Source organism: Anoplophora glabripennis, unplaced genomic scaffold (genome assembly GCF_000390285.2).
Source record: "Anoplophora glabripennis isolate ALB-LARVAE unplaced genomic scaffold, Agla_2.0 scaffold292, whole genome shotgun sequence".
NCBI lineage: Eukaryota > Metazoa > Arthropoda > Insecta > Coleoptera > Cerambycidae > Anoplophora > Anoplophora glabripennis.
In genome coordinates, this window is record NW_019416966.1 from 525,994 (window position 1) to 598,082 (window position 72,089).

General features: G+C 31.6%; 1 protein-coding gene across 1 annotated transcript; it reads left to right on the plus strand.

The window, feature by feature from the left end:
* The first annotated feature begins 24,431 nt into the window (after positions 1-24,431).
* LOC108905480 lies at positions 24,432-30,192 on the plus strand. The gene is made up of 2 exons (XM_018708352.1): positions 24,432-24,882; positions 29,933-30,192. Exons 1-2 carry the CDS (start codon positions 24,432-24,434, stop codon positions 30,190-30,192), a joined length of 711 nt encoding a protein of 236 aa, XP_018563868.1.
* Positions 30,193-72,089: the final 41,897 nt, after the last annotated feature.

The window sequence follows — 72,089 nt, forward strand, 5'->3', positions numbered from 1 at the left end:
TGGCGTAGCGATACTAAAAATGTTTTTGATCCCTGGAACGTGGAAATGTAGTCCATCTGAAAGATCGTTAAATTTTGAGTATTTTTTGTAATATAAAGTTTTTCCCTATATTTACTTGTTTTCGAGATATGTCGACTTCAATATGCAATGTATGATTGTTAGTGACTCTAGTTAGTAATGACTAATTACAGTCACTAAAAAGTTAACTAGAGTTTAAAATATTGCTGAGAATGTATGCTTGTTTATGAGACATCCATCAATATGTTTTTACATAAGGCTACTTTGAGAAAAGTCACTTATTTTTTACACCGTAATATTGTAAAAGTTGAATTAAAAGCCTTTTTTCTCGAAAACCGTCCACATTAGGAAGTTCTAAAAAGAGTACATTATTTTTAGAAAATAAAATTGTTCATTAGAAATTGGAGCCCAAACGTAATCTCAAAAAAATTTGAACCTAAAATGTAATAGGAATGTAGGTAGCGTAACTAGCGCCCTCTATGAAATATCCAAAAAATAATTAGACCAGAATATTTGGCGTCCTTAAAAACCCCAAAATACCATATTTCATAAAAATATTTCGCACATTTTGGAAATGTTCGTAAAAATTCTATTTAAAAAATTTTCTTTTGTCGCTCCGTATCTCGAAAACAAGAGGAGATAGACATATAGTTCATAAGAAAAAAAATTCTTATTTTTTGTCGTACTACCCCCTGAATTTACGGGAGGTCTTTCTGAAACACCCTGTATACATATACGATTGAAGTAATTTAGACGATGAAAACGTAATTTTGCTATTAAATGAATAGATCTAAAACATATTCTAAGACTTTCAGGATATTTTCTGAAAATTGTTGACTATTAGCTCAAAAATACGTACTTGGAAGATGGGAAGGTTACACTGTAAAAAAAATTCACTCAAATTCACTCAAATTTACACAATAATGTATCAATTTCTGTCCACACCCGAATAAGTGAAATTTTCACTCTATTAGTGTGGGTATAACTAATATTTTATGAGTGAACCTATTGCAACAGAAGTGAGTGAATTTTACTCAAATACGAGATTCTGCTTCAAGTGAGTGACTTTTGACTCTGATTATGTAAAACCAACGAAGAGTAAACATTGTCTCTAAATGAAAAGTTCTCAGTTTTAATTCAAATATTATCACAAATGAAATATTATCGAAATGCTCAATATTGAGTGAAAATGTGATCAATAATTTCACTCCGTATATTTATTGCTTTCACTCACATCGTTTTTTTTTTTACAATGTAATTTTAGACAAAATATACCTACATTTTAAATTAGTTTCATTAGGTTTTATTTGCAATTTAAATGATGCTGAAAAGAGAAGTTTAGATTTTATTTACGTTAAATGTTGTTAAAATTTACCTCACTTAAATGAGAAAAAACAGTTACTCCAAGTGGTTAGGAATTTAGTGAAATATTACGTAATAAGTTGTGCCCTCCCCAGTTGTTTGAGGTCAATTTTATTTATTTATTTTTTTATTTATTATTGGTTATTATTAGTTATTAATGGTAGAGGGTTGGATATATTGTTCTATTTTATGATATTATTTAAGTTGTTATAATTAGTAAACCATGAGCGCCAGTCGAATGAATCAACGAGGAAGGGGGGAGCAAGATAAGCAAAATAATTATAATTGTAAATATAATTTTAATGTAAAAATTTGTTGGGATTATATAATACAATAGAAATATGTTTTATTAAATAGTAGTAGTAAATGTTTAGAAAATTTAATTAATTGAAAGAGCCGCCCTATTCGGTAAGTATAAATTTTGTCTTTGTTATTTTCATAAATAGCTTATAATAGTAGTATAAATAGTTTATAAATGTAAATATGTATAAATATAAAAATATATAGTTAAAGTTGCTATTTTAAGGTTTACGTACAATTACAGGTAAGTATTAACATATGAACGTGCAAACTTGCAAAAAAAAAATTGACAAACTTACAGACTAAAATGACAAGAATATTCTAAAAGCGAAGGAAAATTTATGAACGTTCTTCACGCGCTCTTATGGCTTATAAGATTTAAATTTTAGGTGATCCTTTGCTGGAGAAGACAGTGATGCTGCTCAGTATAATCTGAGTGAAACCCAAGTGATAAAAGAGGAAAATGTACTCACTCATTCACAGGGACTTGGTACCTTACAAGGACATCGTCAGTAGCACATTTATAAGAAAATGGCTGTTCTCTGGTGTGGTTTCAGAATTAGTTCCAATTACTCTTTAAGTTTTGCATTACAGAGGCAAATATTATCAACTTCTTTAGTGTGGCTGGGTGTCTGACTACTAAATCTTCGCCAAAGCAAAAGCAGTGATAGTAATTTGTTTTTTGTTTTTTTTCTCTGTATAATTAAAAACCTAAAATATATATAGTTTTGCTTTATTTGATCTAAATGGAAATGTTATAAACATGTTACTCAAATAAAAATTAGAAGTGAATATCTATTAAATATAATGTATTATTGTTATTACCTTAGATCTTATAAGGTTTCACACTAACGGCCAACTTCTCACTGCGAATCGTCTGTGTCTTTATTTTGCGTGATTCTTTTTCTACTTACAAAAACTTATCGCTATATGCTGGGAAATATTGTTAGCATTCGAATTGCACATTGAAATTTTATTAGGATAATGATGAAACTAAAGGTCTGTTCCAACAAGAGTCGGGGATTGGTTCCCAACCGTTCGAAATGTTTGGCCAGCTAAATTCTAAATGTGTCTTCAGTGAATATATCGCAAGAATTAATTGGATGCACATTTCTGACGGTTTGGAACCAATCCCTGACTCTTGTTGGAACAGACCTTAAATCTAGAGAAATATCAATAGGTCACACAAAAAACATAACATATTTAGCCTCTTATGCAGCTTATTTATGAGTACCTACATTATAAATAATACTGGGCGAACCATTTGAGAGTGTTATACAGTATATCCGGAATGTATCCTTTAATTTTTTAAATTTTAGGAACTAATAACGTCAATATTTGACATAAGTGACACCAAGGTAAATTAAACTTATTTGCTATGTTTTCAAGGAAATATTACCAAAATATTTCTTATTAAATACTGGTAAGCCGATATATCGCAAGAAAAACTAGACGTAAACGTTATAATCGCTTCAAAAACTGATGTAACCCGAAAACCATTAAAATCGCTTAAACTGCTTTCTATGAGACCCTAAGGTTATATTCCAAGGTAAACCGAATGATCATCTTTCTCGGAACCAGAGGAAAGCGTGGCCTTCCAAGCCGCCGACGTCGCCGTCCGAACTCCACGATGGGATCTCCCTGTACAGCGGAGGCCGAACAATGCATTGCCCCTGCAGGAAGCAATATCGAGTTTGACTTAATTTCTTCGTAGCGCTCGCTTACGAAGTGTTGCTAGTCGACAGTTCGCCGTTGCAACTGGTGGTTACCCGATCGCGTATTCAATTTCGCATCACATAAGTTCGCGAATGTAAATAGTTAATGTTTAAGTTTAGATAAAGGCGTCGCCTCGACCAACCGCAGAGATGTCGATGTCGCTTTCTTGTATGTAGTGAACTAAGGCCATCCGTTTTTGTAGTTGTTTTATTTTGGTGTGGTCTGAATGGGTTGCCTTGCTTGGTGGAATATACAGTGATTGTGACAGTGTTCGACGACTAGCGTGGTGGAAATAATTGTTCCTTTTTGTGTGAGTAACAAAACAAAACAGTTTTTATACAAGCAAGAATGACAGAAGTTGTTTTACTTTGACTGATTATTTATAGAAACATTTTTACGATACGTCTAGACACTACATGCTGATTAAAACAAATAAAAGTTTGCGTTACATATTTTTAAATTGTAAGATTTACAACTGGATCAGGTTTCAAAGTACTGGTGAAGCAGAAATATCATTAATATTCTTGTATATTTAATCTACTGTTAAATGCGGAAAAGTTTTATTAAATAAATGGAGTGAAATTTAATATGTCTGGAGGAAATATTGCTAGCCACTTATTATTTTTTAATTGCACTTATTAAAACAATTCAAATAGCCCTTCTCGGTTGAGTGTTATGGAAAGTTATGTTAGGTTACAGTAAAGGGACATGTAAAGCATATTATGGGGCCTATTTTTTCAAAAATGTGCTTTCCTTTTTACTTTAACTATTTTTTTCAGAGAATTTAATGCATAACTTAACAAATTTTTTAAAAAAGTTCACACAGACAAAAAATGTTTTTATATTTAGAGAAATTGGTGTTTAATTTTTGTTACTGTTTATGTCCTTCCCATTTTATTTCTTATTTACATTTGCACAGCCTGTCAGCTTCTGTAATTTATAGTTTTTTAGTCTCACGTAATAAAATTAGCAACACTAGTATTTTTTACTCATTTCGAAAAGTATCAATAATAATTACTGAATAGAATTTTTGAACGTCTCTTAAAATTGCTATACGCAAAAAGCTTGGTCTTGAGTAAAATTATAATAATTTGCAACAACCTGTTGAGAAACACAAATTAACATTATACAGTGTGGACCATTTTGGTGATGCATGTATTGGTACCTTGGAAACTATAAGAGATAGGAAAATGGTTAAATGGGGAAAGTTTCAGACAGTTTTGTTGCTAACTTTCGGGATAATTTCCAATATAATTGTTTAAAGCCATAGTTGCATTTCTATTATTTTTAATATAGCACATTTTTCTTCATTGGAATAACGCAGCCATTTTGAAGATTTTCAAACAAGGGCCACTCTACCAGTTAACAATCAACTCAATTATTAACAATAGTTCAAAGTGACAAACAGTTTGAAACAAATGCAAATATTATTATCGTCATGGAGATTCATACCAACGCGGCTTTTCTTCGTAAACACGTGGCCATTACTATCATTTTTTCACTCAACGCCATGACATTAATAAGTTTTTACAAAAATTTGAGACTATTCTATAATAGTTTCGAAAAATTATGCGGCGTTTGCAATATATTGATTTTTGAGGCAGCTTTTGAAATTTTTTCTTACTTATATTATATAATTGAAAACCCAAAAAAATGCTCTATTTACTCAGCCTAAAATTCAATTTAGCTCCTATAAGAAAAGAGAAAGTTGATGATGGTTTCTCGCAACCGAAACGTTGCAATCAAAATCTAAATATACAATGAAATTTTTTGAAAAAAACCTGCTGTGAAAGTGTTTTCAGATCTTTAAAATTCTTCTAAATTAAAAAGTTACAGATGATTGTCAAAAAAGCAACATTTACTTTTTTTCAAAGTAATTCAAAAACCCGAAGAGCTAAGACTGGTCTGCAAGCGCCATTGAGTTAGTAACAGAGCTGTCTAAAACTTTTCCCATTTAACCATTTTCACAATGAAACTTTTTGAAAAAACCTGCTGTGAAAAAGTGTTTTCAGATCTTTAAAATTCTTCTAAATAAAAAAGTTACAGACGATTGTCAAAAACGCAAGATTTACTTTTTTCCAAATTATTCAAAAACCCGAAGAGCTAGGACTGGTCTGCAAGCGCCATTGAGTTAGTAACAGAACTGTCTAAAACTTTTCTCGTTTAACCATTTTCCTATCTCTTATGGTTTCCATGGTTTCCAAGATACCAGTGCATGCTTCACCAAAATGGGTCACACTGTATACAGAGTGAAAAATATTAACATAGCTTCTTCTAGACAAAACAAAGCAATTGATATATAGGTATCTCAGTACCAAAATGATTTCTTAAAGAGATTTGAAAATACAAGATAGGAACAAAATAGATGTATATATATATCTCAGTATACGTTGACTTTCGAATAAGCATAAGTAGATCTAAATAAAAAATAATAATATCATACACAGTTTTAGTAACTGCAATGGAAAATTAAAATCCATTTTTTTCTGATAGGTACATTTCACTCAGCAAATATTCTAATTTTTGTTTTGATGAAGCACCTGCTGATTTTCCAAAATCTCTACCAACAAAAAATAAATGTCACGAAAGATAAGACTATTCTGGGTATGCTTTTAAGCTTCTTTTCAATTTCGACTACCCCAAAATCTTTATACAGTGTAGGAAGATCCACTTCTTATTGTGGAAGGGCGAAATGGGCGTTGACTATTAGATGCCTTCATTGTAGGCATCCTTGTCTATCACATGGATTTCTATGGCTTACTTTATCGCTCTCACGTAACTTCTGATAGACCATCGGTACTTTCCTACACTGTATAACAAATTTCATTGAAATATCTTAAAACCTGACGAAGTTGTTTAGTAAAAAATATCAATGTTTATTTGGTGATTGGTAACTTTTTAAGGAAACAATTCGATACTGAGGTACCTTTGATTAGTAGTTTTGTTCTGAGCAGAAGAAGCTTCAGTGATTTTTCTGAATCTAGGAATGGCCCACCTTGTATAATTATTTTAACGTTCTATACATTAATAATTTAGGTGAAATTATTGGAAAAAAAAATTGTTCTTATTTTACTAGTTTCTGAAGAATAAAGTATACAGGGCCTTAAGTTGAAATTGCAAAATCATAATCATACAATATTATAGTAAATTATTATAAAAAAATGTTTTTGGTGAAAAAGCTATCTGTATGTTGAAAACAATATATGCATTGAATGGTGATTGGTCAATGTTAAAATAATAAAAAAAAACATTAGCAAACTTAAAATTGCTTCTTTGTGAGGTCACTTTTACTAATTTCCTTGATGTTTTTCTGCTATGATGTCAGCTTCATTAGAAGGAGAGGTTATAATAATAATATACAATTTCATAAAAATCTACTTATCAAACTTTGTTGATATCGAATGGAAGGTAAAATGTCAAAGTTAAGATGAAAAGTATGTTGTGAATTTGTCGGTATATAAACATTTAATGTATTTACTTTATTGCTATCAATACGTTGGGATCTGTAGTAGTAATAATTGGCAATCAATGTAATATATGATCGACCTCGGGCTTGAAAGAAGGCCAAGCTGATCACGAACTGAATCAACTCTACACCAGTCGCTCTTGTAACTTGTTTCATTCAATTTATGATCTAAAAATGTTTTCTAGATATTTCCAACTAAGCATTATAAAACTTAGTAGGAAATACTTTTTAACCAATTACGTACTTGTATGTCGCATCTATCAGAAAAGATTAATTTGTTTATCCAGCGACTATTCCTGGAAAACCAGATTTGACACAAGCACCTAATATGTTTATTAAAATTCAGGGTTCTTATGATTTTAAACACAATTGTGTTGATGTCACAATAAATTAAATATTACAGCCATTACAGTCACATATAGCAAGTAAAGAATAATAAATAAATCTATGTAGTGTTTTTAGCAGTAGAGCAGGAATTTTCTGAGTAATAAGACTACATGGCGTTAAAAATCAAGCTTAGGAACACATTAAATTTTACAATTTTGGGACAGTTCATCAAATTCATTCAAAATTTGGCATGGTTTGTTGTTTACAACAGTTATATGTTTTTTGTTGATTATTATAGCTATGTATTCTCAAAAAACAGCACAGCAATCACTACAACAATGTATTACAAACTGATTTTCGAATATAGTCCGGCTTCATAAGAATCCTACAAACTCGTAAAAAGTGTTACAGAATTTTTTGTAAGTACTTGCCGCGATAAAATACAGGTATTTCAGCAGTTCCAAAACAGTTTTAAACACATTTTTTATTAGCTTTTTCGTCTATGACCTTAAACTTCCGATACAAGTTTGTGACATCAGTTAACTCAGTTTTCGCTCCTTTTTCACCCCTTTACATTTCTGACATAACACTCTGTATTATACCGCTTTCTTATATACTTAGCAGTTTTTGAAAAGGTGACTAATGCAATGGTTCCAACAGGCTGGCCCAGTCAAAACAATCAATGTAAACATTGTTCGTGGCTCTTTTATCTTCTATTTACAGTCCGTACGATATTTGTTGAAAATAATTTCAAGAAGAGAACTGAAAAAACACTGTATGTATGCACTGCAAGCTGCTACGGCGAACATCCCCATTGTCTTTTTACCTCAGGTGTCGAATGCGGTTAGTTTCAAGAAAATAATGCAGGGGTCTTTTTGGAATTCTATGTCAACAAATATTGTACCGTACCGTACCTTTTATATATTGGCTTGTAATCAATATGTGAAACAAATGCTGCTCTCTTTATTTAGATCGTCTGAATTTACGAACTTACTCAATGAAATATTGATTGACACTGTAGGAAGCCTTCCAAAGACAATTTCATTTTTGATATTGTAAATTTGTGGAAATAATTTATTTTAACTTACATCCAGGATAGCGGAATTCAAATAAAATGAGCCAGTTGCTATTGAAAATAATTCAGTTGATATAAATTTTGAAAGTATTTTTTGTATTTATGACTACAATGGTTTCATCGTTCAGTACAAACGAAACAAAGACCAATCAGTGTCATAACTGGTAAACTGATGAGTTGTCACAAATAGTTGGGTTACAATGTCTATCATTATGTCACGGAATGTAATCGGGTATTTCACACATGATTTCTAGCATGAAAGCACTTTATTTGTTATGTAAGCATTAAAATAGATTTGATTAACTAACAAAGAAGTGTACACTTAAATTCTATGTAAACTCATTCAGTCTCAATGACACACAAGTAGATAATTCCTCCATATTTTTGTTCAGTTCCAAGGAGGATGCTAATTTAGATATATATTTCTAATTTATATATTTTTTTTTCCTCCTAGGAATATAAAAATACTAGAAACTAAAGCAGACTCGCTTTATGCTATCACTGTCACTTCATATATTATTTATAACTTCGCACTGATTTGTTTCTAAGCACTTCGATTTCAAAATAACAAATGCTTCGTATTCACTTGAATTGAGTTGTGTTTTATCTTCTATCTCCACAAAATATTTATTTTATTCCCTCATTAATTTATTTATAATTATTTCAACTAATTCTAGAAATTGTTAAATATAGACAAGAATAGTGCGATAGCTATAAACATCCCATCCATCAGTATCATTGTTATGCAGGGAAGTATCGTGTAACTGTAAAACAGAATGAGAGTAGAATACATAAATAACTTTTACAGTTTATAAGAAAGGTGCGTAAGAGACTAACAGGAAACAACGTTTTAGTAGAAGAAGTGAGAAATGACAAGCATATAATTTAATATTTCATTAAAATATCTTTTTGGGTACCTATTATGCAGTTTAAAATTTTCCTTTTTTTTTTGAAAATTGTCGAAAAATGTTGATATCTTCATTCCGTTTCCTCAATGTCAAAAATACACTTCAGTTAAGTGGAAGGAAAAAACTTTCTTAGTTCTCTCGACAACATCCGGGTCATTCGCCAGAAATTAAGAGGGTATATGAAACAAATAACAATGTTACTGTTCGGTGAATTAAAAACAAATAAATAGGTAACTCACCGGGGGGGTTACACTCCCCCTAACTTTAGGTTTCAAGGTATATCTTTCCATACGTTTCCATTATATTAATTAGCAAATATGTATCATTCTTTCTTCAACAACTAGCCAGTGTTACCTAAAATAAGTCGAGGCTCCCTCGGACGCCAACTAATTAGCATCCCAACTACCGGGTGTGTGAAACATACTACTATTATGCCACCTACCTCAACACCACCCAGAACTTACAAGGCATACTTCGAAGAAACACAGCCATTAATACCGGGAACGGTTAGCGCGCCCTGGGGTTTTCAAAAACATAAACGAGTATGACATATTATTCACAAGTTCACAATTCATTATACAAATGTATTCAAGCTAGCACACATATATAAAAATCAACCTTATTCAGGCGCTGGCCAAGCACCACTGTCACAAAGAACAACCTCTCTTAGTTTCGGCATTCCGGGCTACATTATATACTCATAAATTACATTATCTCAAGGGCAAATAAACACTTGGCTGGCGCATTCCTTGTGAACAGCTGAGGTTTGATAAAAAGCAACCACGATAGTTTTCATTACAAAATAAAATGTATATTGATTCCCATTTATTACAATACTTTGAAAGAGTGTTACGTTAGTTGGATAAATTGCTTCAATAATGTGACTGCTTACTTGGAAAATTTATTTACTTTACTTACCAGTTGAACAAATTGCAGATGAAGTTCCTAATATTACAGTACATCATGTTTATTGCGGACTTGGAGGTAACGTAATCTTCTTTCGAAGATTCAATTAAAATGCAAGGATTATTTTTCTACGTATTATCATGTCATAAAGTACTAAGCTGCCCCAGTGGTTTCTACACAGATCTGGTTTAGAGACAATATTTTAGGTCTCGACTAAAGAAATTGGTTAATTGATCAGACCAATAGATTACAGATACAGTAAGTATAGGTAACAATTTAACTATCCGTTTATTTATCCAAATATTAATCGAGACTCAATATATTATCGTTTTTAATTATTGTAATCAAACCACTGCATTTGAACATAATTTTCTCCAAAATAACCGGATTAACGGACACTTGTCCAGCACTACACGCCATGCACCACGCCACCACGTGAACTAATGTAGACGATGGGAATAGACAAAGACAACGCACGACAACTTGAGAGAATAATAGATATAATAAATAGAATGGGGTGGGGAATTCAATAATGTGGACAAGAGTACATTTACTTCGATTTAGACACAAGTGTACCAAATACAAACTTAACTGTAGAATTTATTTATTTGAGTGAAAGTACTAACTTAGTTCAAATATTATCACAAATGAGTAAAATTATCAAAATGCTCAATATTGAGTGAGAACGTACTCAATAATTTCACTCAATTGTGAATGGATTCACTCCTTAGGTACCTCTGTTGCTTTCATTCACACCGATTTTTGTACAGTGTATCTTGTTCTGCCATAGTTCTTTTCTTCTATAAGCCCCATGAATGTCCACCATAACTTTAAAAGTCCCAGTTTCTTCAACTTGTATTCAAAGTGCACCAGTAATATTAATTAATTAATTTAATGTTCTTTTTGGTACATCAGTTTCTGAAGACATTATAAGCTGCTTTGTATTGTCTTCAAGATGTTTGAGGAATAACTTACAAAACTGAATTTTCTGCAGCTTTGGAGCAAACATTCATCATCTTTTGAATAATACATTTCTCTTTCCATTTCTTTTGTACTTAACGCTTGAGTGGTAATATATTTATACAATTTTTTTTTCTTGATATTCACAAAATATCTCGACACGGCAAGTAAACAAATGTAGCAAAGAGCTCCAAATGATTATCGACACTGTTTGGTTTTTATAATTACTTACGTAATGCATACTAAAATCTGATCTTAATAATAGAATGACTAAAGTTTAAAAATAAAAAGTTAAATGTAAAGTCAAAAGATAATGAAAAAAATAAAAAAATACAAAATAAAAGAATTATGTTAAAATAGAAATCAATAAATGCATATTAAATTCAGTTTTCATTTTATTACAACAATAAAAGTAACTTCAGATGTGATTAATTTTATTAATTTATAAAATAATGGTGTAAATAGTTCTCTTTATATCATATTTATATTATAAAAGGGCAGATAGATGTAGGCATCAGGGAAATTGATCAAAACTTCTGCTAATGTCCAGAATGTGGGTTTTCTCAAATTGTCTGTTTTTCTCGTAAACCTAATCATTATATTTATTTATATTGTGAAACTTTCCACAACATTATACAACGTAAACGATGTCTAACGACCCATTGACCCAAAAATGACTTCTGTTTTATTGAAGTTATTTCTGGCATTAATTATTTGAGTAATTTAAACTGTTCCCAATAAGTAACTCGCTAATTCATAACGACGTTTAATTGGGATTATACTCTTTGTTGTTGTCACACGATCTGTCTTCATGGAATGGAATAAGCAATGTCAACAATAATGGGACAGGCCCACATAACCTCAAATTTAGGCACAGGGTCCACCAGCACTGAGCAAGTTATTTCACTAGAGGGAAATTATTGATCACTGTGGTTGTCTTATTCAAGTTATAGTATAGTTTCTGTTATTTGAAAGACAAAACTTAATTGGTTCTTCGACTTCTACCTTGGATTTGCCAATGTTTCATTTCCAATTCATGATCTATAAAAACTACACTATGACAAGTTGGGTAGATAATTTCTCTTATCGTAAAAATGTCACGAAAAATATAAATCTATTAAATGTCGGTAATAATTTTGTAATTATTTTTACATCGAACCTTGTGTCTGTCATAAAACAGGCGTAAAACTTACATTCTTTACGATATAATTCCCCCTTTTGACGATCTCGATAAAACTTGTTGAAATCGGCTTACTAGTCCAGTCCTGGCGGATTTTCAGTTCAAAACAAAACTAAGAATCCGGTTCAACTGGAGTGAACTCTTCTGACATCGCTTATTTGTTTGTTTTACTATGTATGATCTGTTTTAATAAGTCACACTCATAAGAAATGGCACATCGTAATTCTCGATGGAAATTTATTGCTTATCTCGAAGCTTCATCCAAACTAATTAAGTCATGCGTGTCTTCTCTGAATAATAATTTAAGCCGACTGTACTTGAATGAGAAAAAATGTCACGCAGCACTGAAAAAGTAACCAGAAGTTCCGAGGAACATATTAATTATTGTTTTCTTATACTGTGTTAACTATAATAACTACAATAAATAGTTTAAAACCGTTTGCGGGAAAATTAGAATATTATTTGGTAAACACCATCATTATATTGCCAGTATTTTAATGGTACTTTCAATGAAATGTAAAAGTTAGAGACATTTGACATTTATCTGCATATTCTGTTGACTATTCAAGTCACACCTTTTACGTGCATGGTATACATACATAAAACTATGTACGTACATGGGATGGAATTCTTATAATTGTATCAATAATTTTTTGTAACTCTATTCAAGTATCTACGAGCAATACACGCGGTTATTCCGGTAAACAGACAATCGGATTGCACAGCGAATTAATATTATTGTCATTAATAAGAAATACCTAAAATAAATTTTCCGGACATTCTAAATACAATGGAGTTACTTCAGTTTGCATGGCTTAAAAAAATTTCCGAAACAACGAGTATTCCCAAAAACAGGAACAAGGAAAAACGCATATAAACATGTTTCGTGTCCCCAATACAGGGTGTTAATGCTATAGTTCAGAAATCTTCCAAACAGGTTGTCCAAACGAATTAAATTTGGTATAGGCTGTATGTGTATCTATTGATTGAATTCAAATTTATGGGTTATGTCTGACATGTTACTGGAAAGGTTTAGAAAGTAGTTTGAGTAATTTGCAATAGGTGGCGCAGGCAGGAAGACTAGACAAGGAGCACGAACTCGTGCGGGAGAATTGACAAAATTTGTCAATGTAGTAGTGGAAATTATTTATAGTTTTTACCGCTAGGGTCGCTAGTGTTCCTTGTATACCGACATATTTTCATTATTTATTGATTTATTTATCGAATTCAAAATTGCCTACTTTTGAGGGCACACATGTCGGTAAGTGACCCATTTTAAGTATCCTGACGCCGGACCGCCTAACCGTTGTAAGCGGGATACACACACTATGGTTCCCGGAAAGGACTACGGCAGATTGGCGCCAGGGACAGAATACATATACCTGCGAGCGACTCCACAAGAGGACTCTCCAACGAACGCTCGCCTCGACAACACTTCTTTTCACTGCAATTTGTTATCAATAAAAAATATTTTTGTTTAATTACCGTTTAGAGATAGTTTATTTTACTGCACACCGAAAGCAACCCTCACATTATTTATTTCAAAATTTTTAAGACATCACAAAAAGACATGATTGATTTTTAATTCAAATTGCCGCTTTCTTTGCCTACCCTCCACTATTTTGGGGTATGTGGGACACTAGCGCCCTCTATGAATCTATGAATTCGTTTCACTATGGTGTTAAGCTGTAAAAGGAGCGTATGGTAAATGAGATTGAGTGGTTTAATATTTTTATTTCATGAAAAATACTTTATTAGACGAGTTGTTGAAACTGAAGACAGTTATCACGAATGTCAGTGCATGTTCTACATGTTTTTAAAAATGAATTACGTGCCTTCCCAAATATCCCGACTTTTAAAAGTGTTATTGATCTAAACTGTTACGGTAACCCAAATAAAGTCCAGCGGGACGAATAGTCTTTGCCATTAGCACGTTCATACATACAATACGTGTCTGCCATTTCTACATTGGTGTATGTATGGAATTATCTATTTACATATTATTAAATACCTTTACAAAACGCGAAAACAGTAAAAATCAAAACATTAACAACAAAAACTACATGCGATAAAGAATTGACTAGCATTTTTCTAAAATTTATGGCGTTTTTTGCCACGTGCATGCAGTCAAGACGAGTGTTAATATCACACCATTTTCTCGAAAATAATGTGCCCTATAGAAAACAAATAAAAATACCATCTTTAATTTACTCTGCTCTTTTATAAAATGCTACTATTTCTGAGAAAATGTTTTACTCGAAAAAAAGCGAGTTTTCTCGGAAAATCCCAAAAGACATGCAACAACACATTGGAATTTTTTGGGTCATTTTGTAATTTTCGACTTTTTGACCACATTGATAAAGTACCTATCAGAAAGAAAACGGAGAGAAATTCATCAACTCTCCTCTTTATTCTACTTTTATTACTTTCATCTCTCGAATACTGTACAAAATTTGATAAAAAATGGTCATAATTTGAAAATTTCGGACGGAGTGATGAAATTAAAGACAACAACACCGGAAAAAATTGTGACCCTTCCGTTTTTCTTGAATAATAATTAATTTACTAGGAGAACAGGTCACAATTAAATAATTTTTTATAAAAAAAATTTATAACGATCGTTTCGGGATTATTTTTCCCATCTTCAGATAAAACAATAATAACCCACGGATTGTAATATATTTTCTATATGTAAAAATTAAAATAATTGGTCATCAAATATTATTTAACATCCTTTCCTATTAACTATAGGTATAATGTAAAACAATAAAATAACCACGTTTTCTTATTTTCTCTTATTGTTAGTTAATAGCGTCAGAAAACGAATTGAAATGTCACTTCAATAAAAGGCACGCTATTGTATTTTATTATTTAATCCATCAATGTAAACTAGAATTCTAACAGGTATGAGAATTATGTTAAAAGCTTTTATTAAATCTACAAATTTCTCTACATGATCTCAGTTGAGGATTGTTTTAGTTTTGAGCAATTTGATTCCCCTGATAAAAGACAAGGTAATTATTTAATTGTCCATGATGTCTTGGTAAATATAATAACATATATGAACCAGAAATTAAGGTCATGACTATTTAATACCTTACTAATCAGCAAATCATTGATTGCTGTTATTGGATTTTTTAAAGAGGAATTAAAAAAATATACAACCTGTGTTAATATTTTTTAGGAGCTTAGAATTTAAAAATGTAGGTATACATCAAAGTTGTTTTGACAATTTTTTTTTTCATTGATAACGGCAAACCAAATAATAATAGTGTATTTATTTTTTTCACTGTTTATTTAAATATTTTGTTATCAGTAAAAAAATTGTATTGATTAAATAAACTCTTTCTTAAGCAAACCTTATATAGTCTTTCATTCAGAAAAAAATAAAAGCTATTAAAAAAACAATAATTAGGTACCTACATTATTTTCGGATTTTTTTAGAGAATTATGGATATTTTGAAAATTATTATTTAAAAATATTCGGCGCCAAGAAAAAATATCCCAAAATAATTTAGGCACGATGGATCAAAATTGCGAATAAAATTATTTCAAGGCCAATAATTGTAATTAAGATCTAAAAGAAAGCTTTGCGAATCATGCCGATTTGTTATTGCTGATACATTTACGTTAATTTTTCGTCGAGAAAGTAAAAATATGCTCTGGTATCTATAGTCGACGCAATCTTTCGTTGAATACTTTGTGATTAATAGACATCGGAAACTTTGTAGCGACAATCAAATAAATAAACAGAAGTGTATTATGCTACTCACTGGGAATACGCGTTGTAGTAACAGAAGTAGGCTAGTCTGTGGTCAAGCTGTGTGCCGCTCTATGCTCATAATACCAATGCTACTAACGGCCTTAAAAACACGTCTCATACACTCGACCAAGCAAAGTTTCAAACTCAGTCACATACGCACAAACGACAATGAAATGCACAGCAAAAAACCTGAATTGTTCACTGGCACGCCAGGCTGACAGGACAGGCATTAGGATACCACTAGAAACATATCGAATAAATTGATCGCTGCGAAGCTTCAGATCAGAGGCAGACATGTACATGTTATTGTATAATGACCAGGATAGTGATATTACTAAAATGTGAAGTAGCTAATGCTTCGCTGCAATTAGGAAAAATATCATCTATTAAAAACCTCGACTATTTTAGATAATGCGCCTATGACTTCATTAAATGTTGAAGGGTCATTTTCATTTTTGAAATGGGTATTTACCGATCGTCGGAGACGATTAACCACGGAACACTTAGGACTGTCAATTATTTTCTAGGATCGCTTTCTTATGAATAAAAATATATTATTTTGTTAACTTTTGCTGGCACTTATAACAATAATATATGTATTTTATGGTAAGTTCCATGTGAAGCATTTAGTGTAGAAAAATATATACTGCCCCTTTTTGTATCATATTATTAGGCAAATAGTAGGTATACATTCTTATAATGTAAAGAGAGTTATGTCACTTTTTGTTTGAATAAAATTACTTAAAAGCCATCCCTGTATCATATTGCAGCTGCCCTAACATTTCCGATCTCTGGTGATTACTTGTGCTTTAGAATACTTCTTTTGTAACACTCGAAAAAAAAACATTTAATAGCGAGGAATACCAAAAAAAGTAAGTGTATAGAAATAGTTTAATCAGTTTTGTAATAAAATAGGTAAAACGATCTTAAATTACTAACTAACAGGAGAAACATTGTCACATTTTTTTGCTACGACTTTTTAAATTAACGCAATTTTATAAGAGGATCCACAAGCAACAAGTTCTTACTTTGACTGATCTGTTAACGTAGCTTATAATATGATTTCATTGGCTACAAAGCAGACATGAAGCATTTAATTCGCTTCTAGTTCTTTTCTTAAACAGGTTAACAAGAGGCGATTAACAAATGAAATATACTAAATATATAAAACATTATTTAATGCTTTATTATTAAATCTTAATGCAACTCAGTTCCTGTTTCATATAATGGAAAATTAATTATTCACGTCTAGTTGAACTAGTTGAACAGTAATTTATTTCGTTAAGACGTACACGTCATAGCCGGTAATAATATATTATTTGTTTAATTTTCGATAATAAGTTTTTTCTGCGATGTCAGTGACCCATTGTTAATGATATGGATGTGCAACTTTGGTCATTATGGCTGAGTAACCTCCGCACCACGTGAGTGTTTACATTTTAAGCGCGATACGAGGTATTGTTGGCTTTTAAACTTAACTTCAGATACTTTTTATTCTCACAAACAATCCAGAGAAAAAGGTATCCTTGTTCGCAGTGGTTTGTGTGGTAATCACTATTATTGTTAAAGAAAGAGTAGGCAGGGTAAAGGATATTGCAAAAATAAAAGTAAACATACAAGGTGCGTTCAAAATTAAACAGAACGTTTCAAAAATAGGTATTTCTAGTAAGAGAACACTATATCAACAAGAAGCGACAGCAAGGCTTTCTGCGTTAACAGTTTTCATATGCGCATGCGCGAACTGGGTTGTGTTGTTGTCAGTTGTCAGTGGCTGTCAGAGCCGCCAAATACATATAAATAGAAGAAACGAGTAATAGTTTTTTTGGCGGTGGACAGTTGTGTTGTATAATGTTAATTGATAGTGGATTTATTTGTATTGTATTTCGTTTCCATCTACAATTAGAATCAATTTGAAATTAATAAAATGCATGGTTATTGTTGTGCTTTTCACGATTGTTCATCTAAAACTGGTGAAGGATTAACCCTTTTGAGATTACGTAAGGATTAGAAAGGTAATTATTATTATTATTATTATTATTACTTTAAGTACCTACCTATAAACTGTAAATCAGAAAAAAGTATTTTGATTTTTATAATAATGTGGTATGTTTTCTTGTAATATGGTATTGCATAAGTATAGAGCATATCCTTAGGAGAATTTTAATTTTTGTTTGCAGTGTTCGAGTGTGGATAGAAACTTGCAATAGACTCGATTTATTGCCTAGGACTGTGGATGTATATAATAATTATAGGCTTTGTGAACACCATTTTGAAACCAAATATATTGGTAAAGGGAATGTAAGAATAACCTTATTGCCAAACGGAATACCTATACAGTTTCCTTAACTTAGAAATAGGCAAGAAGAGCTAGAGGCAAAAATTGTAGAAGATTGTCCCAAAGAAGTTATTGCAATGTCAGGTACCTATTTTTAAAAAACTATTTCAAATATTGCAGAAAAATATTATATCTGTTTAATAAAAATATTAGTTGTAAAGCATCTTGTTTTATTTTTTTATATATTATACCTAATTTGTCTACATTTTACCACAGTTATTCCTTGTATTAAATGAACAATGTTTGATACTGATGCAGTTCGTTCAGTGTACATCTATTCAAAAGTGTAACTTCTCTCAGTGTAAACGATTGTGTTTCTGTCAAATGGGTCGACTCTAGCGTGACCACAAAACATCAAAGGAACCGCCGAATCTGTCGCTTCTCGTTGGCATAGTATTCTCTGGTTAGACCCTTCACTGACGTACTGTCAAAATTTCATGACATTTGGACAAATAGAAGCGGAGTTATCGCATCTGAAGTGACAGTATGTGTCATAGGAACAAAAAATAAATCGGTTTTGCAAAAAAACTTTTTATGCAAAGCATGCAGTATAAACGGACAAAAAATTGAAAGAATTCTTTCCCAAGGAAAAAAAATTGTATAACACCTATTTTATAACAGCAAATTCAACTGCTTTTGCCGCTATTGTTATTATTAATTAATAAAATTTGTTTCTGGTTTTAATTAATAAAATAATTTGACCAACGTGTAAACACATTTGGGCCCGTCTTACTCGGTTTCTAAGAACTAACACAAATGTTGTCTTGCTTCACCATAACACAAATGCTTCACCGTCACACAAATAAAAATAACAAAGTAATTTTTGACACTTGAAAAAACTAATGTAAATACTATTCGGATTCCCTTGGGCCACGTGGGGAGAGAGAGAAAGTGCATTGCGTACAGCACACAATACGAATGACGCTAGAGATTACAGTAGTCCTGCGATGTAAGGGTTGTAAATAGTAATAACTTCAATAATTTGTTTCTCAGAAACTATAAGGATTTTACAAATTTTTTTTACGATATTGACTATTTTTAATGATGCATCTATTTCCATTTTTTTTTTGGATAAGTTGTGAATCACCCTGTCTATGATAGAGTTCATTCGAGTACTACGGGTTTTTAACGTTGCCATATTCATACCATCAAGAATTTGTTGATAAGTGATTTTATTCGTTATCCAACAGATATTCAGGTGTATAAGTATGAGAAGTTCATATAAAATTTGGTTAATACATTATTTAACATCTTACGAAAAGATTTTTTTAAATTCTCTGCAGATACAATAGGGACTGAAGAAACACCATTGTTTGTTGTATACTAAGTTTAATCGAAATATGTTTAACAAGTGTCACCAATAAATTTTTTTTAAGGAAATAAAATTCTTGATTGAATCAGTTTACTTTCACACAACACTACGAGTGTAGCTCATTCTTTACGAGACACTCTGTATATGTCAGATTCTGAAAAACAGTATCAGCCGCCAAACAGAGCCCAGGGGGGTATATCTTTAAAAAAAGAAATGTAGCACAAATCTTATTTTCATCAACAGAGAATGAAAGTTTTTGGTCACAAAAAAATGTTATTATACCTTCGCAATTGTTTATTTTGAAAGGATACAGCTATAATTTGCGAATTAAGAACAGGAACATAGCGTAAATGGAGAAATTTGCTGTTTGCAACTTGAAAGAATGTTAGGTTCTTGAGTCTTGGGCGGATTCCGGTGGTTATACAATTATTTTTACATGTTTATCCGTTCAGACCTAACTGTCGTTGACCTAAAATTTTTGAAAGTTGTACTGGCGTATCACACTTATGTATGGTCGCATTATATAATGAACATATTTAATACTGACGATTTTATCGTTGTCTGACGAATTAAATGATTTCCATTATTTTCTAAAATTTACTTTCCAATTTGTATTTTATACTATTAATTGCGAGATTAATTGTCTAGTAGTAAATTATGTTTATTGCAATTCCACTATTTAAAACAAATTAGTGAAATAGTTTATTTACTATTCTTTCAATATTTAGTTTCTAATTCAAGAATTTCAGTTGATCTCTGAAGAGATTTTTCTGTTATCAATAATAATATTAAAATATTTTAAAATACCTAGTTTTCCTATTAATCAAATACTTACAATCAAATATTCAAATAATTCATAGGCAACTTGCCTACAAATTTAATTCCTTTTAGTATAACATAAATTTGTAGTCAATAACTCATTGTGACGTCATTTAGTGCGACTGAGAACACAGTCTGCTTCTTGGAGCATGTGTGATTCTTATGTGTCGTAGACATAGATAGATAACTTTAATGGAATAATATTTACGAATTAAGTCGTTTTCATATGTTTTGCAAACAGAAAAATCTAACCTAAACGAAGTTATCAGATTAATTTTTTTATAAAGATTTAAGAAAAGAGTGCACTGGGATCCTCAAAGCAAAGTGTATTAGCTGTCTCTAGTCATTAATCTAGTCTACAATTCCCACACCGATGATATGGATATTCTAATATGTTCACTACATAATTATGTAAGCTTATAGATTATTTCTAGAAATTTAAGAAATATATGCAAGTTATAGTTCCTGAATCTGCAAATGCTCATTTTGGTCAGGAATAAATTCGAATAAATTAGTTTATCGCCAGGCGCCTTCAAATTTAAGTTATAACTAATTAATATTTTCAGTGTCCTACTAGTCTATTATTTTGCAGTAATAAGTTATAAATACATATATATATAACGGCTTAAAATAAATATTTAGAAACGTAACGATAAAACCAAATCGATTAAACAATATAAATTACAAGTAGTAACATTTATAACGTCAATAAAATCAAATTAAATATCAAACAAGTGATATGTACAAAAGTTATATGTAGGTAAAAAAGTTTTCGAATTAAATACACAACATGTTAGTAGAACATTAAATTGAAGGAATCACGGGTGTTATATGATAATAATTCTTTCTGTACGTCCGTACATTATCGCCCTTGACGCATTTATAGATACTCCTAGAATTGCTGTAACGTAATTTTTCACTTTTTAAATGCACTGAGCTAACGCTCTTGTACTTTTTTCTGAATAACTTCCACACCTTTTCAATTGAAAGGCATGTTTGCTCCATAGAAGTTACATGAAGCATTTGCAAATGCTTATTGTACCGTCTTTTCAGTCTTTCAAAAGTTTCTGGTGGTTTCACGCCTTCCTTCGTACGGAATACAATAATAATGGATTTTTCCACGCTGGAATGCACTTTTACTATACCTATTCATATTTGTTAATCATTTTATTGCTGAATACAGAGCCAGTTGTTCCAGGTAGTGTCTGAAAGTTTAATATTTTTTTTTATGTCGGCATATTTGCTTAGGGTGTAATATTTTCTCAAGTTTTGTAAATGTAGATATTTCAATTACTGTCAATAACAATAGGAACATGAAATAAATATCAAAGAGGCAGGAGCAAAAAAAATATGACATTTATTTATTTATAACTATTAGTGTTATTACAGAAAGTGTTCACACACATCAAAATCAGGAAATTATTCCACCAAGTACATCATATTAATATAAAATAATTATTGAAAGACATGTAAGAGTGTATAGAACATAATACTCATAATAGTATACAGAGAAAAATAAAGTAACAACATCATATAGGGACCGTGCAATAATACAAGTAAATGATTTAAAATGAGATAAAAATTATATGAATTAAAATACAAATGTAATATAAAAGTAACACAATTAAAAAAGAACAATAAATTAAATATGGCTAAAATCACTTCTTAAAAACTGTTCAATATTATAAAAGGCACTCCTAGTCTGAAAAATATTTAAGTTATGTTTTATGTATAGCAAACATGGCAATATGAACATTGATGGAACTGTTAGAATATTAAATTTAATAAATTTATTTTGCTGTCATTTCTATAACTAAGACCTGAGATAATCCTAATTGCTCTTCTCTGCTGCGCGAACACATTCACAGCAGAAGTAGCATGACCCCACCCCCACCCAATAATGTATACGATATGTGAGAATGAATACAACCATAATATGCTGTCACTTAGGCCTTACTTGCAAGACTACGAAGTACATGTTCTTCGACATTTTTTGCGAGTGTAATTAGTATGCTGTTATTGCTGTTCCCAAATCATTGTAGAATCCAGATAAATTCCCAAGAATTTAACAGCTCAGAGTTAGTCCCACACTCAATCTTTCGCAATGAAAATGTCATGGTCTAGGACTTGTTTAAGCAAAGCTTATTAGCGGTAAACCATTAACACTTAACTGAGTCTGAGAGATTATATTAATTAAATCTAAGAATATTTCACTTCTTACTGACAGACATGTGTCATCAGCAAACAAAATTCCCAGAACATCATTATCCAACTAGTTAAGTAGGTCAATAATATAGGTTAAAAATAGTATGGGTCCCAGTTTTGATCCCTGGGGTACTCCGTGTAAACCCATAAAATTGTAGCTTTCTAACAAGAATATTATGAGATACACAATCAAATGCTTTTGTCAAGTCTAAGAACTGTGTAGCTATATATTCACCATTTTCAAAACCTTCATTGATATATGAAACAAGTTTATTCATAGCCAATGTGGTAGAGCAGTCTTTGCAAACACCATACTGATTTGAATTCGCAATACCATGGATGTCAAAATAAGGTAATTTGTAATTTCAATATAGACTCATAAATTATTGCAAAATGTGGAATTATGGATATGGGTCTACAATTGGAAGGATCATTTACGTTATTCTTTTTATATATTGGTATAGTCTTTCCGAAGTCAGTTGAACATGCAAAAAAAGTCTAGTAATAAAATAATAGGCGTCCCTAAAAAAAATTTCTGCTAAAGGTAAAAATTTATAATAACTTGTGTATAATGTGTAGAAAATTTCTATTATATGTTCATTTGGCCAACAACATATTTTAATTGTTTATGTCCTTAAACAATTTTATTATATTGGTGGTAAATTTCGTTTTGTTCCGTTTCAAATGGTCTCCAAAATGTCATGTTGTGATAATATTAGTAAACAAAATATCCCTCTTATTTCCTTTCGCAATTGTAATATGAATGATTTATAGGTGCCTATAATAAATTAAAATTATCTGAATCACACCAAATTCCGCATTGCTGCACTGCACTGCTGGGCAATTTATCAACCACTTGTCATCTGCTGTGATTTTTTGCCCAGTAGCCCAATGCAACTGTGATCGTTTTCCTTTGTCCGCGCTCGCATTCCTCAACTGAGCGTATACATTTCTATCGCCTCCACGTTTAGTTTGACCAGGCTTGTATATGGGTATGGTTAAATAAATATGGGAACAAGTTTTTCAAATATTTCAATGCCGAGTTGCTGCGTCAGCGACCGACCCTGGTACATACTATCAATCTGTTGGTTCTTCAATTGATATCGGAAATACTATACTACTCTAGCAATTTTTAGAGAGTCTGGAAAAATACTAGAACTGGTACTACGGTTAATTAAGTTAGTAATTGGGATTAGTATTGAATTCATTATACTTTTCACTATTTGCGTATTTAGGTTATAAACATCTTCACAGTTTTTATTTTTTAAAGCCATAATGACATTGGCTACTTCCCAGGGTGTTACCTCCATAAATTGAAATTTATTTTCTCCACCACTACTATGTAGGTATTCCGTAAATTGCAGATTACAAGTACTTAAATTAAAGACATGCAGTGTGCCGCAAGTGGCGCTCCCTAATAAATAACAGCAAAATTATTATCGGATTAAAATTCGTCACTCCAAAGAACCTATAAGCCCCACAATGCTATATACGTAATTTTATAAACGTGTTAAAAAATAATGAAAACAATGTTTCACTTTTATATCCTGTATCTTTTTAAGTAGGAATTAAATTTTGGACTAAAGTAAGTTTGGTTAATCGCAATATTTGAGTGTGTAGAATCCGTAGTTGCTTCAAGTATGCAAAAAAATTTGGAAGTTACACGATTGCTCTACAAACTACGCAGAACATCCCTAGTTAGTTCTTTCTTCAAAAACTTTTTACTTTTTTGCATTTTGTACCAAAAATGACTACGCACGACCTATTTTTTACAACAAAATGTACCAAATCCGTTACAACTGCACCCCCTCTGACGACACTGATCGAAACACGCCATCTGACATGCGTTTCGCCCTTGCCCTTCCTCAGTTCATTCCCGGCGCATTGACCGGCGTGGGTCACCGCAACTCGCGCCGGCCAATCACCGCCGCCTTTAGCACGTGCTCGCCCTTATCCGACCACTATCTTTACAGGGACGGCGGCGGAGACGGCGGAGAGAGGCGCGTCGGCTCCCGACGCGTGCCCAGCCTGCGCCTAGCGAACGGCCGGGTGGCCGCGGCTCAGTCCGAAGAAGAGATCCGCTCGCCGCCACCGCGCCGCCTAGCCAAGGATGACTCGATCAAGATCAGCATCGAGAACACCAACACGTGCACCGACTCGCTGGTGACCGCGCTCGATGACGAGACCCTGCTCATCGCGGACTACTTCTCCAACGACATGAATTACAAGGGTAAGTGGACGGCTTCGCCGTGGCTTTGCATGTTCAATTCTTGTGCTGGGTTTCCGTTATATTTCGGAATATAACAATTAAGATTAATTATAAGAATTAGATAAAAATACAATACTACAAAACATTTTATGTCAATGGGTAGAAATAAATTTAACTTCAATTTCTTTAAAATACAAATTTTGAATAAATCTTTTTCTTAGTGCAGTGATATAAGGTTTGATAGATCTAACTTAATAATAAGGGAAATATGACCAAAGAGATATATTTATAATACAGGGTGTTTCTTAATAACGTGCTAGTAATTAAGGAGGTTATTCTTGGATCCATTTTAAGAAAAAAGCTTCATATGAACATATATCCTAAAAGTCTTAATTTTTGAACTACAGGGTGCTAAAGTGACCGGATTCCAAGATTGCATGTGGGTTTTCTTCAGCCCAAATGTGATTGTTGTGGAAGTTTTGCATGGCGTTTCTGGAAAAGTTGGCTTCATCGATTAATAAAATTTCAGTGTCAAATAATGGATTTTCATTCACTTTATGAAGAAACCATTGGCAAATGTTTATCCATAATGGAAAGTCGCGAGGTAGTAGAACCCGTTGGATATGGTAGGGATATAATAAAAAGTTATGAAGAATTTTCCAAATAAGAATATGTGAGACATTCAAATTTTTCCCAATTTTTCTTGTACTTAGTGCTGGATCTTCCTCAATTGAATTCAAAACCGCTATCTCAATTTCTGGGGTTCTTAGAGTACGGTGTACTCCTTTTAGATGATTGTCTGGTTTAAAACTTGCCTTTTCGCACAATCTTCTATGAATGTTTGAAAATGTTAGCGCATCCTGAATATTTATATTTGGAAAGCGGTCTTCACACAACCGTCTGGCTTCCAGTGCGTTACCATCAGCAAGCCCATACATTAGCGCATTTCTGCAACTCCAATATCTGATATAATTTATTTCTTTATGCGTTTAGGTTAATTTTCTTTTACCGTTCCAAAATGTGTGTAGATCACTGTAATTTCATAATTTCAACGTTTAAAAGTTATTATCTTAAATAAATTATTGTTCAAAGTTACATACTTAAGTCTTTTTTTTCTTTCTCGTAAGTGGTCCAATAAGATGCATATGAATGAATTTTATTTTTTTATGCCAAAACCGTTTGCTAAACAAAAACAATTCAAGACACCACATTTGCTCAGAAAGGAATGATAATTTCAAAATTGATTTTTACTTTAAGAAAAAGCAGTAGTGTAACATATTTTTCTTCAAAAATATTCAATACAAAACCTGTATAGATGCCACTGGCAAAAATATTAAAATTGTTTGTACATCAAAAAATGCATCTCGATGAATAGAAAGGCGTGTACCAAATTTGAAAAAATATCTAGGGTAATACCAAAGTTGTCATAAAAAAATGTTTTTTCATAGCACCCTGTAATTCAAAAGTTAATACTTTTAGGACATATGTTCATATGGAGTTTTTTTCTTAAAATGGATCCAAGAATAACCTTAAATATTAGCACGTTATTAAGAAACATCCTGTATAATCTAATATTAATAATATTAACATAATTTCTTTTCAACGCGTGTTCCATAAAAATTAAGTTGTTTTTGTTTTTACGCTTTGTAACATTCATTTGTTTAGTTTAACGAGTCCAAAAGGTAGTATGGGGAAAGCTCAAAAACTACTGTATTTTCTTTTCCTAAATCTTATAATAAATCGTCTGCCTAGGTCTCAAGAAGAAAATTATGACCCTGTATAGTGTCAAATTCGACCGGATTTAAGATTATCCCAACAGCTACTGAAGATAACAAAAAATAGTAAACGTTATCGGCCTTGGTTTTCTGAACAAAGTCAATATTAGATATTACACTGTAAATAAATCGGACTAATTGTAAGTGAAAGCAAGAATATCCTGAGTGTATCCATTGAGTGAAATTATTGGGTACACTTTCAGTCAATATTGGGCATTTTGATAAATTTACACATTTTTGTTAATTATTGAACTAAAACTGTTTCACTCATAAAATTTTAGTTGTACTCATATTAATAGAAGAAAATTGATTTCATTATTGTGTGAAATTGAGTGAAAATAAGCCCAATTTTTCTTACAGTGTGGTATTTTTTTCATAATTTTGACCACTTGTGTATCTACGCTGCTAGATTCGTTAGCATTAAATTAAAAAGTGCCTTATTATCATAGCCAACTATTTCTATTAAAAAATTAAATATATCTTACTTATGTGAGAACACTTTGTATTTCTTGTATTTTTAAAAATAACTATGACAAATTATACAAAGTGTCCCAAAAATATGTGCCAAAGCTTAACCCATTGGAAGTAACACCTTTTATTATTTTTTTTCCTCGAAAATCCCCTAGTTTAAAATTGTTGACTTTTGTTATCCTGTTTCTGTTTTTTAAAACAGAAAAATGTACCAATTTATTACCTTCCCAGTATATTTGAATCAGGTACCATTGATTATAAGAGTTTTGTTGTTGCTAGGTTGTTGCTATGTTACGTGTTTATAAACAGAATTGTTACTTGTTTATAAACAGAACTTTGTTATCAAGCTGTCTTTGCGTTAAAAACGTGTTTTCTACCCCAAATATAATGGAGCAGATTTTGAAAAAAGCTGAAAAAGCAAGAGAATCATTAATTCCATCGAAAAGTGAAGCCGTATACCATTTCATAAATATATACACATATGTATATTAGCATTTTTTATTTTATTTTTACTTGTGAAAGGTAGAGGGAATTATAGAATCTATAAAGTTCCAAGGGAGTTATGACTCTCTTTATTGATAGCGTAACTATGACGATATAAGCTTATAATATCCCGGTCAGAAATAAAATAAATAAGAAGCTCAAAAAATCGGAATTAGTGCTTGTAATTGCACTAACAACAAAATTTACGTTAGTGGATTGTTACTTATATTATTCGCAACTCTGGTATTCTTTTATTCATAGGCAGTTTTTCAATTTTGGTACAAAGGTAGGAGTGTGAATTTTTTAAAACATTCATTGAGTAAAATTTCTTGCTTTTTGAGTTAAACACGAAGTTATAATTTTGGCACTTATTTGTTGGACACACTGTATATGACTGGAAAAGAAAACTGATATCATTAATCGATTTTATGCAGAAAAAAGTAGTTTTTACCGAAGTACCTACTTAAATTCTCATTTAGCGGTAGAGATATGGATGTGGTTGAAAATGGCAAAACTTACGGTTAAATATGTCATGAAAATCGAGCTTCAGAACGTGTCACTTTTTTCTATCTTTGGTAGTTTCTCATGCCAGCTGAAATTTTATCGAATTAGACTCACCTTGTAGTTCAATTAGTTAGGGTTGGAAAATACTATTGGAATGTGCTAATACAGGTACGCTCTTTCTTAGACTTTAGTTTAGTGACACTAATAAATCTCGTCTATTTGACTATTATAACTTTTTTCTCTTGTAGAACATAACTATAACGTATTGATTTCCTATTTTTATTACTCTTCAATAAATATAGGGTGATCTATTTAAGAGCTCGAGTAATATCGATAATGCGTAAAATTATTTCAAATAACAGCAACCCAAATGGGATATTCTGTATATTGAAAACAATTTCTAATTATGAAAAAATTTATTATCTGGAACTTTTACTCGAAATACTTTTTTATATTATTGATATCATCAAAGTTATGGAAGAATATTTGTTAAATGGGATACCCGATACCCGATACCGGATACCGGATACCCGATGTATATGTTTTCTTAAAAGTGGAAAATCTTTAATATTGTGGACATGAAAATTTCAGTGAAAAAAGTACCTATGCTATAAATATCTAAATTCATCAAAATTTTGTTATAATTTGTTGCTTGTTCAAATTAACTTTTAGAGCTGCAATATTTAAGTCATTTACACATTCGGATATTTTTATGGGTTTTGGAAACTTTGTTTGTGTCGAACGTATTGGCAAATATTTTTAAAATATAAATGGGGTATATGTTTTAACTTCGATTCAAAATTACAATCTTTATTATTTGGACGCTACAATTAAATTCGAACGAAGCATAAAGCGTTCCTATTTGTATACTGAAAATTGTGACGTAACCAATTTCAGCAAGACGAGAAGCAGAACAATAGTAAGCTTAGAAAGTAAGTCTATTTGTTGCTTATTTTACTCCTGACCAATATGATGTCTGCTGAAACTACAGGAGTGACTGTATGGTTTGATTCAATCCATGTGTGGGAAAACATAAAAATATAAAGAAATAGTTTTAACATCTTATCAGTCACAAGAATAACTCATCTTTACTTTGTTTTGGGATCCGTGACAGATAACATTCAAATAAATACCGATGTCTTTAATATAATCTGTGGTAAAAAGTTCCTGTTGCCACAGATCTCGTATCAAATCATATGCAATGAGAATAAATTTTACTCTTTTTTTTTGCTCTTCCATACAGGAATGTTTTTATACACTCGTAATTTGTGTAGCACTGTTATAAATTCAAAATTAAAATGTTACTCTACCCATAGCAAAACTCTGTACATATACTTCCTTTCAGTATTATCTTAATGTTAATTTTAATTGTTTGTAATTATTTTTTTGATATTTTTTCTTACTTTTTATATTTAATCTAGTTTTTTGCAACACTGTGAAGATTTTTTTTAATCTAAAAGAATTAAAGGGTTGATTTTTGATTTTATATATTGACTTTTGCCTAATCATAAGTATCTCGCATTTGACTTTAAGTCAAGTTGAGTTTTGAGAAAAATAAACGTGCTATCGTTATCAGGCAAAACTAAATATATAAAGTCAACTCTTGACATCCTTCTGACGGGAGGGTTTATTTGTTAAAAAAATGTTTTTTTCAGAGTGGCAATAATACTCCAATTAAATAATTTTTTTATATCTGTTTTAGATAATTTTCATCTCTTTTACTTTAATGTTATTTTGCCATTTAACTATTTTTAAGTTCTTCTATCTTAGGCCACGCTTATTTTACTCGCTATGTTGCAGGCATTTAAATTAAAATCTATTTTCTATTTAATTCTCAGGTAGCGGCAAGGTGCACTTCGAGGTGGAGGATGTCTCGCTGTACGGCACCCCCAAAGAGGAGCCTGGGCCCACCCCCCTGGGCTCCTCCGAGGCCGGCAAGCAGAGTTTCATCAAGAATCAGCTGCAGGCCCTCTTCCAGCCCACCGACAACAAGCTGGCCATGAAACTGTTCGGATCGAAGAAGGCGTTGATGAAGGAGCGGATCAGACAGAAGGCCGCCGGACATTGGGTGATACATCCTTGCTCCAGCTTCCGGTGAGTTGTGTCTTGATATATTTTTTCTATCATAGTACTGCATGCGTATCGAAGGTTTGACATTCTTCCTGAGGGTTATTTAGAAACCAAACGGCGTGTTTTAAATTCGCCACTATCCATAAGCGGAGGATTGCAAGGAATACAATTTGCCATAATATTTTTTTTATTTTCATGTGGTGTAAAGAAAGTTGGACCATAATTTAGGTGCATCGTATTGGAAATTATATTCTCGACATTTTTTTTATTCGCTTAATCTGTAAAGTCAACCATTTGCCATATATTTGTAATCTTATATATTGTTCCTCGACAAGTATAACGTTCTATAACTTTTGAAATAAAAGTTTTTGCAGATTTTAAAAAATATTTTGTATAGTTTAGGTACACATAAAATGACATTAACCAGATTGACGGGGACGTTTCAGTTTAAACGGAAGTGTAATAAATTGCGTGAGTCTAAAGCCGGGTACACACTGAATGACGTCAACAATGTGAGCTAATTATGTTCACCAACAATATTCGCGAACTGTATAATAACATTTTCAAACTAATAATAAGTTTGTTCCCTAACGAAATTTAGTTTGCTTCACGTTCACTTTGACGCAAACAATAATTACTATGTAACTTTATTCGGTAACCCACGAACGATGTTTAAATTTTGACCAAGAGTCATAATAAAATGTGCTTAACAACGCTGTTCACTAATAAAGTTCAATGTAATGTGCAAACGATATTACGTTCTTACAATTTTTAGTAAATAATAATAATAATATAATAATATCTCTACTCCTCATTCTAACTACGAGAATTAGCCCATAAGTCGGAGACTTGTGCGGTAGAGGAGGCGGCATATTATTATTAAGCAGGCCGCTGTTGGTAGGCCCTAAACACCATTCAGTGCAGGAATGAGGGAAACCTGGAAAACCTCATTAATTAGGGGGGTGGTTAAATGCCAACCGGTGTCAATCTCCTCACATTGACCCAAGTCAACATTCTTCCACCCTACCATACCTGCACAGAGGGTGCCAATCCTCCGTACAAGCATAGCTAATCTACGGTCTACCGGCCGCGGGATTCGAAACCCGGGCAGATCGACACATCGATTTAAGTACTGACGCCTTAAACCGTGCGGCTATCGACCGCGTACTTTCAGAATTTTTTTTACAAAAATATTATATGGTATAGACAAGAAAATGCAATGGTTGCATGGTGATGAATAAAAGAATATAATTATTTGCATACAAGCATTAGATTTTTTTATATACCATTTTATTCCAGACCAGCCCTGTTACTTGATCGATTTGAAAAGGTAGAATTGTTATTTCGGTCAACATTTTTTCTTGGAGCATTATGTATTACTTTTTTACACCTACGTTAAGCTTAATGCTGGGGCCACACTTACGTCTAATGTCGTTAGTGATCGCACTATCTTGCACCACGACTTAGTGCTAATTTATCATCGTCATTATTAATGGCGTTAGACGTTAAGCGATAATACTAGTGGCGGTCTTTTTTTGACACATGCAAGCGATTTGCGCGTCATTTATCGCTTTGATGCGGCTACACTAGCATTGTCTATTGCAACGCATTAGAGCTTCGAGCATGGTTTAATACGGATGCATAAAAATGGTGTGGTCTAACGAAAAAATAATAGAGTTTTTAGAAGTGTTTCAAACGGATCCTAGACAAAAAGCATAAAATAATAATTGACGTTCATATAAAACAACTGTAAAGCGGCCTCAACCTCCATGATGAAATTATTTTATCAACTAACGCGTTATTTGTTGAGTAGACATCAAATACAAGTGTAGCTATTCACTTTATCGCGTAATTTAATCTATTATTTTTAACGCAATAATCATGGCGATAATGGACGTTACACGTTAACGTAAGTGGTGTGGCCTCAGCATAAGATTTGTTGCATTATGGTAGCAGTTACTGATTTTTTACTCTACTGTTTATAAATGTCACAAGAATAAAGTTGTTATTTATTCTTGTGCAAATGTCGTGAGATAAGCTAACTCGTTTTATTTTTCATTAAATTTTAAGAATTACAAAATTGAACTAAAAACAATCTAAAATTAAAGCAGATAATTTAATTCATAAAACTACACGATAAAGACTTCTTTATTTATTATTATTATATTACTATATCGTTAATCGCGACTAATTGTAAATCAAGCTGTTCGCTGTGAATGATATTTTGAATGAATAACTATCTAATTAGGCCAATTCCTTTTTCAGTGTAACCTAGAATTTTTATTATCCAAGTTGCCAAAATGTTTGAAATATCTATATTTTGCCTAAGAAATTAATTTAATTTATCTACGATCGTGTCAAGTTAAGACTTTTTAGATAATTTCTAGTTTTTATTGCACGATTCAGCATTTGATTTATAACACAGCTTCATAAAAAGAGTCTTGTGCAAATGACCAGAATACATTATTCCCATCTATTTTGAGCCGCTGAATTCGAATCCGATGTCACAATTTCCCCAGCATATCACTATAGCTTTCTAACATAAAAAAATGCTTTAAAAAACCACAAAATCGACAAATCAGCATTTAAAATGCAGGTATGATTTATCAGCGGTTGAAACTAGTGGTCAGATCTTTATATTCCCATGTATACATGGGGTCAAAACCCGCTGAACCCATAGGCCCATAGAGTCACAAATCCTTCCTAACTTTAAAAATCCACAAAATTAATAAATTAAATTCTATGATCGAGGCATGATTTAACAGCGACTGTATTCCCATGTATTTTGATCCGCTGAATCCGAATTCGATGTCAAAATTGCCGCAGCAAATAGCAGAATTTTCTAACCCGAAAAAATAGCTTGAAATCTCTAATATTATCGAATTTTAATGATAATGCTACAAATAATGCAAAAATATATTATTCCCATGAATTCAGTGCTATTTACAAAGACGTCTGGTGCGAAAATTTCTTGTCAGTGTGTTCAATTTTGCAATTAGCACGATTTTCAGTAAGAATTCTATCAACTCATATGTAACAGAAAAAAATCGAAATAGCGGCAACGATATTGTTTGAGATAATCTTAATTTTTAAACAATTTTTTTATGCTTTTACAAATTTAAATGCCTTTTTATTGAAAGCAGAAAAGGGGGGGGGGAAAGATTTTTCCAACCCAAAGTGAAATACACCGTGGCACAAAAATGTTTTGGCAGTTTCAATACGTCCTAATGGTCGCTTGTGGTACCCTCTACAAGATACAACGAAAATCGTTGATAAATTCGGATTTGTCGTCCGGATACGAAATTTCACGAAATTTGCTCGAAGTAGTCGAAATACCGCGTGTCCCCGTATTGGCTTAACTACTCTTGTAAAAAATAATATTTTTTATTTTTCGACAAAAAGTCATTCTTTGTAATAAAATTTTTGCTTGTCCTGAAACTTCGAAAATCAGTTTTAGAAAACTAAAAATTTATACAGGGCGTTCGCAAAATTAGAAAAACAAAAATTGCCTCAAGAGTAAAGCGACCTTATTTTAAGGACAACTACAAAAAGCTCAAATATATCGACAAATTCGGATGAACTTTATAAAATTTATTTTTTTTTCTCCCAACGTGAGGCAAATCTTATGCGCGAGATTTTAAAATTCTTTGGACATGCGATTTTATCGTCACCTCCAGTTTAGTATTACCCGAACGTAATCATACAGGGTGTGCCAAAAATATTAAAATTGTATTTTAAAAAAGGGACATTTTATAATAGTAACTGCAGTTCTAGAAAAATATTACTTACTTATCGGCTCAATGTGAAATCCTCCAGCATTAACACATTTTTCCATTCGTTCGCGAAATTCGTTGTAAACATTGTGAATAATGTCTGTTGTTATCGTAGCAATCCTGGGAATACTAGTTTTTTTAAATGTCAATATCATGTTGCACATCGATGGCATAAACGTTTTGCTTAAGGTATCCCCACAAAAAATAATCCATTGCTGTAAGATCTAGAGATCGAGCTGGGCAGTGTATGAGCCCATAGCGACCTATTCATTTGCTGGGAAAGTGTTGATCAAGCCAATTTTTAACAAGCAGTATACCGTGAGTGTGTAACGTACAACTATAATGTTGGAATATCATATTGCTTCTTCATTTAAAATTGTCAAGTAATAATTTGGGTCTAAAATTACAATCCAGGAAATATGGACCAATCATTTGATTGTTATGGCGCACCAAACGTTAACTTTTTTGAATTTCTAGCTGTTTGTGGTTATTTTAAAATGCGGGTTATGTTTTTATGTAACGACAGTTTTGAGAAGAAATTATCCCGTTTGTGGCAAATGTGGATTAGGCGCTGAATATAATATTTCTATGAAAAATGCGGTGTACATGGCTGTTAGACATACCGCCCAACTCCTCGGCTCTTGCTCTTAAAGAAAGTTTTTGTTTATTACGTACTGATTCCAACACTAAAACTGTTGCAGCATTATCTTCATTGCACTCCCTTTTTTTGGCTTTTTTACCTTCTTCATATCACCAGTCTCATCAAATTTACACACCAAATTTCGTAATGCATTTACAGAAACATGTACTGCAGGGAATTTTCTGTTAAACATTTCTATTGCACATTTATAAGACATTTCTCCAATGCCATAACACTTACTTATAAATACGCTGTAGTCCAAGCATTCTGTCACGGATTAATGTTAAATTTGCAGAAATTATTACCTGGACAAAAAAAATATGACCGTATAGAAAATTAAATTTTAAATTGAGTTTCTTGTTCTTTAAACTCGATCCAATATGGCGAACATGGTTAAAAAAAATCGCAAAGTTGAAAAAAACGGTTTTTCTAAAATAACTAAAAAAATATAGCACGGATTGAAAAATTTTAAATGAGAAAGTTGTAGGTTTTAAAAAGATCTATCGACTGATTTTTTGAAAGTATCGATTGCTTTGTTACTTTTCGAGATATATCGAAAAAACCGTTAAAAATCTTCTCTTTTCTCTTCTTCTATAACTCGTTTACATTTACGTGCCCATATTTGCTATTTACTGCAAGCATAGCCCGCGGCAAGCCAAAAAAGTACATTTTTGAAAAATTTAAAAATATTAATTATTTTTCGAGATATATCGATTTTTTGAAAAAAAGGCGCTCTCGAAAATTGGCTAGATCTTCTCAGCGGATAGCCCTACAGTAACGATTTTCGGTTTATTTTCTTCGTAAAGAGTTATATTATCATGCTGTTAAAAAATGTTGACGATTTTATTAATTTTAAGGATCAAAAAATGACTTTGAATAAGTTGCACTTTTTTGGGTATGTTTTTTTCAAATTACTATTTCAATTTTTATTTTATGAAAATGACTTTTAAAGAAAGAAAACTAAACATTTACGGGTCTATTTTGCTTCTAAGGCGAAAATGCTATAATATTCGTGTTTAGCTACCCCAGATTAAGTACAAAAAAATAATAAAAATTGAAATAGTTATTTGAAAAAAACATACCCAAAAAAAGTGCAACTTTTTCAGTCATTTTTTGATCCTTAAAATTAATAAAATCGTCAACATTTTTTAACAGCATGATAATATAACTCTTTACGAAGAAAATAAACCGAAAATCGTTACTGTAGGGCTATCCGCTGAGAAGATCTAGCCAATTTTCGAGAGCGCCTTTTTTTCAAAAAATCGATATATCTCGAAAAATAATTAATATTTTTAAATTTTTCAAAAATGTACTTTTTTGGCTTGCCGCGGGCTATGCTTGCAGTAAATAGCAAATATGGGCACGTAAATGTAAACGAGTTATAGAAGAAGAGAAAAGAGAAGATTTTTAACGGTTTTTTCGATATATCTCGAAAAGTAACAAAGCAATCGATACTTTCAAAAAATCAGTCGATAGATCTTTTTAAAACCTACAACTTTCTCATTTAAAATTTTTCAATCCGTGCTATATTTTTTTAGTTATTTTAGAAAAACCGTTTTTTTCAACTTTGCGATTTTTTTTAACCATGTTCGCCATATTGGATCGAGTTTAAAGAACAAGAAACTCAATTTAAAATTTAATTTTCTATACGGTCATATTTTTTTTGTCCAGGTAATAATTTCTGTAAGCATTTCTCTATAATGCTTGGACTAGCTGCTGCAGGTAAGCATCTTTCGTGAGCTTAGTAACACAACAATAGCATAAATTGACAGCGATGTCACCTACACAATCTGACAACCGCCCATTTGATTTTTGATTCAGAAATAATAGCACTAATCTTTTGGGCAATATTTCATGTTTTAAAGTTATGAAGCAAATTTCGCGTATAAGAATTCTCCTCATACTGGGAGAAAAAAAAATGAATTTTATAAAGTTCATCCGAATTTGTCGATATTCGATATTTGAGTTTTGCTTAGTATTAGAAATAGTTTTTATTAATAATATTTTATAGTAGTCCTTAAAATAAGTTCGCTTTACTCTGGAGGTAATTTTGGTTTTTCCAATTTTGTGAACGCCCCATATAAATTTTTAGTTTTATGAAACTGGTCTTCGAAGTTTCAGGACAAAAAAATTTTTTTATAAAGAATGACTTTTTGTCGAAAAATGAAAAATAATTGGTTTTACAATAGTTAAGCCAATCTGGGGACACACGGTATATTAATGAAAATGTTATTAATTTTTTCAATATTGACACCCTGTAGCTCCGTTATCATCAATTTTTGGACTAAGGGAAGTTTAGTTAAAAGCATTTATTTTAAGCCGTACTATGTATATCTGGTGGAGCGTTGTACAGAGACTTTTTATTTCCTTTCCGTATGATTTTCTGGTAAATTGTTGTACTTTGCACTTGGATTATTATTTACAAACATAATTAAATTAGTTATACGAGATGACTTTAATTCATCGACTTATTATTCAAAATCCATTTACAATAAACACTGCTTATGTACAAGACTAAGTATACATACTTAGTTATGCCTCACCAAATATCTCGTATAAACAAGAGCTCCAAAGGCATTCAGGGCTTATATGGGAGAAGATTAATTGCTTCTCTGACTCTGTTGACCACTGACTGGTGGATTCCAGCGTGAATAGTTTCAGTATTAACCTTTGATTTACTCGGGAGTTCACCACCATAAAATTTAGCCACATTTCCCAATATTGCAGGTAAATTTGTCACTGATTTCAACTACCTTTAACTTTTTCTAGAATTATTGAGAGGGCAAGGATTTCGATATAAGCGAAGTTAATCTACATTATTTATGATTTATAATAGCACTTGGCGACACAAATAAATTGGACGTTAAGTAGGTATTTCTTGAACTTGACTTTGAACTTGACCTGTAATTGTTGAAGGTTGTCATCGCATTTAACATATTTTTTTTATAGAAGTATTAATCCTAAGTAGGTTCTGCTGCCTCAGAACGATCGTTGGATATAAATTGCTGCTAAATTTAGACCTTAATTCAATCATAACCTCATCGTGAACGAATTTTTATGCGGCACTTCGCTCTAAGAGAATATAAAACACCGAATGCGCATTGAATTCTTCTGGAATATCTTTAAGAGTAGATGATTTTCGAACTATATTATGAGAGCTTTAAATTTGTCAGTGTCAGAGTCAATAATGAGTAGAAAAAAATTCTAAATTAATAAAAAAATGTATATCAATTTTACAGTTGAATAATCGCCTAATTTTGCTGTGTTTAACTGCTATGAAATTGAATTTCACGGATAAATGTTTTGCACCTTTCCTGAATGTGTCATTAATTAATTTGTGACTCATCTACTCATCTATTTCTTTTTTTTTAATAAACTTTGTTACTTGCTCTTGCGTACGAAATTGAATAAGTAAATTAAAGTGAATTGCTACGTCTTTACTTTGGACAAGCAGGTATCATAAAACTAATAATAAAAACCTGTAATAGTTACTGCTCGACATTCGTGAGGTATATAATAAACTGGAACTGATATTTGTTTGGAATTTATGGAAGTTTATTCATAGTTAACTGTTTGTAATGATTGTTTTATCAATGAGAGTGTACTTATCAGTATTTGAAGAGACAAGGCACCATTTAGTTTTATCGCTGTGGCGTTTACTTCTATACTTTTCGTGACAGTGATACCGTAGGAGAAATAGTTTTGACTGGGAATGAAAGAATGCAGGAAAAAATTATATATAGGGTGTAATTAAAATGCTTGACCAAACTTTAACAGCATAGTCTCAAATTAAAATAGTTCCAGAAGTGTCATAATATGTCAATATTGATGAAAATGTTGCAAAATACAAATAGAATAAAGCATGTAAATAATATTTAATTTATTCACACTATTAACCAAATAATTACCTACATAGCATATTTCGTAATTTGTTTGGTATATGAAGGATCTTACCGCAAATACATGTTTTTGTAAAGTCTTCAATGCCCCAGCATAGTGGTACATCCAATTTGCGATATTTTGGAAAAGAGAATCGAAATAGAGTATGGGGAAAAACATTAGGTACTCTATTTTAATTCCTTTCGTAATTGGAAAAAGGCAGAAATGCCTGAAAGAGGTCTAACAATTACAAGATGTCTTATTTTCTTAATAAAAAACCTTCTTTTCGTTTTTTAATAGTATCTCGCTTATTGTTAGAGATGGACCCAACTAACTCTATATGACTATGCTCGATAGAGAGCGTTCTATCCAAAAATGTAAAAATATACAGGGTGTTCTACTTAAATTAACAAAGTTAACATCCGCGACCATTTTGTTTGGACTTCATTTGTTTTTCTACTATCATTTTCGGAAAATTCATAAAAACTACTGCAACTTTTGTATTTCACATTTTTTTATAACTAAAAACAAAAAAGTTAATGTGGGGGGGGTCAAAATATAGTGAATCACCCTGTACATGTATTTATGAAAATCGGTAACTAATGTTCGCACCATATTTGAATGAAAATACTTTAGCCTTTTTCTTGTAATTTAAAAGTGCACATTTTTTTTAACTTTCAGCTGTGTTATCTTGAAGACGAAGCATTGCCAAACATATGTTTAAGGAGTAGAAACTTTTTTTTAGTTAATTTGTGACTTGCGAAATTTGATAGTAAAGTTCGAACTTTTACTTGCTTTCCGTATAAGGTGTCCTATTTAATAGGATTCTTAGATAACTCTGGTAATATTAATTATTCAAACAACAAACACAAAAAAAGGAAATATCTGTTTTACTTTATTTATTTAACATCTACATTTCAGGAATAATAAATTATAATTAAGGGCCTTAGAATTACTAAGTTTTGGATCATGAATCACACGGTTTTTTAAATAGAACCTTGTGTTAAATTAAACAAAAAGAGATTTCTATTTTATTAAGGTTAACTTAGAATCTATTTTTTATAGGTCGCGAAATATTTTTGATACTTTTTGTTACTCCTTCAGCCTAGCATAATTGCTCTTTTTCAATTTCGAAATAGTAAAAATTATATTTTAAGTCAATATTTTCCATATAGGTACTTGAATGAGATCCCTTAGCTGTCTAGCACAATTTCCCGGTCTAACAAAATTTGACTCCTATTGTCAACATTTATAACATTTATATTAACTGTAGGAAGTAACTACTCTGCGGACTAACGTCCCTATCTTCACTATCTAAGTAAACAGCTATGATGAATCGTTCACCAAACATATACCAGTATCCGTCGAAACAGTAGATCTCCCGCTTTGACCTTATTGAAGGTCGTGGTAGTGATCATTCACTATCACGTAACACTTTATTATATCTTATAACACATAAAAAGTAGCTGGATCATTCGTCAGGGCTCACTTATGGCATACTGATGGGAACTAGTAACAACCGGTATATGACTGGTGGTTTTGCTGATGAATGCCCCTAGGTGTTTATTAGATATGACGGACAACTCAATGCTGGTCGGAGCATTAGTCCGCAAAATAGTAGGTATGCATATTTTGAGAATTTTAAGAATCTTAGTCGAAATGGTAGACATTTTCTAATAATTTTGAATGTTTGTTTAACGTAATTTGATTACTGGCTTAATATGATGTATTTGAACATTTTTGTAACTACGAGTATTTTTCTAATATTTAGGTAATAGGTTAAACCATGCCCAAATATAATTTTCACAGTTTATTTTGGCATACTGTTTAATGCTGATGGGAAAAACCTCAAATATTTCGCAAGCTGTAAGAGAAATAAACTCCAACATAGAAAGGAAAATTTTGGATCTGAATAAATTAAATTTGCTAAAAAAAATCGAAATATCCATCGCTAAAAAATTCTAAAAACTATTCATAAAGTCCATAATTACTATTTTTTTTCAAATGTACCCGGGAAGTGTTATAGAATCTCGTTTCTTTTATATTGAAACAAATGGTGAAAACCGCATCTTATTATATACTTTTTAGTTTCAGAAATATTCAATAATTTCTAGTTTTCAAATGACAATATTTTTTAACATATTATTTAACTGTGAAGAGGAATATCGGTCAGTCAAAGTAGGTAATAAATTTAACGAGAAATAAAATTTTACAATAATATAGGTTGTTCCATTTGAAGAAATTAAATTAGACAACGTCTAGAAGGTATGGGACACCATGTATATTCAAAAATAAGTTTAAAATATGACGAGTACCTTGAGCTAGCAAGGAAACATAGGTTCATGTTAGGCATTTCGATTTCTGTATACAATAGCGGCCTGTTAAGAGCAGACAATAGAGTAGGTAAAAAAATATGAAAACGATTTCTATCCATTATTCATAAGAATTCTGGGCTAAGACTATTGTTTGAATGCATTAGCTTCAGATAGTGATCAGGAGAAAAGGGTGCATTCGTTAACTTAACGGGAGAGAATAATATATTATAGATATTTGTGACAAACCTTTATCTCGATCTTCTTCAGGCATTTTAGTAGGACGTAAATTTAAAGCTGTCATCATAACAAATTCAATAAAATTACTTTTAAAAGATATTAAAGCGACGTTAATTATCAGTTACAAATCTAAGAGTACCTATGAATAAAGAATGTTTTATAAAATCCATCACACAATTAATTTACCTTGCTAAACTCAACTATTTCTGAATGAAATTTTCAAACGACAGTATCAAATATCCTTTGAATTAGATTCAGTAGTAAAGTAAAATAACAACGCAAAAGTTAACAAAACTGTATAATTTTAGTAAAATATTTGTCTGTTTTTTTCTGTAAATACGAACCCTGTTCTTTTCAATTTGTTATTAAACAACTGGACTAAGAGGAAGTGCAATTACTTAAGGTTAATTACTTAGACAACGCAATATTCTTGATTATTTCAGAGAGAACATTCCTTAGAAAATGTAATTTATTGAAGGATGACATAGAAATATTTTATAAAATACCTCAGCATTGTTTGTTGAGAAAAAAGGAAGTACGCTTATCTGCTATATTAAATTCTATGTACATTGTTATGTTGGAATTATTTTATTATATAAACAATGGGCACAAATGTATCTTCATGTTACCAAAAAATAATGAGTAAAAATAATATATTCTACAGGTATACAGGGTGGTCCAAAAGTACCGAAATGGCAGGATTTCTGGGAATAAGGGGTAGGGTAAAAATAAAGCACAAGGGGTTTAGGATTTTTCCCTGGCTATCCGATGGTGACCTTGGATTTGACCTGAACCATGACCTTCAAGGTCATATCAAGGTCAAGTTGGTTATTCTGTTATCCTCGATGATTACTATTGACCACCCAAAACCGTCTATTATCCTTGGTGACTACTTAATCTTCAATGACCACTATTTACCTTTGGTGACCACTAATGACCAACAGTGACCAACTATTGCCTTTAGTGACCTCTAATAACCGACCGTGGCTGTATGTTGCTATCGGTGAACACTACTGAGCAAATGTTACCTTCGTCGATCGCTATTCACCAACAACGACCTTCCATTATCTTTGATATTTGACCTTGATCTTGATCTTTATGGTCATTTCGAGGTCATATCCGAACGTAAAATTTTCCGCTCTCCATTTTCGGGGTCAAAATTATGGGGTACGATTTAAAAAAATCATCGTGACCTTGAAGGTCATGATCCAGTTCAAATTCAAGGTCACCATCAGAAAAATCCTAAACCTCGAATGCTTTACTTTTACCCTACCTCTTGAATATTCCCAGATATCCTGCCATTCCAGTACTTTTGGACCACCCTGTATATTACTTGTCTTTCTTCCTTTGCATAAGGTATACTAGTATGTGTGGTATTTAAGAATCAATCGTGTTCCGATGTATTATAAATTGTACCTGATTTAAAGAAAATGTTTAAAGTCAAATTTATGAAACAATATCAGTGTTCGTATTTAGAAGAAATGTGCATCAGATACTAGTTGTTACTAGTCTCCAACGCTCATTGAAGGAAGAGAAGACGCGTGCTCTATAACGGGTAAATAACTATTATAGTTGAATAAATTTGTAAATAAATGGCGCTGGTCTTTGACCATTGTTATGCAATTTAGTACTTAAATCTTAATGGAAACTATGTTCAAAAGTTCCTTTATATAAACATCAATGAAATCAGCTCTAAAAATACACGATTCAACATCCATATTTAGAATTATTTATTGTTTCCATAAAAAAAAACACTTTTATTTTATGTTAACATCAATGTAATTAATTTTATACAAACAATTAAGTATTATACATACTTTGCTCCAAACCTTCAGGGCCAATTATTAAGAAATTGGAGCGACATTATTTTTTGTTTTTGAAAATAATCCAAACAACTCTATAAAAAATATTAGTCAAATAACTTTATTTACAATTGAAACTCCTCAACTCATTCTAATTCCAACGCCACTGGTTAAAATTTTACATTAAGATAGTATTTTTCTGTCTATGGTATCTACTTGTTTTCATTTTAGCCTTTAACTGAGTATTAGATACTTTGACACGCTCTTCTGCGAGTTGTTATGGAACGATTTCTCGAGCGTTTCGATAGTTTGGTGCGAAAATTCGCAACGTCAGTGAAAATTTCAACTCCCTTGGTGTTTCGTCACGTGTTTTACAGCGATTTTCTCTAGTTGCCATTCGTCATTTCAGAAGACTGTGTAGCTCTCTAGACCACTTCGAATTGGGAATTCGAAAGGCTAGCGATTTTTTATCGTTTTCTCTCAAATCAGTAGCTACCATGAAGGAACCGTACCGTACCAAGAAGATGAATGAAGATTATGTGTTCAGTGGTGCTTGAGCAATTTTTCAAAAACCGTATTCCACTTTCCATCTTTGAAAGTTCATAACGCTCTTAGGAATCGTACTAGGAAAAACGTTACTTTTGTTTTTTTATTTATTTTGATGAGAGGAATCAACACTGATAATTACTACTGTTGCACGCTGTACTATTTTTCTCACGATATACTTACGGGCTTAACAAAACGTGGGATGTGGTTAATGTTTGATAATGAAAAACACTATCTTCTTTTAAACGCGGTAAAAGATTATATAATTCAAAGGAAGTCAGTTAAAAAAATCATTAAACGATACTAGTGTGGACATAGATAAGAAATTGTGAAATACATAATAATTAAGGGCGGTAATAAATGGGTTTGGTGACCTTGCTGTGGCTTCCAGGGAGCAGGATCGTAATAACAATTTGTTTAGGTAACCGTAAAGTCTTAAAAGTTAATTTTCTGCAAGCCCGAATACTTATTATGTAATAATAAATTATATGATATATAATTGCAGGTCTTTAAGTACTGGCCATTAAGACTGTCATTAATGACTATTTCCACCAAGTTTCGATTAATAAAGAATAAATAAGATTTGCTTAATTGGGAACGAATAAAACCCTGAAATTATTTCCAACAATTGAAATTCGTAAGTAGTAAATGAAAGCGCTTAAAACAGCGCAAATTTTAGGTATATTTTCTTATGAAGGCCCCGATTCCTAGACATTTTGACACTCTAAAATTCAGTCTATTTCAATTATCAATTATTATTTCTTTTCCTAGTGTTATTATTCTTTCTTTCACTAGTGCTTATTAGTCTTTGTCTCCGTAATGCTTTCCCTAGTGTTTTCTTAGTGCTTATTAGTCTTTGTCTCCGTAATGCTTTCCCTAGTGTTTTCTTAGTTAATGCTTTCTTTCGGTAGTGCTATACTTTTCCTAGTGTTATTCTTTCTTTCTCTAGTGTTATTCTTTCCCTAGTGTTAAGAAATCTCTAGTTAATAATTGTTTAAAAATTCCTAGCGTTAAAAAATCCCTCTGTACACAATTCTTTAAATACACCACAGCCATCAAAATGATGAAGTTTGAATACATTTTCCAATATTATTCTATACACCAATGTAAAAAATTGTGACAACCCATGACCTGTTGAGTAATTCCAAACATACAAAGCAAATAAGTAGATGCTTTAAAAATGTACATATAGTGACTTTTGAAGTCTTCCGATAATGTGATAGGTTTCTATATGCACTATGATTTCAATTTATTAATGCTGAACCACAATACATTTAATAATGCGCATAATTTTAGATTCTTTAATAAACTGGCATAAAAATATCATTATCAGACCAGATCCCAAACAAGGTCACCAAGTTGATAGAAGGGAAGCCATTTGCTATAGTGATAAATTGATAATTTACAACATTTTCATTCGTCGCATATTCTATTATTAGGGTTATTAAAAGGTAATTAGGTATTGTGCAATTACAAGATAATTTGCCATGTGTTGGTTTTTTATATATTTTTGATGACGTTCTGATATATCTGCGGTTTATTCAAACGCATACTTCCTTTATTTAAATAAGCTACATTTTATTTTTAGAACGTTGTGTTTTTCTTATATTTAAAGTTATTTATTCATACATTTATAGTGATAACTTTAACAAATTTTCCATACATGATTGCAAAGAGTAATACCAATTCCATATGCGTTCCGTGCAAAAATATTCCATCAAAATAAATGCGTCTTGTTCCGGTGCAAAAGGAATTTTTACAACATACAAGACATAAGAATATAACAAATGAACATAAGTTTCAATTTTTTTTTTTATTATTCAAGAACAAGAAAAGTTACGAACGCTTCTGGATTGACATCCTTAGGGTCCTAGGTGATTTTTCCTTGGTAATTATCTAACCGCCAACTTAAGAAAATTAATTTTACTGAGCGTCAAAACAAATCTGGTCACATTGGACTTGTGAATTTATGAAAGCACTGTATATATTTTCACTCTTAAAAGCATGTTTTTTTGTTTTCTTTAAAATAATTATACATTCGTAACTTAATGTATAAACACGTGGAAAATTCATCATTGGCATAATACAATTTTCATAAATCCACCCTTTTAGCTCGTTTCTGATTATTGCTAACAACAGCAAATTGGATATAAGCAAAGTAGATCACAACTGGTTACAATTCTAGAAATTTAAATAGGACACCACATTTTTTTGCTTATTTCGACTGAAAATTCACGTTTTTACATATTTGTGCTATTTTAGGTCAAACTGATTTCGTCTCGGTCATTATAATTTTCTTAAATATACAGGGTGTCCCGCATAAGAACCGACACAGGGCAGGTGCATGTATGGGCGTCCAAAATATCGTAATTTAACCAAACTTACTTATATATAAAGTTGCACCCCTAAGGAGTTATTAGCCCCCAAGATGGGGCCCTAAATTAAAAAAAAATAATATCTCTGCAACACTTTACCGTAGAAGAACTAATTTTGGTACATGATTTGGATTTATTACTGGTCTTCTTTGACTATGATTTAAAGTTAATTGAAGCACTACAAGGTGTTCATTGGGGATGACTCACCCTTAAAATTGTACCGAACCTTTGTTTCATGATTGAATTGAATGACTGAAGCTTTGATTTATGGTGGCAGCATTTTTCCAGTTTGGGTTTGGTTTTGACATAGTAACCAAGGTTACTATGTCAAAAAGTGATCTATACACCTGGTAGCCAGCGTATCATTATTTTTAATTAATTAAACAAAGCGTTACTAGGAACAAATATTTGATAGTTCCATGTACACGAAATGGTGATATGTACACCCTGTGCATAGAATAATTCATAGTTTTCTAGAATATATGCCATTTTCAAACGTACAAAATTTTTAAGGCTAGATTTTGAGTTAAACGGGAAAATTTAATTAAAAAGGCTAGTTGTGACAAACGAGCAACTTTTTACGTTTCTGTTGTNATTGACATCCTTAGGGTCCTAGGTGATTTTTCCTTGGTAATTATCTAACCGCCAACTTAAGAAAATTAATTTTACTGAGCGTCAAAACAAATCTGGTCACATTGGACTCGTGAATTTATGAAAGCATTGTATATATTTTCACTCTTAAAAGCATGTTTTTTTGTTTTCTTTAAAATAATTATACATTCGTAACTTAATGTATAAACACGTGGAAAATTTATCATTGGCACAATACAATTTTCATAAATCCACCCTTTTAGCTCGTTTCTGATTATTGCTAACAACAGCAAATTGGATATAAGCAAAGTAGATCACAACTGGTGCCCTATTTAATTCTAGAAATTTAAATAGGGCACCACATTTTTTTGCTTATTTCGATTGAAAATTCACGTTTTCACATATTTGTGCTATTTTAGGTCAAATTGATTTCGTCTCGGTCATTATTATTTTCTTAAATATACAGGGTGTCCCGCATAAGAACCGACACAGGGCAGGTACATGTAAGGGTGTCCAAAATATTGTAATTTAACCAAACTTACCTATATACAAAGTTGCACCCCTAAGGAGTTATTAGCCCCCAAAATGGGGCCCTAAATTTAAAAAAAATTAATATCTCTGCAACACTTGACCGCAGAAGAACCAAATTTGGTACATGATTTAGGTTTATCTTCTTTGACTATGATTTAAAGTTAATTGAAACACTACAAGGTGTTCATTGGGGATGATTCACCCATTTTTTACTGTTAAATTTTCAAAAACTTTATGGTTTTCAAGAAAAACCATAATAACTGACACAAGATTTTAACAGTGTTTAACAAAAGGAAAACAAGTACCTAGGTAGTTTTTAAATAAGTGAATATTGTATTAAGTAAAAAACACAAATAAATAACAAAAATATTAATTGATATTTTTTCGACAACAATCAGAGGCAATTGTTGAAATAAAATAGTTTTACTACTAACTGACAAGTTTGAAAGATAAATTCATTGCTTACTTTTCGATTATTTTCTAATAAACATGTTAAAATCTTGTTTCAGTTAATACGGTTTTTCTTGAAAACCATAAAGTTTTTTAAAATTTAACAAGAGTAAAAAAAATTTTAAAATTGAATTCTGTTCTGAATTAATATTATTTTTCAGTTCGGTCAATGAAAAAAAAAAAAATAGAGACCGACCGATTAATCGGCTTCGGCCACATTCATCCATTATTTAAACCTTCGGCTAAGAATCGGCTTCGGCCAAAATTAAGCCGAACTTTTCGCCGAAGCCGAAAGTACCGTTCGGGACGCCGCACAGTGGGGCAGAATCCCAAAAAGCTCGCCAAAAGACAAAATCGTTAAAAATCGATCTGAAATTTGTTACTCGGAGGTTTTTGGGGTCGCTGATAACGAATTTGGAGTCAGAATTACAAAATTCAATGTGGACGATTTAATATAGCCATATCAGAAGTAGAAATATTTTTTAAATAGGGATTAAGAATTAAAAGATTATGAAATACAAAATGTCACATTTATCAAGCATGAAGAAGATGTAAAAATGACAAATGACATATTAGACTATTTATATATTTCGTTAAATATGTATCGAGAGTGATTTATTTGAATCCCGTGCCAAAGTTGTAATATAAAATTCCAGTTTTTTCATAAAAGAAAAGAATCATCATCTGATGAAAAATCTTCTTAAGTTGAGACAATTTCGTCTTTATTTGCAATCTTCCCATGTCTTACATCGTCCAGAGAAGGCGAAATTCATTTTACTCTACATTTTACAAAAACCTATACAAAAAGTTGTTAGGCACTTATAGGCAGCTGATTTTTTTTTTAGTTTACAGATAATAGTTTTGTCTTTTTTGTCCAATAAGTTAAATGACAGAATTCTGCAGAATTATTAAACTTTTTTCTTCAAAACTAAATTATTATTTCATTTTATAACGTAAAATTCACATAAGTTTGGTAGCCAATTACTATTTTTTGTAAAAATATTGAGTATTTTAACCTACATATTCATAATCTACGTACATTTATGAGTTGATTCCATTTTGTTAGAGATAAATCGGTGAACTCTACGAAATTTTATAACCATTTAAACACAACTATTACTTCTGTTCCTACGCGCGAGCAAGATGTTGCTCGAGCAGCGGTCGCCTTTGTAATGATTTAAAAAGCAGGTATAGGGAATTTGATCCTAATAGTAATGGATTCTGAGACTTGGGATATTACTCTAGCCAATCCAACAGTAAAAATTACCGAATTAGAAACTTTAATTTTTGACTTTTGGTCAGCTTTTTGGGATTCTGCCCCACTGCGCGCGGTTGGACTTAAAAATCTAATCAAATTAGCCCCTTAACACTACAAATGATAATGCCAAATTACACCAAAATTGGGTAAAGGGTGTTTAAAATATTTACGAAATAGCATTTTTTTTATAAAAGATTAACACCCTGTATCTTGAAAACGAAGCATCTGCGGGACAATGTTTATATGAACTTTTTGTATTAAAATCACTTAAATAATCGCCTATTTATTGTACATACCTAATTAACACCCTATATATATTATATTTCCAAGACATTATGCATTTATTTTTGACCTACTTTTATGTTATCTTATCATATTTTTGTTATTAATTAAAATTTTCAAGTTAATAAAAATATCTTCAGCTTTGAGATTGGCTTCGGCTGAAGGTGACCCATAAACCAAAGTTTGGCCTCGGCCAAAAAAATTACATTCGGTCGGTCTCTAAAAAAAAGTTCCATACAATTTTAGGAGTGAGGCATCCCCAATGAACACCATGTAGTGCTTCAATTAACTTCAAATCATAGTCAAAGAAGACCAGTAATAAACCTAAATCATGTAACAAATTTGGTTCTTCTGCAATAAAGTGTTGCAGAGATATTAATTTTTTTCGATATTTTGGGCCCCACTTTGGGGGCTAGTAACTCCTCAGAGGTGCAACTTTGTATATAGGTAAGTTTTGTTAAATTACAATATTTTGGACACCCCTACATGCACTTGTCCTGTGTCGGTTCTTATGCGGGACACACTGTATTTATAATGTCTCAAAAGTAGCATACAGAATAAGATAAATTATGGTATCGCCCAAAACTTTATTTTTTATGACAACCTACTGAAATTGAATTTTTATAATTTTATTTTGAGTAAGAGCTCTGCTTTTGTGCCGAAATAAGTTGTAAGGCTACCTGCAAAAAATGTAAGCTTTGATTTATGGTGGCAGTATTTTTCCAGTTTGGGCAAATGCTATTACCTTGGCTACTATGTCAAAAAGTGGCATCTATGCACCTAGTAGCTAGCGTATCAATTTTTTAAAATTAATTAAACAAAGCGTTACTTGGAAAAAAACTATTTGGTAGTTCCTTGTACACGAAATGGTGGTATGTACACCCTGTGCATAGAATAATTCATAGTTTTCTAGAATATATGCCATTTTCAAACGTACAAAATTTTTAAGGCTAGATTTTGAGTTAAACGGGAAAATTTAATTAAAAAGGCTAGTTGTGACAAACGAGCAACTTTTTACGTTCCTGTTGTAAAACATAAATGGCAAGATGTATGGCCCACTTCTATAATTAAATAGCAATTCCGCATCACGTTGTAAAAGTTTCGTATTCGCCACCAAGGCAATAAAATTTATTTGAGCATATTTCCCGCAAAACTCCATTCTGAGGCTTCCCCGTTGTCCTGATCTCATAATCCCGGATTATTTATTCCGAATGTATTAGAGACCGGTATGACAATTTCTTTGCGAAAGTATTAACTGAACTCGAACTAAATATTCTTAACGTTGGTTGAAATTGTTTGGGTGTAACTTCCTCTATTATTTAATTCATCTAGTGGTTCCCAAAATAGTCAAGGAACTCTTGACATTTAAATGATTCGTTAAGTGCATTACTCTCATAAAAAAGTGTATAGAAAGCAAAAAATGTTCCAAATGTTAAAAGCTGAATTACATTTATGGCTTAGCGAATAACGATAAATCTATGTAATGTTATGATGATAGTGTAGCCGTCTGCAACCAGAGGGTAGCTTGGCCCACGCCATCAGGTCTCAAAATACGTACCTCAAAAAGAGGTGATTTGTTAATTAAAAAAGTAGGTTAAAAAAGGAATAACTACAATAAATGTTTGAATTACGAATTTATTTATATAGGGCGAATAATATTTTTAATAGTAGTAAAACCGTTTTACTTTTTTGATAGAGGAACTCTGGCTATTATAGAATAGCAGTGATTGTTCCTTACATTATTTACATCTGACTTTGTCTCTCTGTTTACACATAAGTAGTTTGTCTCTGTTATTCCAATTCAATCTACTAAATTCAGTCTAAAAGTGCTTTTAGGGAATAATATTCTGCCATAAGAGACCTACAACCATGCATAACTGATTCTTGTTGAGTTCTTTTGAGATGTAGACTTAAATAAAATGTGTTCCTATTTTTCTTTATTCTGCTTATACAAGCCTCCTTATTTGTCTCATATTGAGGCATTAGATATTCTCGTAGTCTCTTTGGGTCCAATAACACCAGGGATGTCTTTCTCACTAGTACATCATTTCCATGGTCTTTTAGTTCATTTATGTTAAATTTAATTATGTAAACTCTCCTAAAAATTAACTCAGGAGAGGGTGTTAGAAGTTTGACTGTCTTAATTTTAACAGATGATAGAATACATTAAAACAAGCAAAAAAACCTTATATGATATGGGTCCTATACTCAACCATTTCCGAGAAAAAAATTATCAAAATCTCGAACTTGATGTACAAAAGTTCGATTAATTAAAGAATATTGACATAACTGCGTACATAGAAGACTATAAAATACATTGTTATCACTTATTTGAACTTCATTATGCTTAATTCTAAAAAGTAATTAGCGTTGTAATAAATTTAAAATTCAATAAAATTCATATCGAGCAATGTGCAAAATTAACACGAGGTAGGTACTAAGGTGTCCAGCAACCACCAATACGCAATTCAGTTGGTATCTGGATTCGACCGTGTCGGAGTGTTTTTTGCGTACCACTATTTCCTTTTCTAGAGGTGTTTTCCTGCGAGTGCACGAAAATTGGATTCGAAGGTGTAGTGTGTGCATCGAAAATGGTGGTGGACATTTTGATCATATATGTTTGTTTTGGACTCGTGCGTTTAAAAATTACTGAATTTTGCCGCCGTTTGGTAAATACCTAAATTATTTTTAATACGTATAATTATTTGGACGACGTGAATCTTTGGGTACTTTAATTACATATTTTTCAAATACACAATTTGATTTAAAGTTAAGTTCCTGTTTTAAGAGATTCTGAATTACTAAAATTCGAGCTAAAATTTAAGCGCAACGGTATCTTCGTACTATAAAAACGATACATTTTATTTTATTTATTTTAAAGCTGGAAAACAGTCGTCCTGAAATATACTAAATGATTCAAAATAATAATTTTTTACATTTTCTCTGTAGGCCAAGTCTGCCGTGTGCACACATGGTGTGCTTCAGCAGGTTAAGCGCTGTTGTCACGTTGTAATAAAACTCCCCAATACTAATACTCGCTGTATTTTGAAAACTGTTAACCTTACGCCCCTGTAATATACAACTTTTTAGTTCATTTATCATTACTCTATCTCATACTGAAGTAATGGCAGTCAAACTTCTTACATCCTGTAGATTTAAGCTGGGATTTAAGTATCTCTATTACACAACAACGACAGGTAGTATTATTTTATCTAATATCTTAAAATCAAGGAATATGACGATTTTTATATTTCCGTTCATTACTGTAAAAATTTTCAAATTCAAATAAGTGATGTGTTTGATTTGCAAATATGTAATAGCTTATACCATTATTATTTAATTTACTGCCTCGTATTAATAATTAAAATTATGACAAAAACTCAAGAAAAAAAGAAAACAAATATACACAAAACTACATTAACATAGCCTACCACTGTTACATATTAATATGAACTTCATCAGTCAAGCATTTAGTGAAGGAGCATTAAAACATCACTGGGTAATATGTCCCATGCATCAAAAACCCTATTAGAAATCATATATTTTCTACAAGTTGTGCAAAAATTATCGCGATACACATAAAGTTATGTCCACATTAGCGGGAGTTAGTGTTTAAACAATACAAACATTTTAAATACATATATTGAAGACGGATTATAGAAAGCTTTGTTAAAATGAATCATTTTCTTCTCTTTCACACTGGGGAAAAAAATAAATTACAAATGTGAAGACTGTTATCATAACTGGGTCTACTTCTTCCATAGGGTAACCTGGTAGCAGTACGTTGAATTCACCCAATTTGATGTTTGTCTCGCACAATTATCTAAATTGGATACCAAACACCAAAACAGTATTCAATAATTAGCCTGACGTAAGTCTTGTAAACCTTAACTGAGCGTGTTATATCAGGATGGGAAAATATTTTGCGAAACACATGCAGCAAATTCATTGCTTTCCTGCAGCTAGGACTTATGTGATTTGACCAAGATAGGTTGTCAAATAATTTTAAGGTCATTCTGTGGGTTAATCGCAGGAACAACTATATTATTGATGGAATAATAAGTTTTCTGATTAAATCGACCAAAATGAAGTATACTGCTAGGATTAATAAGTACCAACCAATCCCTACACTATTAAATCATTCTGAAGGTGTGCAACTTGACTAACAATAAGTGCATCTGCATAAAGTTTAGTACCATCTGCATATTGAGAACATTTGCACTGTGTCAAACTGGTTAGACCTCATGCGCAAACTTAAAATAGCAGAGGACCCAGTACAGATCCCTGAGGAACACCCTTCGCAACATCTAGAGTATCAAAAAGAGTCTTATCCAGTGACATAATTTTCCACCAACGCAACGCCACAATAATTAAATTTTACAAGCAACTTTCAAATAGAAATATTGTCAAAAGCTTTGCTAAAATCAACTGGATCAGAATGATGAAGTGTTTTAGTTCAATCATTGAGATAATGAAGTAGATTGGTGGTACAGTGCCGGCCCTTTGAAAGTGGACGACTATTATAAGCAAATTGTCTATAATTGGCCTTTGTGAAGCTGACTTGAAAATGTGAGGTTCAAATCGGCTGTCATTATGTCAAATTTAATGTGTGTCTATCATACTAGTTCTAGTGCGCAAAACAAATCCAAATTAGGTAGCAAATTATTTATTTTTCCAATACTGAAATATATTATACATTCATTCGCCGTCAACGAGATCTAAAAATGAAACACTTTTCGTCGTCAAAAAAACGCGATTCGTAAAGTTAGTATTTTGTCTAAGAAGCATTTTTGTCTATAACACTGCAATCTACATGGCATTGATAAAATTAATGTTCTTGTTATAATCCTCAGCGATGTTATCCCATGCGTTTTCAATTGCCTTCCAAAGTTCTTCGACGTTAACTGGACGGAAGTTTCTGTCGTAATTTTTTTTCACCGTATATCCCCAGGACTTTGAGGGCTAAGGTAAAACATCGATGTTGTTATCAATGAACCATTCTGACGCTACTCTTGAGGTGTGAATTGCACAATTATCCTGCTTGAAAGTGAAATTCTGAGGATACAGCATGGTCACAACAAACATCAGGACTTTGGCAGCTTATCCAAGCCAAAACGATAAAAGAGAATCTATCGCTGCGCTGTGTGGGTTTCACATAAGGCTCCGAATACCTTATAATCTCTGGTGGGTAGACACGGACAGAAGCATCGGAGCAAAACTTTTTTCGTCCGAAAATATAATATTCTCCCAGAAGTTGTCTGGACTTCCTACAAATTGTCTTGTAAACTCTAACCTCTGTTCTTTATACTGGGGAGTCAATGCAACTATATTTGCGTCCACATAATTCTTCAGATCCGAATCTTTCGTCTCAAAAAGTCAAAATTTGTCTCGAAGGAAGCTGCTACTGCCATGTCAACAGGATTTATTCTTAGGTGGTGCTTACTGTTCGATGTCCACCTCCGTGAACATAACGTACGTGACCCTCCGCAATCCATTTTTCTTTGAGTTTAAATATGCTGTTCTTGCATACATGCATATCATCCGCAATGACCAATCATTCTGAAGTAAAGTTATAGCTCTCACTTTCTCTGATTCCGTTAAACGCGGCATCTTGAATTACCAAGCAAATTACTAATGACACTGACGTATAAAAACTTGTCATAATAAGAAGTAGACCACATCACATTAGAGAAATAAATCGTCCACTTTCAAAGGTCCGGCAGTGTACTAGATCTGCCCAAAAGAAAACCAAATCGATATACAGGATTAATTTTGTTGTCAAGTCATGATTCTTTCTATAATTGAACACTCAGTTGCAGTAAGGCTAATTTGCCAATAGTTCTCTACGAGAACTTACTATACATATTACCCCTCTTCAATATAGGTATAATAAATGCTAGTTTCCAAGCATTGAGAAGTGATGTTGTTTTCAACGATTTCTGCGAAAAGTGGCAAAGCCTAGAAAAATAAGCAGTTTTTCAACATTGTGAAGTAGGCCACCTATGCTAGTAGTTGATTTAGACAAAATTGAAGAAATTTTAAAATCAAATGAGATTGAATCAAATTTAGAAAAGGTAAAATACCCTGTGATTCATTAGTATAATTTATATGAAAAAAACAGCTCACCACCCATTCATGGAATAGTGACTTATGTCAGCGCAATAAAGTTCTTTTAAATTTTATCTTATCAAAAATAATCCCATCCCAGTCATATAGGATTATGCCTTATTGCAATAATGTTAGTGAAATTCTGAATAAGGTCGCATAACCACTGATTCTTTAAAAACAGTTTTACCTGCCAACATTTCAATCCAATTGATATGTTAAAAATTAAAATCTAGTGTGTTTATTATATGAAACTGCATTTATTTAGCAATTATAAGGTAAAATAGCATGGTCTAACTTTCCTAAAAGTTGAACACATAGATCAGAGATTAGATTCTAGAAATAGTATAGATTATTAGAGAATTTAATAATATAAACAACATCAAAGAGGATAAAATGAGAGTTGTTAAGGTTCACTGATATTCAAATTAGTTCGTTCCAATACAGTTTTTATTTACCGAAGGTTTACGAGTTGAGGTCACAGAAACTTTTCTTCGTTTGCTTGAAAAAAGTATTTAAATTGTATTATTAACACGGTTCAGTGGAGTTTCTAACACGGTATTTTTATTGAAATTATGCTATTGCTATAATCGATCTCTTTTATTGTTCCGTAAGATTCCTTCAAGAGTATTAAAATGTTAGGTACGCGAGGTTCCATGTCTCTTCTTTAATTGATTACCTTAGACTAAAAAGTTTTAAATGTCTCATTAAGGAATTCTTAACTGACATAAAAACGAGTATACAATCATTGCCCATTTGATAGTATTGTAACGACTACTTCAAGTACTTAATAGGTAATTTAATTAAGAGAAAAAACGTACATGTGTAGTAAATGAAGGTCATAACGGACAAAAACATAAATTATATAGCTGTGAGTACATACTCTCGATGACAATATAGATTAAATTAAAATGTTATTCTAGGGTGCTTACTAAACTAATTCAAATTAATTTTCTTAAACTGCTGCCAAATGAGGTCATATAAACTGCATAGACAAACAAGCAAATATACAGATATGTTATTTTGAGTTCTATGACCCTATCGTACGCATGCGCAGTAATGATTTGGCTGCATTCACATTTTTAGGTGTATATAAATAATTGTCTAATTTTAATATAAATGATTTCAATCTCATCAGAAAATTTTAACTATTAATTTGATGACCTTGCTGCATACCTCCAAATACTAAATTATTTACTTCCTCATGCACTATTAAATCCGAATTGACTTCTTCCGTACATGGTTTATCATTAAGTTCAAGTTCATTGGCATTTTTAATTGCCACGTTCATGACTCGAATCACTCGCGTATGGAGTGGACACATGATTAATGAGATGCTTAGTAAAATTTCAAAGAGAAACCCGATATATTTACTCCTCCCTAGGTCATTAAGCAATTTGCATTTCATTAAGATAATGATTATTTAAATAACTAAATCCGGGACACGTTAATGGAAAAAATTAGTGATGGGAGGAGTTGGAAAGTATTTCTTTTTTAAGACTACCTGCTTTATTACCATTATGTTGATTATACAGCGTTAATCTAGACATCCAAATCCAAATGTCCTGACGTTAACGTACAGCTGGTCAATAAAAATTTTCCTACCTAAACTGCTTATAGGGCCTTTCATATACCACAATTGTATCAAGTGATTAGATATAATGGAAAAAAAATCATTATAAGAATATACACCAACATAACTAGAATTGTTTATAATAATTACATTTACTTATCGGAAACCAAAAATTTATTTTTAGTAGTATTTACACATTTTTCTATAATTTTGAATACCGTCTGCAGTATATAATTTTTTTCTACTTTATACTGAATTATACTTATTCAGTTTGGCAATATTAAAAAATACAAATGTGCAGATTAAACAAATAATGCATAAGTATACGTAATAAAGTCAACGTAATCTGATTCTAAAAAGTCTATCTTATAATGTTGAAAGCTTGTTGTTTTTAATTGTGAACTGTTCCTAGAACGATTCAAACATTCAACATGTCTATGTTTAATTTTTTCGTAAACAAAATGATCAACTATCTTAATTTAAAAAAATTATTACGCCTCCAAATAACTGTGGTTACTGAACGAAAAAATAACGTACTACTGCGTTAGAAAATACCATAATCATTCGTACAACTTGTGTTTATAATACTTTGAATACGAGTATAATGTTCATGCACGTTTGGAAAGTGGCTGGTACATTATTTAGTCCAATCGACATTCATGTATATTCATACATCATTGTCCACTGTGACTGAAGATCTTATTTTGATGAAAGCCAGACGCTAAATCAATTACAGAAGAGAATATTCTTAATCTGTCAAGCACATTAGTTGTATTAGGAAGGGGATATCTGGCATAGGTCTTTGTCAGAAAATAATCCAGATCAAAGCGCACTGTATATAAAAATAGAAGCAGAGTGTAAAGAGTTGTTTCACCTTATTTGGTCAACTTAGTTTGTTTCTTAGAGGCTTATTTTTTATTGATACATTTATATTCAAAGGTTTATTCCAGAGCAACTAGAAACACACCTTTCACTTGATTTACATTTGAATAATAAATTTTTTAACAATTTGACGTTGATATAACTTTAAAATACATTTAGTTTTTCTGTCGTCAATTTTTATTTAACTTTTGATACTACTATTACTACAATAGTAATTAACAACACTGTTATTATTAAATTAACTTTACTTACGCCGCCTATAAAGTTCATTAAATTCAACTCTCTTTGGCATTTCCTTCACAAAGCATGGAGAAAATCATTTAATCTTTGACAAGTAATAATAGATCACTGATTGATGATCTTTTGGATGCAGCTAGCTTAGTATATTAAAATGAATATTGATGAAGTTAGAGGGGAACAGATTTCTCCGTTCTTATTTTTAAGATTTCAACGACGCCAACTTGATTAGACAGCGGACATCGTTCGAGATCTACAAGATTTTATGGCCGCGATGAACGGGATAGGAAGAGTCGATATTAACGCAAACAAAATGAAATTAATGACAGTCAGCCGGCAATGTCACGCGTAATAATAAATCAGAGTAATGTGCTTCATAAGTTTCGTAACAAAAAACGTGCTTAAAAATTAGCTTTTTTATTATAATTGGAACGCTTTATCATTTTTAAAACGCAGATTTATTATAGCCCTTAAACACATTTACGAGGTTATATATAAATAAACTTATTCAAGTTTTTATTTTGATGCAATACAGTTTGGTGGCAACCGTAGAAACACTTTTTTATCTGTGGACAATCCAAGATATGCGCACTACTTTCGGTAATCCAACTTGTCTGATATAGGCCGCTTGATCAACTTTTAAGTCCATTTTAAACATTCTTAGGATCCATGGTGGAGTCATCTGGAAAGTATCAGTTACTTTGTTTGTGTTTTTTGTTTAATTATTACTAATTACGTATTCGTACGTATTTGTAAATGATAATATAATCAAAATTAATTCAAAAATAGTGATCAGTAGGATTAAAATCGTAATATGGTAATACCGTAAATACCCTGTACTCTCTTTGACATTCAAGAAGAACCACTCTCATAATCTTTATTTACAAAAAGTTCTACATACTTCTACTCCAACTACTCAGTCAGAGATTTTAGGTTAATAGATCTCTAATTTTGCTACCCTACAACAAATTTCTGTGTAAAATTCAGAACCATTAGCACATGCGTATTAATAGTTATTTACTCCATAAAGGAGGTAAGTATTATTTACTTAATTGCTGCGTGTTGTATAACATTTTATCTGCTCCCACAGTTCATTATGGTTTTATTTTTTGACATTTCTTAATCAATTCGTTTTGACATTACTCGAAATCGTGCAAAGTCGCCTTGGCTGTTTGGATTTTGTCGTTTCTAAAGTGTGTATAAACAAAGCTATATAAAAGTTACAATTTTGCTAGTTTTGAATTATTATTTCTAAATGAGTGATTTTCAAATGGAAAATGCAGCAAATGCTGCCTGCGAATTTTTATTGGCCGAGAAGTTGAAAGTGCGCTACGGACGAGCATATAGAAATTTCAAAGAATGGTGCCAGAAGGAAAATATTGGTGTTTCTGAAAAGTCACTGCTAGCATATTTCATGGAGAAGTCAAGAATTTTAGTCACCAGCGAGTTTGTGGAGTGAATAGTCAATGATTAAGGCGATGTTTCGCATTGTATTAGCTATATCCTGTACAAATTTAGTTTCGTGTAACTCTCGGTTTCAAAAATTCAATGCCTTCGTATGTTTTCAGCCACGAAATTTGGATAATTCAAAATATTTCGAATTTTCACCACCAAGAACGGCGGTGACAACATTTTTAACATTAAGTCAACTATCTTTATGGAAGAGAACATGGATATATTAAAATACCCCAAGCTGTGAGCATTTTTGAAACGTAAGAATGAAGGCTATACACCTAAAAACTCAAACGTTATTACAAGAGAATAAGTCAACAATTTTCTCGTTCAGGCACCCGATAACACATAAATTACTAATGAAGGTAGTGACGGTCTTAGGCATTGCAGGAGCATGCCGTTCTGATGTGTTATGCAATCTTACTTTGGACAACGTCAATTTCAAAAATTTCGATGACATTATAGTAGTTACAATTCCAGATTCTAAAAATGTTATGTCACCCACGTTTACAATTACTTCTCGTCAGGGTTCTGTTTCTCACCTAGAAATATATCAAGATTAGATTGGAAATTAAAACTGAACTTTCACGGTTTCTTATGCATTATCAAACAGGTAGATATTACAACCAACCAGTCGGCCCTTTCTATGATTCTTAAGTTTGCACAGTTTTTAAAACTAGAACATCCTGAAACATATACAGGCCATTCATTCCGAAGAACATCGGAAACGTTACTGGCTAATACAATAGTTGATGTATTAGCAATCAACAGAAATGGTGTGTGAAAATCAGCCACCATTGCAGAAAGTTATATTGCTGACAGTTTAAGTAACAAAAATGAAATAGCCAACAGGATTGTTTACAGTGACAGTTCAACTCCAAGTTCTAGTAGTACGTTACATCATGCTGTGTTAATGGATCAGTCAGATAATAATGATCCTCCGGTGACTGAAATGGAGCGGTCAAATCATTTTGAGAAAAATGTGACAATTAGTAAACGCGAGGGGAATAATTATCCTGATTTTATGAATGTGTGTTCATCAAATATTTCATTTTCATTTGTTCATAAAATATGCATTTATAACTCGAAATCGCTTTTTTCCCCAGGGAGTTAAGTTACCTCACTTACCTCCCGTTGTCCATAGCAACTTCCATTTCTACGATAAAATCCACTTACCTCATTAAAAAATATGTATTAAAAGTTTATTTACTGTAGTGGGAGCAGTTAAAAACAGTTTACAAACTAGCAGGAATTTACTGCAGAAACAAAGTTAATGATTTGTATAGGTACAGAAATTCTTGATTATTCTTTGAAGTTGTTTTTGTCAGATTTAATACAAAATATCTTTTTTATTTTGTTTTTCTCATTGTTGATTGTTACTAATTGTTATTCCAGGGAATTTATACTGATTTTATCAGTTATTGACTTATATTGTTTATTAACAAAAATTATCATCTTTTTTTATGTAACAAGAATTTAGTATCAACAAAGTGTCTACAAAATGCAAATTACATCTGAGAATTTAATGAAAGATATCATTTAAATATGACCTAGAAATTTCAACATTTTAACTAACTGCTTTTTTATTAAAAATTAGCATTAATTCTAAATGTTCCATTGGCAGTCACAACAGTGATTAAATTGTTGCTATATATATTATATCGGTTTTGCATATTATTAATGAAATGCACTTCCAATGATTTATCAAAACAGAAGGAGTGTTTTTATTTTCGCTACAGTGACTACAATATTTTAAAAATAAACCTCTATTTTTTTCATACTTCAACAAAAGCTTCCAATAAAGTTGCGTCATATATTTTGGATAAATATATGTTCGTTTTTTGTTTATAGTTATTTATAGCACATAATATGAATTGCCTATCTCATTTAAATTGCAAAATATAAACATAACTCAATAATTGTGTAAATTGCCAATATTGAAACATACCTACTATAATTTGTCGTCTATCAGCAAATGGAGCAGCGGCCCATAGGTATTAATTATTTCAAATTCATTGACTATTAAAAATGAATGACTAGTCCAAATTATACAATTCGAATAAACCGCGCTATGTTTATTAGAAGGCTAAACTCACCAATTTGCATCCGCGAATGATATCCAGTCGTATAATTAAAACTAATGATCCAGTGGGTCGTTTCGTGGAAATTCAACAGTAATTTTTAAATATCTGTATAATTATTGGGTCAGCAGATGAAAGAATGTATGTACTCAAATCAACATGAATTAGTATGCAGCTCCTATAAGAGCGTAAACAATAAAGTTGAACTAATTTCAGCTGGTTCACAGGCTGTGATTGGCACCTCACGTGCTTGCAAATATTTATAAAGGTTCATGTGGTATTGTAAACCATAGTGGAAAATGAACCGAAAGACCACATGTTTAATTTTCCAAACAAACCTGATAGAGGGCAAAAATTGATATCGCAATATCTAGGACAGATTTGGCGCCTACAAAAAAATCTTAAGTTTGTGAATCACACTTTATAACAGAACATATTATTTGTGTCTATGCTCGAGATTTTATAACTGGAGAAATAATAACGACTTCTCTTTCCCTCCCAAAATTACAGACAGATGCTATGCCTTTTATATTTCCTAATAGTCTCAGAAATTTTCCAACACAAAGTGGAGCCGAAAAGTTAAAAATAATTGAAGACCAGCTGGATGTTAGAGAAGTCATTAAAAAAAGCAGGGATGAATAACATTCTTGAGACATCAACAATTTTAATGATATGGTATAAAAAGTTAAAAACAGTTAAAGTATGACTGGTTTGATACCTCTAATGATTATCAAATTACAGAATTTAAAATTGACTAATCACCAGGTCCAATTATGCTGTTGCAATAAAAACAGTATTTGGGATAGAAACGTTTTTTTATGGTAAAGACATATACATGTATTGTACATAAACAAAGTAACATAATAGTATATTAAACAACAAGGTTTGAAAACGACTCTTTGCACACGAGCGAGACATATTGGTGGACCGAGCCGAAGGCGAGGTCCACAAGTCGAGCGAGTGTGCAAAGAGGTTTTTAAACGAGTTTTTTACGATACTTTTTATAGGACTGCAAACAGAGACCACAAAAATCAAATCTTAATTTAAATCGTTTTTATTACTAAAATTGCCAACACATTAACAACATAAATTAAATACAACTTTTAATTTAACTCGTTTTCATTAAGAAAATTGCTAACGCATTAACATTTTCCGTTTTACAAAAATCATTCTGTATTTTGTTGGATAAGTATAGATTTTCAAGTTCAAAATATTTTATTTATTGTGAGATTTTAATCGGATTTTTTTTAAGATGTAGAGCTTGATACAGTGTGCTTTGTGAAGGAAAATGACCGTGATCCCACAAAATCCAAGGCGTACTATGTCTGTTTTTAAGAGTAAAATTCGAATTCGGGCTTTTTTTAAAAAAATATATATTTACGCCACTGGATTGATTCACCACCTCCAAAACGGGCCAATACCAAATTTTATCAAAAAATTTTAAATAATAACGATTTTGTAGCCAAATAAAAAATTCACAAATGTATTTCTTTTTCATTAATTTATTGTCGATATCAAGTTGTCCGTGAAACAAAATAAAAACAAAAAAATGAAATTAATTAAGCTCTAGTAATGTGGTATTATAATAATCATTAATAATCTCAGTTTTGACAAATTTAAAAATAAAATAATGAAACTGAAACCAACAAAAGTTAAATAATTGTATTCTTGTCACTCCTATCAATCCACCATTTACTATGCACTTCTCCAATCTTTTACTTACTATTTGTATTTGGTTTGGGGTAACCCCAAAGAAAAAAATCTAATGGCGTCAAGTCAGGGGTTCTCGGCGGCCACTCAATTAAATAACTATTTCGTCCTATCTAACAATTCTCAAAATGTTCGTTTAACCATTCTCTCACCGCAACAGATAGGGCTACTATTTAATTGAAACGTCAAATTCAGGTGATTTCTTAAAGTCAAATTATCTAATTCGTCCCGAAATTCATCATTAAGAAAACTTAAAAATCTATTGGCATTCAAATTGCCGTCAAAAAAGAAAAGGCTAATTATTCTATTATTTAGTATTCCACACCAAACGTAAACTTTTTGGAAATACTGCCTATTAGCGTTTATAATGAATTTTGGATTCTCAGCTGACCAATGACAATTTTGGGACGAATCTATCCCATTTGTAGTAAATGTGGCCTCATCACTAAATAAAATTTGAATTAAAATTTTAGGATTATTTAAATATTAACAAAACTTCAAACGTGTTTGTTCATGTCCCAGTTCCAAAATATGGATAGACTTTGATTAAAAAGCTCTCATTTTATTTTTTGCCAGGCACCTTCTGATTCTGAAAATTTGGTTATTATTCTCAAAATTCTACGGCGTACATTATGTCTATTTTTAAGTAAATTTTTTTAAACACAGCCTGTTTCATTGAAAACTTTATCAATATGCTGTACACTACTCCAACTTATTGTCTGTCTGGGTGCCTAGTACTAAATTATATTGCAACAAGTCGTACAATTTTTATTTTGTTCCTTAATGGTACCCATATTTTCCATGGTTATTAACATGAGATAAACTTTACTATACACTAATTTGTCACTTTTAACAATTAGTTATCTCATTTTTTTAATGAAAAAAAAGTTAGATTTGTGAATTTTTTTATTTGGTTACAAAGCCGTTTTATTTAGAATTTTTTGATAAAATTTGATATTGATCCGTTTTGGGAGGTCGTGAATCCAGTGACGTAAATATATATTTTTCTCAAAAAATCCCTAATATGAAATTTTAGAGTTTTACACCTAAAAACGTAAGCTTTGAATTTTGTGGGATCACGCTCAATTTTATTCACAAAGCACACTTAATCAAACTCTACATCTCACAAATAAAATTAAATTCTCACAATACATAAAGATTTTACTGGGTGGCTTAAAAACAAATGGGTTACATTGCAGACATGTGAATATGACTCATATTCTGTGAATTTCAATTATTGTTATCGCAATGTCATTAAAGCCTTAAAATAATAAAACTTTATATTATTGTATATAAGTTTCTATTCTCCTGGAGAATTGTATTTTCGGAACAATACGAAGTGAAAATCAGAAGGTGTCATGCTAATTTTCTTTATAGACTTACCAAATAGCACTATTATTGCACTTCGCACAAAATCAATATGATTCGTCACATCCACGTAAAGCAATATCTTTTAATACCTTGACCATTTGGCTTTGTACCAAGTAGGAGGACCCCTCTTAATATATCTATGGAATATAACTAAAACGTGTTGTACAAAATTACTGGATGCAATTACTGTGGAATGTAAATGGACAATCAGACAATTTTAACCGCAATAGAAGTTAATAATTCTTGTCAAGCTTTCATATGTGTAGAAATAAATTAATATCCTTGACTTTGACTGTAATGTATAATAAAATATGTACATAACTTATCTAACTTATCCAACCATGAAAAATGTCGTTTTGTTCATTCAGGCGATATAAGTGGGTACGAATTTAATACAAGTGTATTAATGGCAAATTAGGGTCCGGAAATAGTTGGATAGTCTTTCGTGAAGTAAAAAATCTAAAGCCCCTTGGATAGGGTACTTGAAAGGTGGTATTTATTATTTAATAACACAGGAAGCTTTAATACTTCAAACAAGGTTCCATTCATTTTGCACTGCTTTAATGCCGGTAAATAACTAGATACCTTACCGGTAATTACACTTGGGGATTTGAAAACTAGTTTTGTTGTGAAACAGAAACTAGTTGGGAAATAGACTTAACAGTCGAGGTTCGTACACAGTAATTGAAGTATAGCCTTTATAACGTATCAGTTTATTTTATTAGTATTTTAGTATTTAGTAGTATTAGTAGATAGTATTTTATTAGTCTTCTATAATTTTAACTTAGTAATACTATTTTAATATTATTTTTCGACAATATTTTTGAACTGCACAGCATATTTCACAAAAAAGAGTCCTAATAATGTTGTTCAGTTTTTTGTCGGTCTTCGAAACGAAACCCTTGTGCGTTAATCAACGGAATTATTATTTTTTGTTGGAATGGTCATAGAAACTTCTAAATATAGCAATATGGTCCAACCAAATTACACTTGGAGAAAAAAAAAGATTGTTACTCTTATAAGTGGAAATGGTAAAAGGCTTATAATAAATCTGAAAAAAATAAATGCATGAGCAGGAGCGGCGGAGGGTTGATTTGGGGGGTTCAAAAGTTATGAAAAATTGTATCATTGGGATTTCTCGCGAAAGTTCAGGTCAAACAAAAAAGTATCTACGACAAAAGTTGTAGATCATGCAAAAATCTACAACTTTTGTAGAGGTCACTTTTTAACATAACCTCAAAATTTCCGAGAAAAATGCAAAAAACAGGTTTTTTTCTGATTTTTTATCTCTCATTTCTGCAAAAATAATTTAATTTTGACGAAACTTGGTGAAAGTATACCTTTCTGTGTCTTAAATAACCTCAAATTTTTTTAGATAAAAAAATCAAGAAGTTTCTGAGATATTCATTTTTTTCGGCCTGAAACACTTTTTTTTCAAAGAAAAATTCTACTTAAAAAAAGTTCTGCCGGTAATCATTATTTTCGTTTTGACATATACTTTTTTCAGGATAACAAAATAGTTTATAGCATCTACTCTAAGATCATTAATGAATAGATTGAAGAAAAAGAGTCAAACCCTGAAGTCACAACTTAGTAGAGTTAGAACCATTAATATATTGTGTTTTCTTATGTAAATAAGATCTAATGATGTAAAAATGAAAAGTTACAAAGTCGAATCTTGTGGTCGATCTTGCCAGAAGAAGAGAGTGAAAAGAGAAAGCTGTATAAATCCACTACATTTATGACAGTTGATGTGTCACTAACGAATCCACGTTGGTGTTTATGAATGGATGGGTAGATATAGTTGCCTCACGGACTATAGAAAAATTTTGTAATATAAACCTGCAATTTTCGATATGACGATTTTAGGTCACCACTTTTGTGGCAGGACATGCTCTAATTATTTGCAACTTGTTCTTGACTTGGGATGGTGATTGGGTGTTGAGCGAAGTTAACAAACTGTATTTTAAATAGACCTTGAAAAAGTTGTTAAACATTTGGTGATCATTTTGATATGACTAAAATTTGGATTTTAGAACAAATTGTTAATAATGCCTGGGCGACTGGTAGGACTTTTTATTAACAACAGTATATTTGATAAGCATGTGTTTATGTTTATTTAACACTTAGTATAACGATATTAGTAACAATAACATAGGTAACATGCGGATATCTGCAATGTTGACCATATTGACTTTCAGTTCGCAACTTTAATCTGGATGGTAGATTACACATACTGGTCAGGTACTTGTCCCTGGTTATATAACTGCAAGTGATCAAAGTAGACGTTCAATCACCTCTTTAATGGGAACAACTCGAAACCTGGGAAATTTTTAGTACGATATCAGCTCTCGGGAATCTGGCACTGACCTCAATGTGGCGATTAGCTGGAAATAAATTAAATTAAATCTAACAACCTCAGATTATTCTGAATATTGTTAAACAATATTACTAACACAAATACTTTGCCTATCATCAGAATCCAAATTCACAAGATTGAAACATCTAAATCACTTACAGTAATAACTTGAGAAAATCAAAAAATAATTTAAAATTATGTAAGGACACAGACGGGGACTTAAAGAATTGAAACTTACTTCAGCCAACTTTTACTGTAGCAGGTTTTGGCAATATTTTTGTATATTAAAATCCACATTATTATGTACATTGTTTGACACTCGTTCGTATCAGTTAATTTGTTCATCAAATTACTGGCATACTCCATCTGTTCCTATTTTCTAGTGACATATATTGAACGCTTCATATGTAACGAGAATATAACGCGATGGCCAGAAGTACGGAATAAAATTCATATCTTTTGAATGAGTTAATTTTTTAAAACGCCGAAACACGTTAACTGATTTTGATTTTTTCCCATATTTCGGTTATATAATAACTAATTTTTCTTCAACCCCCTAACCCCCAGCTACTCCTACTTTTTTTCAAATGGAAACATAAGGGATGAGGGGGCTCGTTGAAAAGCTTATAGAAAACCGAATCCAGCCATACCAAATAAAAAAGTTTTATTTTTTTTATAGAAATTGGATAATTTACAAAAATAAACTCAATGTCGCAAATGCTGAAAATGTCCTCCATTCACCATTTGGCATTCTCCAAGACGATAGTAAAAGCTGTCCACAGCATTCTGGATGACTTCAGCTGGTAAATTATGCATCTCCGCCCTAATCTTGTTCTTTAAATTCTCAATATTATCTGGTCTGTCCTAGTAGACTCTTTCTTTCAAATATCCCCAAAGAAAATAATCCAGGGGTGTTAAGTCGGGGGATCTTGGCGGCCATTCAACTGTACCCCGTCTACCAATCCAGCGATTTGGAAACATTTCATCTAAGTATCTTCGAACATCAATACCAAAATGTGGGGAAGCGCCATCTTGTTGGAACCAAATTCTTTCATTCGGTATATCTGGATCAATTTCATGAGGGAAAATCACAGCTAGGGCAGGTATCAGGTCAAATGTTAGTAAATCCAGGTAGCGTGGGGCAGTAAGATTTTCTTCAAAAAAGAATGGGCCCAAGATTATGTTGTTGATGATACCTGCCCATACATTAACTTTCTGTAGATGCTGCGTATGCGATTCGCATGTCCAGTGTGGATTTTCCTGGGACCAAAAGCGATATTTGTGCCTGTTAACCACTCCATTTAAATAAAACGTAGGTTCATCCGAAAAAAGTACGTCTCGTTGAAAACCATTACTGTCCTCACACCGTCTGATCATTTCCTCACAGAATTGTAATCGCCTATCATAATCGTCTTCCAAAAGCTCTTGGACAAGACATACCTTATAGGGGTGGTATTTCTCTTGTTCATTCAAACATTCGAATTGCAATTTGAGAAGCATCGTGATTGCGGGCCAATGAAAGAGTTGAAGTTTGAGGATTTTCAACAAGTTCTAATGCAATGTCTAATTTCTTTTCTTCATTCAAAGCACGTGCCCGTCCAGTTTTGGTTTGGCTGGATTCGCTTTTCTATAAGCTTTTCAACGAGCCCCCTCATGCCTTAGGTTTCCATTTGAAAAAAAGTAGGGGTAGCTGGGGGTTAGGGGGTTGAAGAAAAATTAATTATTATATGACCGAAAGATGGGGAAAAATCAAAATCAGTTAACGGGTTTTGGCGTTTTAAAAAAAAATAATTCATTCAAAAGATATTAATTTTATTCCGTACTTCTGACCATCCCTGTATACACATTTGTTTATTTAACTCAATGTACTGGAATTAACGTACTTATTAATATATTCCGCAAATCGATTTTTGGCTACATGAAAATTACTTTATTAATCTACAAATGCAGCACAAATAAACAGAAATATTTAAATATGAAGTAGTCGTTCTTTGTAACACTGTAAATCTTTTCTTTATTGTATTTGTATTTTATCTAAAAAATATCTCAAACTATAGGAGGAAGATTTATATTTTTTCCAATAATTGTAGAGATTAAATTCCGAACATATATCTTCGACTGAATTTGAATATGATTTTCATATATCTGGCTTACTTTGAAGAGCAAAGTTAACTTTTCAGTAGGTAATATTGAACGATATAATATTACATTGGAAAGTAATATTCTTAAAGGGAGAAGTTTAGCCTCTTAAGTAGAAATTCTTCGTAAATCATATCGATTTATAGACGTATAGCATACTTTTTTGATGGCTTAAGTTTTATACGCAGTAGTTAAAAAAAGTCGATTACAGAAAACGTCTAAGGCATAGTAAAAAAATTAACAGATATGAGGATTTGATGAAATGTATTAAACTTTTGCTGTTCAGGGCCTCCCTGTTTGGTTTTGTTTTATTGGATAATGTCAATCCTCTTATATTTTCCATCGACTTTTGGTATCTTGTTACAAAATAGATGTGTACTAAATAAGTGAATTATTTAAGTGGATTAAATGGCAGATCTTTAAAGACCATTAAATATGATCATACTACAGTTGTATATAAAAAACTTATAGGATCTTTAGTTTGTGGCATCAAAAGTCAATTCTCAGCGATTTTGTCTATTTTACTTAATTAAATATAATAATTCATTGCTATCCTGATTAATTATATTTCATTTCAGAATATATTTACATCTCTTTGACCGATAAAAATCATGGGACTCAAATTATTTGGAAATCAAAAAATATAAATGTAATTTAATTCTGTTATTCTCTTATAATGTAATTTGTACCAGTTAATTCTGCAAGTATGTTTTAATGACCTTGGGGAATATTAGCCAAGAAAAAATATTTTGAAATGCATGTCGAAGCTATTGTTCAAAAATGGTCCTCGGTTTTGTATTTAAAACAATAGATCTTTGGCTCAACATGCTTGAGTAATTAAGGCAGGTATTTGTATGTCTGTATATTTAAACTTATTAGAATAAAATTAGAGTTGTTTTTGTAAATATTTCCAAGAAAAATCTATTCGAAACGGACAACTATAAATATTCTAGAGGCATTATCACTGCTATGAAAATAATAGTTCTACTTTTTAATGTTAAAATAAGATCGCTTTTACCCAGTAAGAACATGAACGTTAAAATTTCGATTGTATTGTTGATACCTTAGCTTTCAGTTGAATATTGAAATGTCCCGATAATCCACGTTATTTTTCACCACAATTTTGACTTTATTTTGTGGTTTTTAGCACTACAGTGACTTCCTTTTGCTTCTATAACAACTTCATAGTTTGGAGTTACATAAAGTGACACGCATTTGCAGTTAATTTTCTTATAAGTTATATTAAGTTATACTACGTTTTTTTGTTGAAAATTTGTGTAATTTAGAATGCTATATTATGAACCTAATTATATTAACTAAAGCTGTGTTATTTTAACGGTTTTTCAAACATTATATTTTACTACACATTTCATCATATAAACTGTATGTCATGTTACATAATTTTTTGTATTTTCAGTTTTGTAAACTATAATCGACATGAATTTATAGATTAATACTGCCAAAATTGTGACGTTATAGATAGATTGTTAGCTTGTAAATCAAACATTAACACGATATACATATTGTCGAACAATGATGCATTTTTGAGAGCTTAGCGTTCTCATTAGTAGGCAATAAATACCAGGCTAAATTTTGCAATAACATTGGCTATTACGACTTTAATAACTGACCACTTAAGGAGCACCCATAGGTTTAGTTTCATATAGAAAGTATACGGGTTCCAGTCCACTTATAATAACTCCGGTTATTATGACCAACCGCTTACAATGCACTGTAAATAAATCGGTCTGAGTGACAGCAAAAGGCGAGTGAAATTGAGTGGAATTATTGAGTACATTTTCAGTCAATATTAAGCATTTTGATAATTTTACACATTTTCGATAATGTTTGAACTAAAACTGATAGTTTCATTCATAAAATTTTAGTTGTATCTACTACTCATACTATTAGAGGAAAATTTCACTTAATCGGGTGTGGACAGAAATTTATATTGAGTGAAACTGAGGGAAAATAAATCTAATTTTAAATGTAACAACTTAATTTTGAAAAATTCTGTTCGGTTGCTAGGTTACTACGACGTATAGTAAAAGTATTAACCTTAAACCCCAACCTACCGCGGTTCGATACTAGATATATACATTTTGCGTATTTATTAGACTTGCATAGATACCTTGTTTGGACAATTTATTAAACCATATAATATGTAAAAAAATAACAAAAAATTTTACTTCAGTGTTCAGTTTTCGTATTACAACCGTCCGTTTAGTGCGTCCAGATTTCACTTGAATGTTGTCATAACCGAACTCCGCTGTAATTTGTGCGGAGTAATATGCTGTAAATAAAATATAAAAAAAAATACCAACAAACCAAGCACCAAATAATGTATTGACAATAAATTTATAACTCGTAAAATGTATTAAATTTAAATAAATAAATATATGAATTGCTAATAGCATTAATTCATGAAGATGCAAATCTGTTTGTGGTATTTCGTGACATTTATAGTCCAGTATTTCCACCAAGCTAATCACGCTATAGCCATTATTGTCTGAACAGGTGATGTGTAACATTGTTGTCTCCTATTATCTAATATTTTATGTTATTTACGACACTACAGATATTGATATTTTATAAATATTTATAAATATATTTAATGATTTATTTTTAACAATCTTTGCAGGTATAATAGATTATATAATAGTTACTTGGTCCTCATTTCTTGAGACGGAGTATGAAAACCTTGATTATCTTTAGAGGTACAAGGTCAGTAAAGCTGTGGAATTTGATGACGAATAAATTAGATTAAAAGGAATTATTTTGAAATTATTGACCAAAAACTGAAAATTTGTGATATTCGTCTCCGTTTTCTCAGTAAATAAACCGAAATATTGTGCAAACTGTCAAAGCAATTATATTACGTGAGTATGCAAAAAGCAGAGGATTTCACAAAGCGCTAAATATACAGGGTGTACCGGTTAATAAAACCAAAGTTTGGTTTATATCTCCAAAATACAAAATTAAATTGTTTATTTGTACACTGAAAAAAGGATTTATTTGGACTAAATAAATATCGTTTGCCATAAACTAATCCTAGTTTTGGATATTGCCTAGCATATATAGTGTGAAAAGTAACTAATAATAAGTTCATAGTTTTGTAATAAATCTTATTTGAATGTTAATTTATTTTTAATGTAATATTACATTTCGCCTCTTTATTATTAATCTACATATTTTAAGATGTAGATGACATAAGATTATTCGAAATATATCTTAGCTTAATGTGAACTAACAGTTTTTGAGTGAAAATAGGTTATTTTAATATTAATAAATCAACGGTTTATAAAAAGTGAATTGTTTTTTACACTAATATTATACG

What these genes read in the sequence shown, in the direction of transcription:
- LOC108905480 (XM_018708352.1), top strand. Translation starts at nt 24,432, where the DNA reads ATGTACCAAATCCGTTACAACTGCACCCCCTCTGACGACACTGATCGA. An exon ending in CAACGACATGAATTACAAGG is followed by an intron (nt 24,883 to 29,932) that starts GTAAGTGGACGG and finishes TTTAATTCTCAG; the next exon opens with GTAGCGGCAAGGTGCACTTC.